At 53.0% G+C, this 55829-nt stretch overlaps 1 protein-coding gene across 3 annotated transcripts; it reads right to left on the reverse strand.

The window, feature by feature from the left end:
- Positions 1–1597: 1597 nt before the first annotated feature.
- On the reverse strand, positions 1598–34801 carry LOC144943516 (SWI/SNF-related matrix-associated actin-dependent regulator of chromatin subfamily D member 1-like). Of its 3 annotated transcripts, none has more exons than XM_078871035.1 (13): positions 34574–34801; positions 11538–11863; positions 11013–11055; positions 10008–10130; positions 9017–9139; positions 8639–8755; positions 5640–5741; positions 4818–4979; positions 4625–4722; positions 4140–4275; positions 3897–4019; positions 3417–3518; positions 1598–2766 (listed from the first exon to the last, which is right to left on the reverse strand). In XM_078871035.1, the coding sequence occupies exons 1-13, from the start codon at positions 34727–34729 to the stop codon at positions 2713–2715; spliced, it is 1665 nt and encodes a 554-aa protein (XP_078727161.1). In that variant the 5' UTR covers positions 34730–34801; the 3' UTR covers positions 1598–2712. The 3 variants fall into 3 exon arrangements, with proteins under 3 accessions (XP_078727161.1, XP_078727160.1, XP_078727162.1); XM_078871034.1 differs by having other exon boundaries at positions 9008–9139; XM_078871036.1 differs by lacking the exon at positions 34574–34801 and adding an exon at positions 21852–22578 and having other exon boundaries at positions 9008–9139.
- Between the last annotated feature and the right edge of the window lie 21028 nt (positions 34802–55829).

The following is a 55829-nucleotide window of genomic DNA, read 5'->3' on the forward strand; positions in this document are numbered from 1 at the left end:
AGGGACTTGGTGGGAAGGGCCCAGTCCACGGAGCTTGTTGTCGCGACGCGTGGTATGGAGAACTTCTTTCAGTTGAATATGTATGCATGGAATTCCGGGTCTCGCAGTGACGATGATGCATGTAATCACCAGCGAAACATCGTACTACTCATTGTAAATGTTGTGGATTTACTCTCCAACACACCGGTGGGCTGAAGTGGTACTAAATGGCGCATTGTTTACGTGACAAACCTTACTGGCTGTCGGGTGGAGGATTCACGACACATGTATACTTCGGGGCCATCCATTTAGTACGTACGCAAAAATGTCAAAACTTGACCCCTCCCCCCATTCCTGTACACACGCGTACTTTTTTACACCCCCCCCCCCCCACGTACGTATGCCTGACTCACCCCCCCCCCACATCCTATAGAACGGCCGATATTTAATCCACGCAAAAACGATGAAGGATTAATAATATTAACGTGTTTAAGCAAACAGACAACTCATTTGAAGGCCAATGTAGACTAATTATTATCGAGGCTTCACCCCCCCCCCCTTTCCTATGCGTACATTGTCAGTAGACCACCCACACGCAAGCGTACACATTTGGGTTAACCCCCCCCTCCATGTGTACGCACTAAATGGATGGCCCCTTACGCAATCTAACCCAAAAACCTTTATGAAGAACTTCTTTCACTCAGTACGTAGCCAACCGTACTTATCAGAGGTGCCGGTGAAGGACAATAGCATGGTAGGAGACACGATTCGGTTCCGTTCAATTTATCCTGGAACCCTAAAACAGGCCCTTGCTGGGCCGTCGAGCTCGGTTTGCCAATGGTGGTGAACAGGCAGCACCAGCTGACATGGCGTTCCAGCCCTGGCCGTGTTAAACCGAACTCACAGAAGAGGCCTTGGGGAAACATACAGTATTCACACGTTTAACTAGCCGAGAGCCAAAGTGATCTGGGTACTGCCTTGCTGGGCCGTTGAATATTAATAGGCAGTCGGACAGCAGGGGTCCGTCGTGGTGAGCCGCGATGACCTCTGCGTTATGGTCTCATTCCGGGTCTCGCTGACAGTGGCTGTGGAATTGTCCGTGATTTTATGGATCCAGGAAGGGTGAGGGCAACCGAGAGGTCTCCACCTGATTGGAGAAGGACGTCCGCCTGAACCGATGTCAATATGGACACGGTAGTGACTTGATGGAGAAAGGAATGTGTTTGTCGACAACTCACACAGGGACCCAGAGACGCAGACTCACAGACCCGCACTAAAAAGACTCGCACAGACACCAAGACTCGCATAGAGAAAGACTCACAGACCCATAGACCACAGATAATCACTCTCAGAGACCCAAAGACTCTCACAAATAGACTCAAAGACCCACAGATTTACAAAGAGACCCACAGGCTCGCACAAAAACACTCACACGGAGACCCATACTCAGAGAGATCCACAGACTCTTTCACAGAGAGATATCCAGAGACTGTTTCACAGAGGGAGCTCCACAGACTTTCATAAGGAGAGACCCATACCCTCACAGACTCTCATAGAGACCCACAGACTCAGGCACCTCCAGCCTCCTCTTCCACCCACAGAGACTCGGACGCGTGAGGAAGTTTAAAAGGCCGATTTATATTCCCCACCACTACGGTCACACCAGTGAGACGACACAAAAATGGTCCCTTGGCTGAAGAGTAACAAATGCTCAACGCAATTAAAACCACAGCTCTTACAAAAAAAAACCCAATTTCGGCCATCACATTCTACCGCTCTCATCAGGATAATGTTCCTAACTTCTACTAAAGAGACAGAGTACCTTAAGGGGCGGAGAGCTCTGGGGAAGAAAAATCCGTTACGGAGCGCAGCAGGGAAAAGCTCATAAACGCAGCCCAGGGGCGAGGATACATGGGCCAGGGACTGGGCAGGGGTTAGAATGGGGGGTGGAGGGAGAGGGGAGCGGGGGATGAAGTCCGGTGGCTGGGAAATGCAGAGGTGGCCAAGACAATAATGGGTAGGAGGGTGGGTGCTGGTGGTCACTGGGTTGCTATGGTGATAGTCACTGGGTATGTGGGGTGGTGACAGCCACTGGGTGGTATACATTGTGGGGTGGTTATGATGGTAATCACAGGGCGGGAGTGGTGGTTGACGTATGTGGACATTGGGTGGTTGGGTATGTTGGGTATGGTGGTGGTCGTCACCCCGAGGAGTCAGGGCAGTGAGGTTTGAAGTAATAAGCAGAGGTTGATTGGTGAATGAGTTGAGGATGACTAAAACATTTATGGCAGATAAGCCATTGATAGATGAGTATAGAGTGAATAAGGGAGTGGGTGGGAGTTTCAAGCTTCAAGTAGATTTTTTTTAAACCAGCTGAGAACTCACTTGGCGGGGGGGGGCAGTGAGGAATGCAGGGGGAGAAGGGAGTTTAGGGAAGCACGAGGATTGTGGGAAGGAGAGGGGAAGGGAGGGGGGGTCGTTAACTAACCACTACTGATACCTGAATAAGATCTACAGCGAGCTGCCCCAGCAGTCACGACGGCACACGCAGACCGGCGCCTTCACCTGAGACGAGCAGACATTCTAAGTTGCCGGGGAGAGGGGAGTGGAGATGGGGGGCGGGGAGGCGGCTGTGGGCTGTAGGGGAGGTGTCATCTGGTAGCCCATCACCACCCACGTGCCCCCCTCTCTCACCCCCCCCCCCCCCCGTGTACACGAGCATGTGGCACCATGCTAGGTGTTGCGGATGCCCAGCGCCTGCTCCAGCTCCTGCCTCCGCTGTTGCACCTGTGGACGGAGACGCACCCAACGCACACGTGTGATGTTGCGCGACGACACGTGCCCACCCACAGACGCACACGCGCGGCACACGCATGCACAAGTGCGCCACGGACGTGCACAAACATACGCACGACACCAAACTCGCTGCACAACAATCATTAACCTTTTCTGGGAATATCTCGCATGTCTTACGTCTCCGCATATGGGGTTGGAGAAGGCTGAAAACAAGATTTCAAATATAGCTCCAAAATTAAGGGAGTTGGTGCTCGTCGAAATTTAGCCACCAATCCCCCCCTCGGGCATCTGGAAAACATTGACCCATAATTTGCGGCATTTCGTAATGTCTCTATGGAACCTGCAACGTGTGCCAAATGTCATCAAGATTGGAGGCGGTCAAAAGAGTTTTTTTTTTTCGCGGTTTTGAGCGATCACAAGTGAAATGACCCTCATGTGGCCTTGGGTGTTTCGTGCAACTTGTCTGGCCTGCATTCCCAGTGCGCAGTGTAATCCATGCACACACTACGTTCTCAGAGCCCTGTGAAAGCCACCCATGTCCCGTGTGAGCTGTGCCTCGTGTGAACCATCGGCGCCAGTTTCCCTCCCGTGTGAGCTGCCTGTGCCCGTCTCCCCCCCGTGCCCGAGTGCTGGGCGCCCACCTTGGAGTAAAAGTAGCGGCACACGGCCTCCTGCGCCCACGGCTGGAAGTAGAACTCGGCGTGGCGCTCTTCCTCGGGGTTCCCGACCACATCCGTCATCGTCTACTCCAAGCGGGGACATGGTGGGGAGGGGTGGGGGGGTTAGAGTTAGGGCAGTGTGGTCAATGCGGTAATGGTGATTAGGGGTGGTCAGTGTGTAGAGGTAGTGCAGTTCATGTGGTGAGGGTGTGTATTGGTATTGTTGTAAGTGTGGCGAGTGGTGGTGATGGTGGTGCTGGTGGGGAGAGGGAGTATTCGCGGTGGCTAGGGGTATTGCGGGCAGCGTGGTTCGGTGGCGGTCCGTTGCGGTCACGGCGCCGAGAGTTGAACGACAACGCGGCTGGCGAGGGTGAACGACAGCTGACGGTGCATGGTGGTGAGGGGCAGCTGTGCCCGCGTGCGTGGCATGGGGCAGGCGGCGAGCCTGGAGCAGCTCCGTGCCTTCAGGTCATGACACTGCGACTGGAGCCAGTCGTTGATGAAGCCCTGGGGGTCGCGTGCGAATCCCAGCATGAACTCTCGCTGGATCTTCAGCTGGTTGATCGTCTCGATGGTCTCGTGGATCTGTAGGAGGAGGGGGACACGCGCGGAGTCAGCGGACGCGTGCGTGTATGCGTGCGGGGGGTTGGGGGGGGCTGGCGGGGGTGGACGCGGGGGCCGAGAGGAGGGGGTGGGAGGAGGCACCTTGGTGTCGAGCGTGGCGATCTCCTGCTGGCTCGCAGTGGACAGCAGGAACGAGTTCATCTGCGTCTTGAGGGTGTCGTCCACCTCCACGTCGATGTCGTAGCAGGCCGTCTTCTTCTGGTCGTTGGAGTCGACACTGGGGGAGCAGAGCGACAACGTCCGTGGTCAACAGGGGCAGGGATCTAGGCACACAGCTCCAACCAGTACCACCGGCGGTACCGGCAGCAGCGTGATGACCCGTCTGTGGCACCGTGGAATGGAGGCGGTGGGGTCACGTGGGACGTAACCCCTCCCACCTACCGTCAGTAATTAGTTAATTGTTTTTAGCGCTTGTGCGATGTCCGGCACAGGACTATGAGGTGGCACGGTCGCCGAGGCGGAGCGCGTCGGTGACCGCCGTCCGAGCGAACGTTTAACCGAAAATGAAATCAGATCAGAGACGACCAGACAGAAATCACGCGAGCGAGTGGCGGCGTCACCGTCACCTGATGATGTGGTTGATGATGATTGGGTCGGGAGGGATGAGCAGTGCGTGCAGGCGCTGCGGGATCTCCGAGAACTTCATGCGCGGGCACTCGAAGATCTGCGACCGCACGGCGAGAGCAGCGCAACGATCGTGAGACACGTCGTGGCGAGCGAGCGGGCGAGTGAGCGGGCAGGCGAGGAGGGGAGCGGCACCTGGTGCAGGTATTTGTCGCAGAGGATGTACTCGCGCTCATGCGAGTCCTGCAGCTTGTGAGTCTTCACGTACTGCCACAGCGCCTGGATGATGACAGGGCGTGTCTGCGTGTGGATCCCCAGCAATCGCGCCAGACGCGGGTCCAGCTTGAACTGCGGCGGCTGCATGGGGACGAGAGGGAGGACGCGCGCGCGTGAGTTTCTGGGCGAGTGGATGAGCGGGTCGGTCGGTGGGCGGGTGAGTGAGTTGGTGTCTTTGTGGGTGCTAGAGAATATCAGTGTGTGGGCGAGTGAGTGAGTCGGCGTAGGAACAAGAGAGTTTGTGGGTAAGATTGTGCGGAATTGAGGTAGTGCGTGGGCAAATCAGCCAGTCAGTGTGTGGGTGAGCAAGTGATTCAGTGTGTGGGTGGGCGAGCAAGTGATTTCAGTGTGTGGGCGGGTGAGCAAGTGATTCAGTGTGTGGGTGGGTGAGCAAATGAGAGAAAAAACGTGAGAGTTTGTGGGTGGGCGAGTGAGTCGGTGTGGGTGAGTGAGTCTGTGTGTGCTTGAATGACTGTTGGGGAGTTCCTGTGTGGGTGAGTGAGTGAGCGAATGTATGAGTGGTTAGGTGGTATAGTGGATGTTTACGTGAATGTTTTAGGCCAAGTGGATGTATGGGTGTGTGGATGCATGCCAGTATGTTAAGAGTGGTGTTGTTGCTGTTGTGTTGTGGCTGTTGTGTTGTGGCTGCAGTGCTGTGGATGGAAGTTTTGTGGCTATTGTGCTGTGGCTTTTGTGCCGTATCTGGCAGTGCTGTGTCTGGCAGTGCTGTGTCTTCCCCACCTGGTAGTCCAGCATGAGCAGCACAGTGCAGCGCACATTGACGTCACCTGGGCGCTTCACCTGGAACCCGTCCGTCTCCTGAGTGGTCTGCGTGCGGTGCCACTGCAAAGACAAAAATCCCCCCCTTATAGCCTACACAGACTGTTGGGGCAAGTGGGCCAGCATGGCACACGAGGGGGTGGGCCGGCCAGCACCACTCCCGGCCGCCTCTCTCTGCGCAGTGGCAATGTTTGCACACTGCACCAGGTACTCATTTGAGGCCGAGTCGTCACACACACGTACTGATCACATGACATGCGCACACAGGTGTAGATCATATACTACGCTCGCACACACACAAAGATTCTCCCTTGAGTGTTAGAGAGTTAAAGGCGACCAGGCGTGAATCTGGCTACCCCACCCCCTCATGTGCTGTTCTGCCTTTCGTAAGCTTTTTATTTCAATGCTCTATGAATTGTGAGTTGTCACGGTGACCCGAGTTCGAATCCCAGCCATGGCTAACATCACTGGCGAGTGATATCCCAACTGGTCCTGCACCTTCTCTAGATCGACCAAGCCTTAAACAAGTACTTGGTGCAGTGTTTAAAGACAGCCGAGAATGGTGCTTGCCACACAACTGTAACAGTGGCAAAATATTTAACAACAGTGGTGAATTTGAACCGGTCCTGGGACTCCCCTGGTGAGGTGTATAAACGCCAAAACTTGGGAGACAAAGGCGGCCTGGCGTGGTGCTAAGCCCCCCACCCCCTCCCTCGAGTGCCGTTCCGGCCTTAACAAGTGCTTGCCAGCAACCCTTGCCCCAACAGCCTGCCTTTGTTTTTACACTCGCGCCTCCGCGCGCACGCACGCACCACGTGCCACCTTCACTCACCCTACATCCCGCCCCCGCCCCACGCACAGTGAAACAAAAACCTCCCTGTGCTTGTGCTGCACGGATGGGGGACAGCGAGTCAACATTGGGCAGCTGTTGCGAGTCGTCACGGTGGCAGCGACAGCTGCACGCGGTGGGGAGGGAGGCGGGCGCCGCTCACGCAAAGGAGGGCGCCACTGCTCGATATAACACAAGAACAAAGATCCCCCCCCGTAGCCTCAACAGACCGTTGGGGCAAGTGCTTCAGCAAGTAGCACCTATGAAGGCTAGCATGGCGCACAAGGGGGCTGTAGGCCCGGGACTATGACCGGTCGCCTCAAGTCTCCCTCCTGGTGATGTTTACACACGGCACCAGGGAGTCATTTGAAGCAGAGTCGACCTAGGAGAGGCCCAGGACTGGTTCGGATCATTGGTCGCTGGTGTTGTTGGCCGTTGGTGTGAATCAAATTCGGTTGCTGTATTCGCAACGCAGCATGCTAACCGCTATTTTACCACTCCCCCCCACTATGTATGTATACATATACTGATAATTGGTTCTTTACCCTTCTATCTGGCAACAAAACTGACACCTTTTTTACAAGGAGTCATGTTTGCATAGACCGCAATACCTGCAGTCATAATACAAACAAAAGAACATAACTCTGATAATGTGCACTGTCCTTAAAGTTGATTGATCCACACCCGAGACAGCTTTCCTTAGAGCCTAGTCTCATATGGGTTGGACCAGATGACGCCAAAAGGCGCAACCCATATGAGACTAGGCTCTAAGGAAAGCTGTCTCGGGTGTGGATCAATCAACTTTAAGGACAGTGCACATTATCAGAGTTATGTTCTTTTGTTTGTATTATGACTGCAGGTATTGCGGTCTATGCAAACATGACTCCTTGTAAAAAAGGTGTCAGTTTTGTTGCCAGATAGAAGGGTAAAGAACCAATTATCATATTTTTACTGGCAAATGAGGTTCCCATAGTATACATATACTATCATACCTGTCAACCGATACCGTCAACCCATGCAGGGAAATGGAGTTCAGGTCCATACGGCGTACAGCCGTTTCAATAAGGGCAAAAAAAAATAATCACTGTCCATTTGTTTGTGTTTCTCCCTTGTGATGGGACTGTGTAGGATGAACGTTGAGATGTATACGGACACCAATAATGTCTGAATTGGTCTGTAATAAAGTAGGCACTGAGAAGCGTCGACAGGTTTGTTCTATGTATGGAGACGTGGCCCACGCATACCCTAGCTGTGCGCCCCGGGGTTGTCGGACATGAGGTATGTTGATGCTTTGTTTGCGAATAACACATATTTAAAGACCACTGCGTGGGTTATCACGGTCGTTCTGTACACAGCTATCTGCGTTTTCTTCGGGTTGTACCGCGCGCGTTGTTCAGGCGCGATTGTCCGACGTTTTGCTTCTACAAGCTGGGAGCCTCTTCAGAACAAGGGCCTAAAGAAGCTCCCGGGCAGGTGGAGAGAAACGACGGACGTCGTGCCGGACGGCGCGCAGTACAAGTCTAAATCCACAACTGTACCCTAGTGATATCGCTGCGATGTCACCATGTGTGTTCTAACGTGCGATCGGTTGAATGATGTCACCATATTGCTAAGACGGAACTTAAAAATATTTTTTTTCCCCCTTTATGAACAAAGCTGAGACTTCACATGGGGCAACCCAAGACACACGGCCTTTGAGCGCAGCTGCTAGAGCAGAGCTGGAATGAATTTTCCTCTATATTCCTGCACCTCCGACTAGCACGTTTGGCTCCGTACGGTGCGAAAGAGGTTCAACATACATGACGCAAGGGTACATGCTACTCTACGCGCTGTACAACGCAGCGGTGCCCTTGGTTGTAGGTTTAAGCCACGAGTCAAGTCATGGGTCACAGTTCGCTGAACGTAGATTGCAACGTGAGTTGTGGGGTCACCGATCAAGGATCACAGACCATGGGTAAAAGATCACAGGTCAGGTTGCGGGTCGAGATGATCATAGTGTGGGTTGCAGGTCGCGGGCAACAACTCGTGGTTTGTGGGTGACCGGTCAGAGGTCGCGGTTCATAATTTGGCTTGGAGGTGTGTGTGCCCGCGCTGGGTTTTAACGCCGTGGGTGGAGGGGGTCGTAGGTCACCTCCACCAGGTGGTTGTCGGGCCCGTAGAGGTCCTTGTCGAGCTCAATGACCAGGCTCTTGAAGAACGAGGAGAACTTGCGCTTCTGCTTGCTCGTGTCGTACTTGTTCGACGTCATCTGCGGAGGACGACATGCACCGGGGAAATGAAGAACATGACAACACAACGATTGCACAAGATGAAACTCATAATGACGGCAACACACCAACACAACCATCGCTGCACTCGCCACCATCACCGCCACATTTGGACATTTGGCTTCAGCACACTCATCACGTCCACCTCAACAGTCATCAAAATAACACCATCACTTATCACACTCACCACTACACACAGTAGCCGCCAGGCACCCCCCCTGCCCCCAACAAACCGTACGCACGTCGTCCAGGAGCCGCCCCTCCACGCGCAGCTCCCACGATGCAATGCTGCCCTCCTCGTCCTCGGCGTCTGGCTTGGCGGGGTTGTAGGTGTTCGAGATGAACACACGCAGCTTGCGCTTTTGCTGTGGGAGACACGGGAAGCGTAGGGACATGGGGACGGCAGTTAGTGGCACGGGGGGCACGCGCCCACGGATGCAGAGCTGCGCTCACCGCACTCAACCATTTCTCTCTCCCTTTCTATTACAGAGTTCCTTTCGTCACATTTATGACACGCGGTACACTCCAACAAATAGCATGTCAACCGACGTTATGGGCGATGCGCGCACTTATTTACGGAGTTAATTGTTGCGGCTCCCCAGGGTTGGCGGAACTATTTTTCCAATGGCCACGCAAGAGGTGGGGAAGACTAAGAGACGTGCCAGCTGGGGGGAGGAGGGGAGGCTCTCAGAGCTAGCGGGGCGTGCGTCCTGCTCACACTGGGCCCCGAGGGTCCCGGACACGAGGTGGTATTTAAATGGGGTTATTCACGAACGGGTCCAATATTATAATCAACTAGCCTTTTGCCCGTCCAAGGATGTATTGCAGTAAATCTGAAACTTGCAAGCGAAAAGCAGACCGCGACGCGATATTAATTGCATCCATTCGTGTGCCATTTGTAAGGCCGCGGTGACACAGACTTTTTTAATTTAAAGGTTATAATCCCTTGTTCATGATGACGTCCTTTTTACTTTGATGTCTCAACAGTGTTACGGAGATAGCGTGACGCGAGGGTTCTGCCTTTGTAGTGAGGGTTGTGAGTTGACGCTGAGGAGGGGGGAGGAGGCTCATTATAGTAAAGTATTCTGCCGCCTCTAACTTTAAGCGCGTCCCAGGCGGTCCCAAACATCAGGAATTGTTCCGTGGCACCAAGGGAGGGGGCCGTCGGCGGGAATCCCACGCGATCGGGAGAGTTCCGTGCGCCGTCGCGATTCTGCGGAAGAGATGCGTCACCTTCATGGGCCGCTTGAGTGCCTCCTGGATGTCCAGGCGCTTGCGCATGATAGTCTGGTCCAGCTTGCGCTCAAATGCCAGCAGGTCCATGTAGGCCTGTGACTCGGGCACCAGCTCACGCACCTGCACGCGGCAGACAAGGGCACGCCAGTCACCGCCATGACCAGAGTTAACACTCGTGATCACAGTTAACAACTGAGTCGCAGATGTATTTCTTAGAGGCAACACATTTATTACTCCAACACGAATACACAAAGGGGTAGCTGCCCCTTTACCAGATAACAGCCTATGGTGATGGACCACCCGGCTAACTACACTAACACACTGGGAGTTAGCTACAACGGACCAGACCCCGGCTCGGGTTTCGGACCACGTGTTTGGAGACTATTCTGATGACGGTAGCAACAACCAACCCCGGTCCCTGCGGGGAACCCGGCTTATATGCTCCCGGGTCGGGGCCGGCTCCGCCCTTGGCCCCGCCCACCTTTGAGAGAGAGCTCTTACTCTCTCTCGACTCTTCTTGAGACAACTATCCCGGACACGTGACCACCACCTTAGCCCCCCACTGGAAACTTTACCGGTCACGTGCCTTTGGGGTCAACCGGAGTGCCATGGCCCAGGGTCACCCTGTCCCCGGGCTGACACTCTCCCACTCCCTCCGGTGGGAGTCGGCACTGCACGCCACGCGTGGTGCCACTGAGCGCTATCCCAGCGCTCACCAAGCCCTCACTAGGGCTGGTACTACACCCACCTACGGGGTGTCCGCGATGACGGTAAATCGCACGCCATGCCTTGCTAGGCAATACTAGGTAACGGAAATACTAGGTGACATGCACGATGCTGCTGGATACGTGATGTCCGCGATGTGAGTACATCGCACGCCATGCCCCTCTAGGGACGGCACCATAGATTACCACAGGTTTCCACAGTTAACACGTTACCACAGGTTACCAGTTGACACGTTACCACTGTTGCCAGGTACGGTGCGGGCGTGGGGTAACATACCCTCTGAGGCAGCACCTTATCGGCCATCTTCTTCTTCTTGGCACTGGGGACACGCGGCGGACACAGGCAGACAGCAGGTGAAGATACATGGACCGATACACACACAGATGGATGAAGAGGTGACAGATCATTCTTTAAAACGGGACTCATTATTATATCCATAGTTTTACAAAACCAAAAACCCCGAATTAATTGAAACAAAACATTATTGACAAATGTCCAAAGAATTTCAACTGGACTCGGACAAAAAAAAGTCCTAAATTCATTTCAAAAGATAATACATGCATACATTTATTTTAATCGAAGTCACTTTGAACAATTGTTGAAATTAATGAAAACTGCCCGATGTGCCCTGTTAAAATAAACATCATAACCCGATACATCCCGACTTTTCGGCCACCCTGTGTAACCCATAGGAAACCAAATACGAATCGTAACACTGGTGGCACTGGGTGAGAGGATGCTGCGTTGGGGACGTTTTGGCCGATCCCACGCTCGAACTCAGGCCAGCCGCGGCTGTCTTACCAGCGGTTGCGGCTCTGCTGGTGGTGCGACTGCTGCGCCAGCTGCGAGCCCTGGGAGGCCGGCGCTGGGCGCTTGCGTGATGAGTCTGCCATGGTGAGGGCCGGGCCGTGCGGGGACGACTGGTGCGGTGGGGGGCCCATGCCGGGCCGCATGCCCAGCGGTCCCACGCCGCCCATGGGTCCCATCGGCCCCCCCATGCCGGGTCCCCCGCCCCCCATCACCGGCCCGCCACCCATCACGGGGCCCCCGCCGTACGGAGGCCCCGCCGGGGGGCCCATGGGGGGCCCCGAGGGCTGCAGGCGGCCGCCAGACGGGATGCCGGGTCGCTGCGCGGCGTCGACGAAGAAGATGACGAGGAAGGCGACGGCGGCACCAACAACAACGACAATAACGGAAAGGGCATGAGCAGTGGCAGCAACCGCAACAGAAACAACCAGCGGGGCACTGGCGCATCGGATAGCGCACCACGCTACGAACCCCAAAGGGCCGAATTCGCGTCCCGCTTATGGTTAACAATGGCGAGAGCGAATATCAGAACCGGTTTATAAACAAGAACTTGGTGGGGCGTGTAGTAAACGTCAACGCAGGGGAAACAAAGGCGGTCAGGCGTGGTGCTTGCACAGTGTCGACTTTCATAGGTGCTCACTAATAGCACTTGCTCCAACATCCCATGTTGGCTACAAGACCTTTGTCTTAATGTGTGCGTGTGTGCACGTGTATAATATTTGGCGGCGACACAGCACGGTGGTAGCACTAGCGCCACTTGTTGTGGAAGTTCACAGTTTGAATCTGCCAGCCACCCTGAAGAATACTGCGGTGTGTATAGTAACCTGAATACTATGACGCGCCGTCTGCTTCACACACAGTGGACGTTAAAAGATCCTGTGATGTAAGTTTGCAAGAGGAGGCCACTGTATTGCCGGCATCAGTGTCCAAACTTCACTAAGTAAAAAATTTACACCGCAAATCACTCTATTGAAATCATGGACACACAACAGCAATAATTGCCCCCTACTGGCAAAACTAATGCTCCCAAGTCACTGTTGCAAGTGATGCTCTGTTGATCTCTCGAGTTCTCACCTGGTTTCAACACAATCAAATTGATGCATGAAACATATCACACGTATTTCAAGGTGGGTAGATAATTCCTTTACAGCACCTCTGGACAGTGACTAAAAAAACATCTCACACCCACGCCTATAAATATACACAGGGAACCACAAACTCCCATTCATATACTGTACACAAGTAACCTACACACCCTCTGAGATCACACACACACCTACACAATTACACCAATACTAAATACAAGGCGATCCATTAATACATATCCCACTGATTTGTAAAGACAATAGAGCCCTCGTATAACCTTAAGAGACTGGTGAGGCAAGTGCTGTTGGCATGCACCTTTTAAGGCTGGGACAGCACATTGCAACAGGAAATCGAACCTGGGTCACTGGCTTAGTAACACAATGCACCACCCACTGTGCACTCTTTCTAATGACACACACACATATACCGTATGGCACACATGCATTGAGGATGTACAACCCTTTAATCAATCCAGCGCTGGATAAGGACCTCTACGCACCATGCGGGTAGTGGTGGCTGACCGCGCTGGTCAGTATAACCTGAACAGACTGTTGGGTCAATTGCTGTTAGCGAGCACCTATGAAGGCCACCACGGTGCACGAGGGGGTGGGTGGCCGCACCACGCCCGGCACGCCTTGATCTCCCCAGTGGCGATGATTTTCACACACCGTACCAAGTACTCATTTGAGGCTGAGTCGACCTAGGGAAGGCCCAGGTCTGTTTCTGATAATCGTCACTTGTCTTGGCTGTGAGCGGGAATCCAACTCGGGTCATCGGGTTCGTAGCGCAGCGCGCTAACCGCGACACTATCGCTCTCCATTTGTCTTGACAACAACCCCACAACCAGTACCACACACACACATACACTTAGACCGACAGCATACACAACCCAAACACCCATACCACACACACACAAAACACTAACCCACACACACATTATCAGTCCTGCTCACACCCACATGCTTTAACACCCACATGAACACGCCTATATCTACACACTACACCCCCCGACCACACATGCAAAACTGCACAACCCCCCCACCCCGCACACACACGCCATACCCACACAACAACTGTCTGCCACTCTGTGTTGTACACATAATGGCGCTTGTGCCAGGTACATAGCCTTAACAGACTGTTGGACCAAGTGTTGTTAGCGAGCACCTATGAAGGTTAGCACGACACACGGAGGAGTGGGTGGCCAGCACCGCCCACGGGGATGTTTACACATCTCCACCAGGTACTCATTTGAGCCTGAGTCGACCTACGGGGGAGGTCCAGGACTGGTTCAGATAATCGTCACTGGTGTTGGCCGCGAGCGGAAATCAAACTCGAGTCTCCGGGTTCGTAGTGCAATGCGCCAACCCACCGCACGACTGCTCCCCTATTGAACCAGGTACCCACACACGAACACACGCATATGATCACCCACACACGCACGCCCTCAACCCGTGCGCTGCTGCTGCCCGTGTATTTTTAACACGGGCGCGCGTGCACGAGCGTGCGTGCGTCACACCGGAGGACACGGTGACACGCGGAGGACGGCAGCCTCGCCACCCACGGGAGGGAGAGGGTGAGGGTATCGCAGAGGGGGGCGAGACGGTGCCATCGCTGCCCGCACTAAGGCGTGCGCGCAATTAACACCGATCGCAGGCAGCCGGCTCCCCCGGCAATTAGCGAGGCGCGGGCCGTCCTCACTGCAACGCGTCCTCACCGCCGCCGATACAAACGGATCTGGGTTTAGAGGACGGGGAGGGGACGGCGGCGGTGGAGATGGAGTGGGAGGAGGTGGTAAAGGGGAGGGGGGTGTTTACTCATTGCGTATGTTATTAAAAAACAAGCCCACGTGCTGAGTGGGGGGGGGGTTAAACATTAACAGAGCAGAGTGGCAGCTTTGGGCAGAAATGGAACGCTTGCTGTTGTGGGGCAGTGGGTTCACGGGCGAACCCAGTGCCCCACGACAGCAGTGGATTTATATCATTTACATTTGTTGTAATCATGTGTAGGCTGATGCAGTGCAGGAGGATGTGGAGCTGAGTGAACTTGGCGATGAACGATACCAGCGGTGTCAAGATCGACCTGTAAAGCAGAGGAGGTTCGTGTGGACGCTCCTGGGTGGAGGCAGTCGCCTTCCAAAAACAGTGGAGGGCAGAGGAGCGACACTCGCAACAACGAGTGGAGCGCTGGGCGGTTAAACACAACAAAAGTTGACAGTGGGGAGCACAGGTGGTGCATCTCAGTCAGGCAACCCATGGCACCTGGGTCTGTCCCATGCCCCTGCTAGCAGCGAGCTTTCGAAACTCTACGAGGCCTCAAAGTGCACCTAGCCTGGCACAAGTACCGAGGTGACGACACCGCCACTTGGCGGCTGTAGCCACACGCTGCCAGACTGAGAGCGAAGCCCCTCGCACACCGCCCCCCCACACCCATAACCCCCTGCTGCTCCACGGGGGGCGGTCGATGCTAAAAACGCGTCTCACACCTGCGCCGCGTCACTCACACACGGTCCCTGGGCACCGTTCGCTTACAGCTGCTCACACACACATCTTACATGCAACCCAAAGACACAATACAAAGATCATATACGCACCAGAGACTGTACGCACACCACTCAATACAGAGATCATATAAAAGCCAAAGGCATCACACACACCCACATGCCATAGAGATAACATACATAAAATGCGCATAACATAGATACCATAAACATCATAGGGATGACATACACCAAAGACACAACAATCATGCACAGCCCAGAGAGATCACATACACCCCAACGACACACACACCGTAGACACTACACTACACACCATGGAGATCGTAAACACACTATAGACACCAGGAAGATCACACACACCCCAAGAGTTCACACCCAAAGCATAGACACCACGTAGCCATTACATACACGCACACCCTAAGAGATTACACACGCAATAAGCCCCATGCAATTGCACACACCAACCACACACACCGCTACACCCCAAACCACACACCCCAACGGCATGGTGGCCAGGAAAGGGGCTGTAAAGCGATGGGTTACTGAATCCATCTGTACGGCTGGGCTTAGTCCGGCTTCTCCAAATTTCCTTCACATGAAAAAAAAACATGATAGAATTAGCCAAACGTCCCAGTGTGGGACCCTCATAAAAGAAAAGCTTGAGACTCAATGAGGCTTTTCTGTGGAAGGATACTTATTGATTTATTATCACAGTACCAACCACAGCACAAAGATACCTGCACAGCCTTAACAGACTTTTGCGGCAAGTGCAGTTTGCGAGCACTTATGAAGGGTGTCACGGCACACGAGGGGGGTGGGTGGCCAGCACCAGGCCTGGCCGCCTTTGTCTCCCCTGTGGTGAAGTTTACACACCGCACCAGGCACTCATTTAAGGCTGAGGCGACCACATCCACATACCCCACTCTCCACAACAAGACGTCACAACACGGAGCCAATACGGAACACCCTACCAACATCCAACGAGATAACAGCCAGACGCAACACTCAAAAAGACACCCCAAACTGACACCCTAGTCAGATGGACAGCCCACACAGACGCACAGACAGATACTCACCACACCCAGAGACACCAGCTGGATAAGTCTATTCTGACCAAACACTAAAACACATCAACAAGAAAGAAACATCACCCAACACACACCAGCTACATCATTTAGACAAAACACTCTGGCCGACACAGCACTCGCACACACACAAACCACCCACTGTCGCATCATCCATATACACTCCACCCAGACCATTCAGACCACCTATACACACCAGCCACACCATTCACAACAACAGACACACACACACCTCTGCCAGACACACATTGTAAACAAACACACCACACAGGCACACTTACACTAGCCAGACCATTAAGACATAAAAGACAAAGATCCCCCCCATAAAACCTCAACAGACTTATGGGGCAAGCGCCGTTAGCAAGCACCTATGAAGGCCGTCACGGGTGGCCAACACCACACCTGGCCGCCTTCGTCTCCCCAGTGGCGATGTCTACACATTGCAGCAGGTACTCATTTGAGGCCGAGTCGACCTAGGGGAAGCACAGGACCAATTAAGACAATTGTCACTGGTCTTTGCCGTGAGTGGGAATCGAACTCGGGTAGCTGGGTTCGTAGCGCAGCATGCTAACTGCTACTTTACCAATCCCCAAACACTTAGGGCACACCACCTAAACAGACCAACGCGACACACCCCAGCCACACAACTGCACCCCAACTAGCGCTTTCAGACACCCACACACACCCCCATGCAGGCAGACAGCCCGATCTTCCACCAAGGCCATGTGCCCTGGGCTCGTGCCCCACACTCCATACAAAACCCTTTCACTAGCCTCTTTCAAGAGCACGCTTATCTCTACGCAGTACAGAGGATGAACACACACATACCCACACCCACCCAAACAACAATAACATCAAACGCCATTCACCACTAGGTGGCGGTAACATCATCATGATGCTTGTACCAGGCTAGGTGCACTTTGAGGCCACATGAAGTGTTAAAGGCTCGCTGTCAGGTCACAAGACAGGCCCAGGTGTTATGGGTTGATTGACTGAGAAGACTGGCAGATGTACTTGTGCTCCCTACTCTGCCAACTTGCTACGTTTTAGCCGCTCCGCTCCTTGTCGTGAGCGTCACTTCTCCAATCTCCACTGTTGCTGTAGGGCGAATGCCTCCGAACTGCTCAGCAACGTCCTTCACAAGCCTCCACTACAGAAGCCGACCTTGACACCGCTGGTGCCGGTCATCTGCAAGTACAATCATCTCCACATCTTCCTGTACCGCATCGGTCCATCTCCTTTCTAGCCTGTGCCGTGCCCATTTAGACCCCTCTATCCGGCCAAACAGAAGCTGCTTGGGCATGCGGTAGCTGGGCATGCGGCTACGTGATAGCCAACACAACCAAAGATCTCCCATATAGCCTTAAAATAATTTTCAGACAAATGCTGTTAGCGAGCACCTTTGAAGGCTGGCACGGCACACAAAGGAGTGGATGGCCAACACCACGCTCGGCCGCCTTTGTCTCCCCAGTGATGAGGTTTACACACCAGGTATTCATTTGAGGTTGAGTTGATCTAGGGGAGGCCCAGGATAGGTTCAGATAATCGTCACTGGTGTTGGTATTGGCTCATACCCATACACACACAGTCATACAAAGATAGCCTTAACAGACTGATGGCGCAAGTTCTGTTGGCGAGCATCTATGAAGGCCAGCACGGCACGCGAGGGGATGGGTGGCGAACACAATGACCAGCCGCCTTTGTCTCCCTCGTGCTGATGTTTACACACCACACCAGGTAGTCGACATAGGGGAGAGCCAGGATCAATTCAGATAACCGTCACCGATAATGGCCGTGAGCGTGAATCTAACATGGGTCGCTGGGTTTGTTACGCAGTGCGCTAACCTCTACACGACTGCTCCCCATACCTTCAACAACCGTCATTCGCCCATAAGTGGCGGTGACGTCACCATGGTGCTAGTGCCAGGCTATGTGCACTTTGAGGCCACGTGAAGTGTCCAGGGCTCACTGGCAGGTCATAGGACAGACCCGGGTGCCATGGGTTGACTGAGATGACTGGCAGATGCACCACCTGTGCCCACTACTGTGCCAACTTGCTGCATTATAGCCGCTCCTCTGCTCTCCGCTGTTCTTTGAGGGAGACTGCCTCCAACTGCACATCAGCGTCCTTTACGAACCTCCTCCACAGAGGTCAATCTTAACACCGCCGGTACCAGTCATCCAATACCTGCACATTCACCCACAGCCATGTTTACTCACGCCTACACACGCAACTACAACTCGAAGAGGCGAGACACTTGGGTGAGCTTTGGAGACGTGAGGAGAGGAGAGATGAAGAGAGGAGGGACATAGGAGTAGGGGAGACACAAGGAGAGAAGACAGAGAGGAGACACATGAGAGAGTTTGTTTGGGAGGCACTCGGAGGAGCACAGACACGACAGAAACATTGGGATACAAAGAGAGCTGACACTTGAATGAGATTTGGAGGAGACACGACGAGCAGTGGAGACAAAAAGTAGAGGAGATACAAGGAGAGGTGTGACACAAGGAGAGACATGAGATGCATGGGAGAGTTGGCAGATGTGAGGAGAGCTGGGAGACACGAGGAGGGGGAGAGCTGTGAGGAGGAGGAGGGGGAAAGCTGGGAGACGTGAGGAGGAGGAGGGGTAGAAGTGGGAGGCGTGAGGAGGAGGGGGGGGGGAGAGCTGGGAGACGTGAAGAGGGGGGGAGAGTTGGGAGACATGAGGAGGAGGGGGGGGAAAGCTGGGAGAGCTGTGAGGAGGAGGGGGAAAGCTGGGAGACGTGAGGAGGGGAAAGAGGGGTAGAAGTGGGAGGCGTAAGGAGGAGGGGGGAAAATCTGGGAGGCGTGAGGAGGGGGGGGGGGGAGCTGGGAGACGTGAGGAGGGGGGGGGGAGCTGGGAGACGTGAGGAGGGAGGAGCTGGGAGGCGTGAGGAGGGGGAGCTGGGAGACGTGAGGAGGTGGGGGGGGGGAGCTGGGAGACGTGAGGAGGAGGAGGGGAGGAGCTGGGAGGCGTGAGGAGGGGGGGGAGCTGGGAGACGTGAGGCGGGAGGAGCTGGGAGGCGTGAGGAGGGGGGGGGGCTGGGAGACGTGAGGAGGGGGGAGCTGGGAGACGTGAGGGGGGGGGAGGTGGGAGACGTGAGGAGGGGGGGGGGCTGGGAGACGTGAGGAGGGGGGAGCTGGGAGACGTGAGGGGGGGGGAGCTGGGAGACGTGAGGAGGGGGGGGGAGCTGGGAGACGTGAGGAGAGGGGGGGAGCTGGGAGACGTGAGGAGGGGGGAGCTGGGAGGCGTGAGGAGGGGGGGGGGCTGGGAGACGTGAGGAGGGAGGAGCTGGGAGGCGTGAGGAGGGGGGGGGGGCTGGGAGACGTGAGGAGGGGGGAGCTGGGAGACGTGAGGGGGGGGGGAGCTGGGAGACGTGAGGAGGGGGGGGGGCTGGGAGACGTGAGGAGGGGGGGGAGCTGGGAGACGTGAGGAGGGAGGAGCTGGGAGGCGTGAGGAGGGGGGGGGGAGCTGGGAGACGTGAGGAGGGGGGGGAGCTGGGAGACGTGAGGAGGGGGGGGGGCTGGGAGACGTGAGGAGGGGGGAGCTGGGAGACGTGAGGAGCTGGGAGACGTGAGGAGGGGGGAGCTGGGAGACGTGAGGAGGGGGGGGAGCTGGGAGGCGTGAGGAGGGGGGGGGGCTGGGAGACGTGAGGAGGGGGGAGCTGGGAGACGTGAGGAGGGGGGAGCTGGGAGACGTGAGGAGGGGGGGGGGGCTGGGAGACGTGAGGGGGGGGGAGCTGGGAGACGTGAGGAGGGGGGGGGCTGGGAGACGTGAGGAGGGGGGAGCTGGGAGACGTGAGGAGGGGGGAGCTGGGAGACGTGAGGAGGGGGGGGGCTGGGAGACGTGAGGGGGGGGGAGCTGGGAGACGTGAGGAGGGGGGAGCTGGGAGACGTGAGGAGGGGGGGGGGCTGGGAGACGTGAGGAGGGGGGGAGCTGGGAAACGTGAGGAGGGAGAAGCTGGGAGGCGTGAGGAGGGGGGGGGGGGGCTGGGAGACGTGAGGAGGGGGGAGCTGGGAGACGTGAGGGGGGGGGAGCTGGGAGACGTGAGGAGGGGGGGGGCTGGGAGACGTGAGGAGGGGGGAGCTGGGAGACGTGAGGAGGGGGGAGCTGGGAGACGTGAGGAGGGGGGGGAGCTGGGAGACGTGAGGAGGGAGAAGCTGGGAGGCGTGAGGAGGGGGGGGGCTGGGAGACGTGAGGAGGGGGGAGCTGGGAGACGTGAGGAGGGGGGAGCTGGGAGACGTGAGGAGGGAGGGGGCTGGGAGACGTGAGGGGGGGGGAGCTGGGAGACGTGAGGAGGGGGGAGCTGGGAGACGTGAGGAGGGGGGGGGGCTGGGAGACGTGAGGAGGGGGGGAGCTGGGAGACGTGAGGAGGGAGAAGCTGGGAGGCGTGAGGAGGGGGGGGGGGGGCTGGGAGACGTGAGGAGGGGGGAGCTGGGAGACGTGAGGGGGGGGGAGCTGGGAGACGTGAGGAGGGGGGGGGCTGGGAGACGTGAGGAGGGGGGAGCTGGGAGACGTGAGGAGGGGGGAGCTGGGAGACGTGAGGAGGGGGGGGGAGCTGGGAGACGTGAGGAGGGAGAAGCTGGGAGGCGTGAGGAGGGGGGGGGGGGGCTGGGAGACGTGAGGAGGGGGGAGCTGGGAGACGTGAGGGGGGGGGGGGAGCTGGGAGACGTGAGGAGGGGGGGGGCTGGGAGACGTGAGGAGGGGGGGGAGCTGGGAGACGTGAGGAGGGAGGAGCTGGGAGGCGTGAGGAGGGGGGGGAGCTGGGAGACGTGAGGAGGGGGGAGCTGGGAGGCGTGAGGAGGGGGGGGGGGGGCTGGGAGACGTGAGGAGGGGGGAGCTGGGAGGCGTGAGGAGGGGGGGGGGAGCTGGGAGACGTGAGGAGGGGGGGGCTGGGAGACGTGAGGAGGGGGGAGCTGGGAGGCGTGAGGAGGGGGGGGAGCTGGGAGGCGTGAGGAGGGGGGGGAGCTGGGAGACGTGAGGAGGGGGGAGCTGGGAGGTGTGAGGAGGGGGGGGGGGGAGCTGGGAGACGTGAGGAGGGGGGAGCTGGGAGGCGTGAGGAGGGGGGGGAGCTGGGAGACGTGAGGAGGGAGGAGCTGGGAGGCGTGAGGAGGGGGGGGGGAGCTGGGAGACGTGAGGAGGGGGGGGGGCTGGGAGACGTGAGGAGGGGGAGCTGGGAGACGTGAGGAGGGGGAGCTGGGAGGCGTGAGGAGGGGGGGGGAGCTGGGAGACGCGAGGAGGGGGGAGCTGGGAGACGTGAGGAGGGGGGAGCTGGGAGGCGTGAGGAGGGGGGGGAGCTGGGAGACGTGAGGAGGGGGGAGCTGGGAGGCGTGAGGAGGGGGGGGGGCTGGGAGACGTGAGGAGGGGGGAGCTGGGAGACGTGAGGAGGGGGGAGCTGGGAGGCGTGAGGAGGGGGGGGCTGGGAGACGTGAGGAGGGGGGAGCTGGGAGACGTGAGGAGGGGGGAGCTGGGAGGCGTGAGGAGGGGGGGGAGCTGGGAGACGTGAGGAGGGGGGGGGAGCTGGGAGGCGTGAGGAGGGGGGGGGGCTGGGAGACGTGAGGGGGGGGAAGAGGGGGAGAGCTGGGAGACACACGAGGAGGAGGAGGAGTGGTGGACTCACGATGCCGTGCACGAGGAACTCGAAGAGTTTACTCTTGGTCGCCTTCTTGGCCCCGCTGCTTGCCTCTTCTGCCGAGGACATGGCGAGCACGCGAGCCGACACCAACCACCGCCGCTAACTCACAACACCACCACCAACTACGAATACTATTCTGACCTATTATTAACACTGCCACCGACTCCTGAAAGCACTACTGCTGACTATCGGCACCAACAGCTCTACAACGAGAAATAAAACCACCAATACTACCACTAACTACTTACTCCTTTTAAACGATAATACTACAGGCACGTGTGTTAACTCTCGATTGTGCTGCCTGTTGATGGCCGCTTGACGTTTTGGGGCCTTTTGTGTCTGCGCCCAGGAATTGACTTTCAAAAATACTACCGGTGACACAGCGACCACCGCTACTAACACTGCTACGAACCACACACACTGCTACTCATATAACACGACCAACACTGCTACCGCAACTTTCACAAGCCACTAACATACGAACCACACACTGCTACTCGTATAACACGACCAACACTGCTACTGCCACTTCCACTAACACTACGAACCACAAACACTGCTACTAACAATGACCAACGCTGCCGCCGACGCTGCTACTACTACAAGCAACTAACACTGCTGCTGCTGCTGCTACTACTACAAGCAACTAACGCTGCTGCTGCTCGTACTGACGGCACTCGCACGACCAACGCCGGCACGAGTCGGAGTCGTGCGACCACCACCAACGCTCCTCCCCCCCCCGCCTGCGAGTGGAGGCGGGGCATGCGAGCAGGGGCGGGGCCACGGGGGGTGCGAGGGGGGGGCGACGTGATGTGCGCTAGGGGGGTGCGAGGGGGGTGCGAGGGGGGTGCGGGGGGGGTGCTAGGGGGGTGTGCGAGGGGGGGTGCGGGGGGAGGGCGAGAGGGGGGTGCTAGGTGGGTGGGGGGGGGGTGCGGGGAGAGGGCGAGAGGGGGGTGCTAGGGGGGTGCGGGGGGGTGCGATGGGGGTGCGAGGGGGGGTGCGAGGGGGGTGCGCGAGAGGTGCGAGGGGTGTACGAGGGGGGTGTGGTGGGGGGGCGAGGGGGGGTTCGAGGGGGGTGTTGGGGGGGGTGTGCGAGCAAACGGGATGTGCTGCGTCTGTCTGGTGGGAGTGCGCGGTGTGAGAGGGGTGTGAGATGGAGTGTGTGTGAGCTCAAGGTATCAGGTTTGTGTGTGTGTGACCGGGGTGTGAGGTGGAGTGTGTGTGTGACCGGGGTATGAGGTGGAGTGTGTGTGTGAGCTCAAGGTATCAGGTTTGTGTGTGTGTGACCGGGGTGTGAGGTGGAGTGTGTGTGTGACCGGGGTATGAGGTGGAGTGTGTGTGTGAGCTCAAGGTATCAGGTTTGTGTGTGTGTGACCGGGGTGTGAGGTGGAGTGTGTGTGTGACCGGGTTGTGAGGTGGAGTGTGTGTGTGAGCTCAAGGTATCAGGTTTGCGTGTGTGTGTGTGACCGGGGTGTGAGGTGGAGTGGGTGTGAGGTGGAGTGTGTGTGTGTGACCGGGATGTGAGGTGGAGTGTGTGTGTGTGTGACCGGGGTGTGAAGGGCGTTGTGCTGTGTGACCGGGGTGCGAGGTGTGAAAGGGGTGTAGTATTGTGTGCGTGATCGAGGTGGAAGTGGGGTGTGTGATGATCACATTGTGAGAAGGTAACGTGTGCTCTCGGGTATATTCTATTGAAATTGAGTGTATACCTTTCTGTGCATTCTCTAGTGTCTTTATGCTATGGCGTGTATTCTATTTGCGATGGGGGTGTATGCTATAGTGTGCTATGGCTACGGGATGCATGCTAAAGTGTGCATGCTATTGCTAAGGTATGCATGCTATCGTGTGTACGCTGTGGCTATGGTGTGTACGTGATCGTGTGTATGCTGTGGTGTGTATGGGTGTGTGTGCTGTGCTCGCTGCTCCTAGGACCACGCTAAGAGCGTCACCTCCAGCAAGCAGCACATGGCGGCAGCCGTGGGGGCCATGCAAGGGGGACTGCCGACGGCCAACGAGGAACAGGTCACCCCCCTTCCTACATCATCTATTTACACGCGATCAACAATCGCTTCCATGACATTCAGGGCGATCGCCATCTATATATTCCAGCAGTCCACGTAGATTTGTAGTTCTTGCTTACGTCACAACACTAACCACAGCTATCCATTGTAACGAAATTGATTGGCAACATGTAACCCCCTCAATTCCCCCCCGCCCTCCGCCGGCCTAAAGGCCACGTTCATTTACACCAGCAGTGGCAAAGGCAACAGCAATGACATTTAAAAATAAAATAAAAAACCTCGCATGGTCGACAAGGCGACGTCGCTTAAAGTGCAGTTGTTCCTCGCAATACCCCTCGGGGAAGAAAACGCCCCCCTACAGCCCATCCCCCAGACTCCGGCAGAAGAACCAGCCCTCCCCCCCTCCTCCTCCAGCCTTACCCCCGTGCCCCTCCCCCCACACAGCCATGCCCACTGCCCGCTCTTATCCCTAGACGTGCCCACTGCCTCCCGTACCCGTCCTTGAGCCATGCCACCTGCCCCTTCCCCCACACATCCCTGATCCCCAGAGACATGCCCCATCTCTGTCCCCCTTCCCCTGGCCTCAGCCATGCCCATCCCCCAACACAGCCGTGCCCACTGCGCCCCCCCCACCCCGACTCATGCCCACTGCCCACTGCCCCCCCACACATTGCCATGCCCATGACGGTCCCCCTCTCACACCTCCCTCCAAACACCCACTTGCTGCCACAGTCCAGAACATTGTCCAGGAAAGGCAGACGATACTGAGAGTTTCGATTTAAAGCTTTCGTGACTGCAGGGATTCATCTTCTTGGTTCTTTCGGTAAAGTCACGTAGAATGGAAATAATAAAATATTATTTTAGTATGTTGTATTTTTATTATTTTATTATTTCCATTCTACGTGCCTTTACCGAAAGAACCAAGAATATACTGAGAGTGTGAACACGTGCTAGTAGTGCGTGTGTGTTCGTGCAGCGGTTAGCGGTGAACCAGTCCTGGGCCTCTCCTAGGTCGACTCAACCTCAAATAACTACCACGGTGTGTAAACATCACCATTGGGGAGACAAAGGCGACCGGGCGTCGTGTTGGCCACCCACCCCCTAGTGTACCGTGTGTCGGCCTTCATATGTGATACTGACTAACAGCACTTGCCCCAACAGTTCTGGCTCTCTTTGCCTCTTTTTGCATGTACAGTACTGTGTGTACATGTGTACGTATGTACAGGTATTTTGTGTGTCTGTGTGTATGTGTATACGAGCGTGTATTTGTGTGTGCTGATAAGGAGGTTGAGGCATGCAGTTGGGTAGGAGGCGTGGGACGGGTGTGTGGGACGTGTGTGTGGGACGAGTGTGTGTGTGTAGGATGGGTGTGTGTGTGTGGGACGTGTGCGTGGGTGTATGACGTGTGCGTGGGTGTGTGTGTGACGGGTGTGTGTGTGTGGGACGAGTGTGTGTGTGGGACGAGTGTGTGTGTAGAACGGGTTTGTGTGTGTGTGTGACGTGTGTGCGTGTGCGACGGGGGTGTGTGTGCGTGTGTGACGGGGGTGTGTGTGTGGGACTGGGGCATGGAGGAAGTGGTGGGGGGGCGGGTGCCCGGATCGGCGGCTCAGTCCTTGAGAAACACAAACCTCGCCAACACAGACTCAATACAGCCAGCCCTCCCACACACGACACAAAGACAAAGGTCCCCCCCACCCCCCCGTTGTAGCCTTTAAAAGGCTGTTGGGGCAAGTTCTGTTAACGAGCGCCTATTAAGGGGCGCGTGGGGGTGGCGTGGTCAGAAACCACGTCCGGTCGCGTTTCTCTCCCCAGTGGCGATGTTTTTCACACCGCGCCAGGTAATCGTCATGTTAAGGCTGAGTCGACCAAGGCGAGGCCAGGGACCGGTTTAGGTTCGCCACTCCCCATTAAGATACATACCCACAAGCACGTGCTCACTTACATGCAGATAAATACACACAGTACGCACGACCGCATAAGAGTACAAACAATAGCATGCACGCACATAAAGCCCACACTTACCAATCCCTCTAAACCTCCTCCAGTCACCACACAGCATGGCACCTCACCACTCCCTGCGTGTCACTTGAACTCTCATCATCCTACCTCACCGGCAAACCCCCATCAACCCCGCACACCCCATCAACCCCATCAACCCGCACACCCCATCAACCCCGCACACCCCATCAACCCCGCACACCCCCATCAACCCCGCACACCCCCATCAACCCCATCAACCCCGCACACCCCATCAACCCCGCACACCCCATCAACCCCATCAACCCCGCACACCCCATCAACCCCCATCAACCCCGCACACCCCCATCAACCCCGCACACCCCCATCAACCCCTCACACCCCCATCAACCCCTCACACCACATCAACCCCTCACACCCCCATCAACCCCACACACCCCCATCAACCCCGCACACCACCATCAACCCCTCACACCCCATCAACCCCACACACACCCCCATCAGCCCCACACACACCCCCATCAGCCCCACACACACCCCCATCAACCCCTCACACCCCATCAACCCCACACACCCCCATCAACCCCGCACACCACCATCGCCACGCGTTCATTGCAGATCGACGACACATCGGGGCGGCCGTGGAGGCGCGTGCGTGTAATGGAACACGGCGCGAGGTGTGTGGAGCCGCGTATTTATAGAGAGGAGGACGCCACGGCCCAGAAAAGTCAGGTTCCGTCCCCACAATCGCCCGAGACAACCAATTAGGTAGACGCAATACACGCACACGCGCGCACACGCTAAAACAAGTCAGCAACCGGGCCTGGTCAAGCAGCAGCATTTTTTGTTTGTTAGAGGACTCGATGCGTATAATAGGGGATAACAATCCAAAGCGCCACACAGATGGATGACACATTGGCATGTTTTGTTTATGTGACAAACCTTACTAATTGGCTGTGGTGGGTGTTGGCGGGTTTAACGACACATTTATATTTACGCGATCTCACCCAACAATCTCTATGATGGATCACACATTATTCCACTTGCTGGACTTGGCTATGGGTTGTATTCTTACGTACGGCAAGGTTCAGGAGCTAGATGACAATATTGTATCGATATCAGCTAGCAACGACGAGGGGCGGTTTCATAAGAGAGTTGATGTCGTTTTGCCGTTCCTCCTCCGCTGAAGCAGCGTAGACTTTAGTGGTTTTATTATCCGGTCCCCATAGTTTGGGATGCATGACTGCATTACTGTGACTTGTCTTAAATCTTCCACTGATGCAGAAGTGCGCAAAGGCCTGTTGATGGTTCGATGTGGTTGATGGTTCCACCGTGCAATTGTATTGAGGGACTGTGTACTGCTGTCTTGGTGTAGGTCTGGGAATGTTTTTGTTCTTTTGCCGCATTTAGTGTTGAAGAATTGGCAGGAATTTCTGTACTTTTGCAATTTGTACTTATACAAGTTATTTATTTGTAGTGACTTGCTTACCATTCCTATACTTTGCACTCCAATCGGTTTAGTATTGTTTGTTGTTGTAACTTACTGACCTGCCCCTACCAGACATATGTGAAAAATAGCTTCATAGTTCATCGGATTTCTCCAGGAATAAAAAGAGATTCTGATTAAGTACCTGCAGGGCTGCTCCCTCGCCTTTCCATGTGTGAGCCACCAACCCAGAAAGATTCAGCAATCGCGGTACAAACTGTTCTCCAGCCGAAGCCACATGTGCTAAGCGTCTTCGTCTATTCACACTCTAGCACAGAGGTGAGCCCTTGTGAATAGGAGGGAAACGGTTGTATTTTATCAATAGTCGAGCTATTGCGTAACTGCTCAACGCATTTGAAGGCCAGCACTCGTACAGAGAAAGTCAAGGCTGAAACTAATAAAAGATGAACACCACTCTAACAAATGTATTTCAGAGTCTCTCTTCCCCCAAACACAGCATTATCTAATTTGCTAATTCAAGGACGGACACACACAAAGCCATCAGGTAATTCATAGGCAGCGGGGAGAGTTGGGGAGGAATGTGTTGGATAACTCGAGCTGGGAGACGCACAACTTGTGGAAGAGTGACAGGACGGTGGAGAGATTGATCAGTGAGGGTGCGAATGGCAGGGGTGGAGGCAGCAAGCAATCTGTTGTTTATATTGGAGGGGGGCTCAAAGGCTGGGGAGGGTTTGGGGGGGGGAAGTTAAGATGTCAATGTTCATATTCTAAAAGCAGAAAGGCCTCCAACACGATTCTATGAATTGTCATAACCTTTGGTTCACAATTCAATTTAAGAAGCAAATCAGAGAGGCGACTTAAGATGGCAGGAGACGCTGACTCGGCACCGCTGAGATCCTGTGCTCAAATCCAGGTTTCAGCAGCTGCTTGTGGTTAAACCGGGTTTTCAAGTGGCGCGAGTTGACAAGATCGGTCTCAGCCCAACGCTTACCAAGGACTACAAAGACAAAGATCCACAGACTCGCACAGAGCGGCACACAGGTCCGATCGGAAGACACGCCGAAGAGAAGCGAATCTTTACCGCACATGGACAAAATCGTCAACGTGACCGCCGACATAAAAACCACTCACTAAACACCTCCGGACGTGTATCCACACACCTGGCGATACCTCCTGGGCTATCCGACAAGTAGGTTGTTAAGCTTTGCTAATGAGAAACATTGAAACAAAAACCGTGCTTACGCATGGCTTCTGTAATGCTTTACAACGCGCGTTTGTTCTCGGAAGTGTTTAATGAGCGGTAACTGCAGCGCTCGTGCAAGCGCACAGGAAGCAAGTACCTCGCCGTACGCCCATGGGCCGCGATGAGACCCACTCGGGTAGTGGCTCTGTCAGGGAATGGCGCACGGACCCACCCTTTGATCAGTGGTCGGTTTTCAAGCAGCTAATCCCCCAATAGCTTTTTCTTTCGGTTACATCAGCCGGCCGGTGGCGGCTAGGCACGTGGCCTGTAATTTGGCACTTTGAAGGCAGCGAGGGTTGGTGGATCACCACGCAAATGGTGTTAAACTCACCTTGTTGTGTGCAGAGGAGCCATACTCTGGGTCGTTAGGAGAACGCGGTACAGCAAACTGTGGACTACTCTACATTTGGTTCTATCTGTACCGAGATAGTGTGTTGCTCTATCGTGCCCTCCATTATCATGCCTACCATTACAGATGGACAGCGCTTGATGCACTGAAGCTTCTGACCTTGGTTGCAAAGGTCAAAAAGTATTGAAATTCATTACCTGGTGATGCTGCTGCATTGGCAGTGGTGCACAAGCGCAGTCAACAATAACTCAACACGTTTGTTAACAACACTATGGCTTCAAAAGGAAAGTGATAAAATACTCGCCTTTTGCCTGTCCGAGGACGGGTGTATTGCAGTAAATCTGAAACTTGCAAGCGAAAAGCAAAATGCGATGTGATATTCATTGCATCCATTCGTGTGCAATTTGTAAGGCTGCGGTGACACAGACCTATTTCATTTAAGGTTATAATCCCTTGATCATCATGACGTCCTTTTTACTTCTCTGTCTCAATAGCGTTACGGAGACCGCGTGACGTGAGGGTTCTGCCTTTGTAGTGAGGGTTGTAAGTTGACGCCGAGGAGGGGGGAGGAGGCACCTCGGCCCCCCCCCCCATGTGGAGTGACGTCAGCCGCTAATTATTATGAATGGGGGGGGCGGGGTGTCCATTTAAAGGATGTCACCTTATGATTATTAATGAGCGGGGCTGTTCGATGTGGAGTCACGTCACCTGCTCATGATTATTAATGAGGGGGGGGTCCATGTGGAGGACGTAACCTGTTCATGATTATTGAGGGGGGCTGGTCGACGTGGAGTGACGTCATGAGCATTGCACACAGACATGCTTGGCTCATTAGAGTTGGTAATAATAATGGGGGGTGTCCATTTGGAGGACGTCACCTGCTCATGAATATTAATGAGGGGGGCTCTTCGATGTGGAGTGACATCACTTTGGCATGATTATTAATGAGGGGTGGGGGGTGTCCATTTGGAGGACGTCACCTGCTCATGAATATTAATGAGGGGGGCTGGTCGATGTGGACTGACGTCTCGAGCATTAAGGACAGACGTTCCTGGGTGATTATAGTAGGTATACGATGTTTGGGCAATGCCCCTTTTTCATAGCACCCAGAATCCAGAGAGACAGAGTGGAGACTAATGGTTTACACCATGGGCCTGATGAGAATTAAACGTTTCATAAGATTTTAGTAATTTACATAAAAATAGTTGCACTAATAGTTTCTATAGAGTGACAGATAAACTCTTCGATAATTAATCAAACGTGTATGGCCAAATAAACTCATTTGGTATAAGATAGCTTATACGAAGCGTCGAAGTGACGCGTTGGCCCCACGCGCCCTCTAGTGACAGCACAACTCTTAACACCCCAGCTGTTCATTATTTTGTCCAGCAGAGTCCTGCTAAGTTTTTTCTTTGCAGTAGGGGGCAGGTCGCTGCTGTGTACAATTTCTACCGAATACTTTACCGAGCACATTTTAAAAAAATTGGCAAAAATGTGGACAATGACGCCGGCAATACAATGGCCTACACTCTTGAGAATTACTTCATGGGGTCTTTAAGGTCCAATGTGAAGCAGATGGCACGTGGTATTAATAACCAGGGCGGACGCTGGATTCGAACCGCAAACCTCCGCAACGAGCGGCAAAAGCGTCACCACCCCCAACGCCCTCGTTGCGTCTGCCCCATACCCTGACCATTTTTTGTTGTAATGTCTGAAAAATTACGTCATTTTCAACTATAATATAATGTGACTTAGTCACATATTCACTTTAAGATGTTTTCTTGTTTATGTTTTTTGTTTGTTGCGGTTGCACCCGATTCAAGAGCCGAATGGCTCACAGGGCTATACCTAATAAATGAACTTGAACTAACTCTATACCAACGAGCGCGTGTTATCTAATTGTGGACAAAAAAAATATCAACTCGTTTATTGAATTGTCAACTCGGACCGTGATCCGAGCTCACGGTGGGGGCAGGGGTTGATGAAAGGTGACCCTCGCTTCCTGTCCAGCTGCGCTACAATAGACCGATGACATCGGACACCTGAAGAAAATTACCGAAAAAAATGTGCCCATGTACCGTTGTGGATCGTGAATCGTGGTTAAATGTAATCGATTCAGCTAAAGCCGATCCGGAAGCCGCATCAGTCGATCGGGCAGCCATATTAAAAATGTCGATTCATTGTCAATCGATTCCGTGGCGAGCGATACTTGGATCGAGCGGGTGCTGTGACACACCCCCTTCATTTGATTGGCTAATGTCAAGCTCGGCGATTTCGTCGCAGTCCGCTGTTCTCGGACCACCGCCCTCGCCGTCTGTACGCGGAGCGAGAGCGCCACCCAGTGGCAAGAGATGACAACCGAGGCGCACGTCCCATTGATGATGTACGTGGGGGGTCTGTGGTGGCGTGGACTGTGGCTGAGCTCAAAGAGCGTCTTGAACCTGGGTGTCCCAAACTCACAGTCCTCGCGACCAACCTCACTACCACCACGCTCCGTTTTTCCGCGTTTACCAATTCACCCCCCCCCCCAATTCAAATAAACTCATTCCACTGCGCGTGCCTGATGATTGCTAAACAACGTACCACTTGACGCGCCAAGCAATTAACGCTGGCTGCGTTAATAACAATCGATTTAAATAAAGATTGAGATCTCGATGTGCGGGTGTGTTCCGCACGTGCCCCACGTGATACATACAGCACTCATTGTAATTTTGATCATTTAAAACGTGTAATTTATACAACTTCACACGACGCTGTGCAATCCGCAAACAAAGATGCAAGATATATTAAAATGTTTTCAGTCAATGAATTGGTGTATGTGCTCACGAGTTCTACCATTACCAGTTATCCAAGCAGTGGGACAATTAACGGGACCCATAACTGGGTAGTGGTCAGTGCACTATGTCAGTGACCTGGTCGATGGGTTTAATTCTCGGCCACGGCTCACATGGGTGACGAGTGATATCTGAAAAGGTTCCTGGGCTGCTCCCGAAGTTAACGCAGCTTTAAATGTGTCTTGGTGTGGTGTGTAAACATCAGCACTGGGGAGTCACCACTGGGCATGACCAGAGGTTGCTATGGCGTGCACTTTAAAGTCAATTTAAAGTTCAATTCGTGGCTCTGAATCGCAACAATTTACAAAACCGTGGCGGGTGGGGGGGCTTAGGTGGAGGAGTGGTTTGCGGTGCTGGCAAGTGAATCGATTCACCTCTGCAATTAGATACGCACCTAGAAGAGCCGTTTGTGTTTTCGGGCTGCAGCTGTCTATAATAGGTGCTCGCTAACAGAACTTTGTGTTCTGGACGGTTTCATGAGAATCACCAGGGAGGTATTTGCCACGTGCGTGAGCTACGCGCTTCACCATGAAGCGCTGGTAACGGATCAATAATATTTGTGGCTCTCGTGTGGATCCCATTGGGATCCCATTGGGGATGCAATTTATAAAGCAATCACAAACTTTTAAGTATGAAACGGCAACACGGCGTTAACTTTATAGGATGTCAATAGCGGTTATCCGATAATAAAAACTTGTCAACCTCAATAGGAATGTGGAATTTCCAGCACTAGCTCACCATTGGCAGATGAGCACCACCCGAATGCTGGTTTGGGTAAAGGATTTGTCTCGACTTGACCAATGTTGTTCTGTCTCTTATTATTATTGATCACCAATTATATCCTGTTGATGCTCAAGAGACAGATCATTTCCACTGAACATCTCAAATTGAGTGGAGTGTGACATTAAGCCTTGTGTCAAGGTATGGCCGAGGACGGCGATGTTAAATGATCGTATTCTTCACGTAAGATGTTTCTCTGCCCCGTGGTTTATCGCAAAAGTTTTGGGTGTTTCTTAGAATCCATTGCGTGTGTCGTGTGTGTATGTCTGAGACCAGATTTGTTTTTATTTATTGACACCCAGCCCATGATGTGGGTGCACCTTCAACTCCACAGAACACGATATTTATAATAAAGTAATTTGTAAAGCACATTTTACAAATGACCGCAACTCACTTATCCCTTCAGTCGCCTTTCACCCGCACTGTGTGACACACCCTTTATAATCCCTGCAGTGTTTGTGGCGTGACAATCGAACCACAACGTTCCAACATGCAAGTTTTGTCTGGGTGCTCCGGTTTCCTCCCACATAATAAACATTACATGCATCCTTGCGTTTGACAATATGTTCAGACGCTAACTGGCAATGCTGAGGTCTGCTTGCCAATTCCATATATCCTAATATATCGTGGACTGCAGACCTTGGGCAATTGTTGGTAGCGCCGGCTCACTGCCTGGCTGTCTTCTAGCATATTTCTGGTTCCTCAGCGATTATTAGATTTGCAATTTGCATGAATGGCGACGCTATATATTTAAAACTGAACATTTAGTCAACATAATCGGAGTACGGTTAATTAAGAGACAAACAAGAAGTTACCAGTTGTTTTTGTTGCTTCACGTCTGGTGATGGGATCGAGACCATGAAACTTATTAAACAAAAGGCAATAATTTCCTTTATTAATACAGGAAAGCCTCAATCAGTCTCCATGCTCCATTTCAAGAGGGTTCCTGCTTTTAAAAGATGCCTGTATCCATTGAACATATCAAACTAAAAAAATCCATCTCCTGGGCACCTCAACGCACAGCTGGAGGATAACAGCATCAGTAACACACACGACGATCGCTGTGACATTCACAAAAGCCTCCAGAGATGTGGTCGCACACGCGGAACAAAACATATTCCCAGCTCAAAATGAACACGGAGTAGGGGTGTGGGGTTTACCGCTCACCTCCGCTTGTGACCCATCCAGTCAGTGGTGGAAATTCCACATTTCTGGGGCAAGGATCAGTCTATTGAGGGGACGATTGCTTTAAAATGTCACACAGGGGTACCATGAACTTTATAAACCCTCGTGGGGAATGATAACAATGATGAGCCAATTTGAGCACTGGTCAATAATTGAACGACTCCACCGACTGAGTGAAGGGACTCTGATCACAGCGAGTGGGTGGATGCCCAGCGGAACATCCATGGCATGTTTATAAACGCACAGCGCACGTGCACCCAGAAACATATCTGCCAAGTGATGTTTGCGAGCACCTATTAATTGCCCACACATTCGAGGTAGAAACATGACCATGGTCGCCCCACGGCTGGAGAGGGGACCACACAATCCCACCACTCATCGACAACAACCACAAGGACCACACCAGTAATAACCCATTCAACTTTGAACCCCCTTTGCAGCCAAACGTCCCCCATATCGCCGAATCCCCTTTCGTCTGTTCCCGCGTATCTCCTCTTCGGCCCGATTGTTCCCCATTGACCCCCATACTCCCGAGTCCCTCTCGGCTTACAGACCACTAACCCCAGTTAGACTTCCCACCCCCTTCATAGCCACCACCACCCCCCTCATCCGGAAGATCCTAAAGCCTCCGTATCCCCTTTAGACCCCATTGTCCTCATAAACCACCCTAGTCCCTACACAGACGCTTAGTCCACCGTCACCCCTTCAATACCCCCAGTAAACCCCGTATCCCCCATTCACAGCCACCTGCCCCCCTATCACCCGAGCACCCCCTGAACCACCACCGCAACCCCCAGTCGCACCCCACTGCACTCTGCCCGCGCTGCCCACCCCACGCGCCCTGCGCCTCGCTTAGGCCGCAGCCTCCACCCACCGGGAAGGGGCCCACAGCCGCGCGGTAGCCCAGCGCCTGCAGCTGCGGCTGCTGCTGCATTTGCTGCTGATGCTGCTGCTGGCCCGGCTGCTGTTGCTGCTGCTGAGCGAGGAGTGCGCCGAGCGGGAAGCCCGGTGGAGCTCTGCCCGCCATCATCGCCGCCGCCTCCACCACCGTCGCCTTCTTCTCCTCCTTCTCCACCACTAACGAACCTCCTGTTGGTGACGTCACGAGTCACGTGCCGGCGGAGGAGAATCGATTATTGTCCTTGTTGCGTTACCACTGACGCAGGAATCGGTTTGGTACAAGATGCGTGCGTTGTGAATGCGGGAATCGGTTTCCGGGGGTTTTGGTGGACGGATCGAGGAATCGATACATATCTGCACGTTGGCTGGGCATGTAAACCGATCAAGTGGATGTTTCGATTCCTACGCCAAAGTAATCGACTAATTCGATTAAAACCTGGAAATTCACAACAATAGTTTTGCATTGTTGTGAATCAACAGCGAATGTTGAATTCCTCACAAATTGTGTTACATGCCTGTCAACCCCTTATCAGTGCCCACCTTAATACAGACCATATCAGACCTTACTGGTCACCCCGTGCCCTTATAAACCTCAACGTTTATTCTACAAAGTCCCATCACAAGGGAGAAACACACAGACAATTTCATATGGACCTGAAAACTCAATTTCCCTGTACAAGAATACGGCGTAAACCGCATGAGTTGACGGGCATGGTGCTACTTCTACATTATTCACCACAACGGTGGAAATCATTATAATTCACAGTAATCTTATGTGATGCTGCTGCTGCGTTGACAAAGCACAGCCAACAAAACACAACCGCACATAAATTTCGATTTAAAGCTTTCGTGACTGCAGGGATTCATCTTCTTGGGTTTTTCGGTAAAGTCACGTAGAAGGGAAGTAATAAAATAATAAAAATAAAACATAATAAAATGAAACAATTTTCACGACGTTTCGGCCACAACGCAAGCAGCCGTCCTCAGGTGAAGAATGAGACACTTCAAGCTAGGAACTTACATATAAGCTGGGTTGGGGGTGGTAGAAGAGCGCCTTAACAAAAAGAATGTGCATATCAAGATGAGTTTAGCATATACATGGGAAATGCGCAGGGGGCGGGGGGGCTTCAAAGTCATACCATGCCCACGCACTATGCAGGATCAAGAGCACCAAGGGGGGGTGCAGGGATTAGCATTGACAAAGGAAAGGAATGCCAATGATACGTAGCTGCAGTAACTAAACAACACCGTAGAAAACTAAGGTATAAACTACATACAAAGACTAAAATATAAACTGCATAGCACCATCAGTATACTTACTATACTCTACAATAAGCTGAGTTAGTAACAGCAAGTAATACATTACAATACTACGTCGTAAAAGTTATATAATATGCTTCCATCTAAACTTTATTCTCTTACATCAACCGAGCATATACCGTACTATATACTGCCATAGATAAACCCAACATTAAATTATATACTGTATTGCAATAAACCGCACATAATTCGTCAATAACTCCACCGTGTATGGCCTTAAAAGGAGCACGTCACAATAGTTTTGTATTATATACATATAGTTTTAGTGATCTGCACCTGACACTGTAACGCCTTGTGTAACGGTGGGTTAGGCTCCGTGGATTTGAATGCAATTTTAAATATATTTCTTTCGTTTTTCAAGAAAGGCTTATGATTAAAATTGTAACGAATTATTCGTTTGTTATTGCAATTACAAGAATAATACATTTTCTCAAAAAAAAACCACAGCGCCGCTTTGATAAAAGCCAAGTGCGCCCCTGTTTTACTATTTTATCTTTGAGTTTTTGCACACTATCATTATAGAATAATTATAATGAATAATCGATTCGGTTAAATTGTGTGTGACAATATATTTTTTTCATTTTTTGGACATCGAATTGAAATTGAAATAAAAGGAGCAGAATCCGCTTTCAATTTGAACTCAGTGCAGTTTCACTTTGGTGACTTTTTGGTCGCACTTGGTGAACATTTGTAAAAATTAGTGAACACCGACTTCTCCCCTTCCGATTAATATTAAATAGTCACTTTTTAAAAATTCACATCAATTCAGAATCCAATAGGTTACTGTAACAGAGTGCAAATCATTTTTTGGTAAAAGCGACCTGCGTAAATGTTTAGTGAAAATGTGAAAATGAGTCAACACCAACCCTGTCTTTCCGGTTTATAACGAGTTTATTTTGTGTATTCACATCAATACAGGATCAAGTCGATGCTTATAATGATTAAATAATTTCTACAGCTATTGCACATTTGCAACGATCATACGTCGAGAACGAGGTGTATATATTTTTTTTGTATTCACTCCCACAGGCAAAGAAAAATAAAAAAATAAAAAATAAAATATTCCAACATTTTATTTAGTTTCTTCCTGATAGAAAGGTAACTCAAACGGCTTTTATAACGCTACGATAAAGGCGATTTACAATTGTAATTATTTATTTACAGGTTCGTAATAAATTACTCTCAGAAAGAGTAAATAGCATTCAGTACATCACATTCGGTCATTGGGATTTCATTCAGATGAAGCCAGAAGTCTGTGCAGACGAAATAAGACGTCGATTGAATAGAGAAAGACGGCAAAGGTGCAGTGCTGGATTATCCCAGTAGCAAAAGTAGCTACACGTGCTATGGGCCCCGCACTTTGAAGGTTCCCGCGCTAAATGCCTTCAAGCTATCAATTCCGGTTCAGTGATTCTGCACTTGCTCTATTACTATAACGACTGGGTGTTTAAGGTTAGCGATTTGCCGTATTATCCGGCTGTATATGAAAAAAATACAATTACTTTACTGTACAAGTTAAACATTTATGGTGTTTTAATATTTACGTGTTTTTATTTTTATTTCGGGCCCCTTTATAACATATGCTACAAGCCCCGCACCAGCTTAATCCGGCACTGCAAAGGTGGCGTTATCGACAAATTCAAGACGCACCGGATCGTTTACGTCGTGAAAATACCCGTCACGTGACGGGCAATTACACCAATTTTACAGCATTGCCTCGAACGTGGGCCCATGGTAAATATCTGGCAGTTCACCCGCATTGGTTCGCGCAAGCAGGCCGACTGCTGCTGTTGCTGAGACACCGAATGTCGAAACCGGTTCAGGGTTTGCTTGAGTTGAACCAATGCTGCTGAAGTCATGCACTCCCAGAAAGAAGGCCTCATGGCTGATGGGATGTATATATATACCAATACAATTGTATATTTGATGTGGAGAGGCATATGTAAAGGAGGCGAATGGTGCTGGTGGTAATGATCAGATGGTGGTGGTGATGATGATGGGAGGGTTGTTGTTGTTGGTGGTGGTGGTGATAAGATGATGGGAGGGTGGCGGTGATGATAAGATGATGGGAGGGTGGCAGTGGTGATGATGGGAGGGTTGGTGGTGATAAGAGGGTGGTGGTGTCAGGGCCCGATTAAGATTTTGTAAGCCCCTGGGGGCTACAGGTACTGTGAGGCCCCAGTAATATTTTCAAAAGCAAAACAAAGTTAAATATAATTTTAATGTATTTTTACAAGGCTAACAACATACAATTCTTTCACTTAATCACTGGAGGCCCTACGGCTGGCAGAGGCCTTAAACCGGCCCTGGGTGGTGTAGACGATGATGATTCGAGCGTGGCGGAGAGGCATATATGAAGGAGGCGAATTGTCTACAGCATTAATCTATAATAAGTAATATCAAAACATGAAACACGCTTTTATGAAATGTACAAGTAATGGCAGAACTCCACGACTCCAGGAAGTGGCCTCGAAGCTTGCCATAACATAAGGGGACGTGTGGCCAATTACAGCCAACGTTAGTTGAGCGTGGACAATTAGACTCGAGCCGAAACATAACATATAAAAAATGTTCAAAAAATATATACTTTTATTTTTTATGATAGAATATAGTATTGTCATCAGCATGACATAAGTATACCAAGTTTGCAGTCGAGACCACATTGGGAAGTGGGTTAAAATTGAGTTATAAGATTTGAGGATACAACAACGACAAACAGAGCGAGTTAAATGAAAGCGTGTAAATAATAATAAATATGTGCTGGCTCGCAGGGGGAGCACGTGCGCGGTGGTGACGTCACTGCGCACGTCTGCGTGAAGACGTCACTCGCATCCCACAACGTGAGAAGAGTTCGTGCGGTGACGTCATGTCCCCCCCCCCTCGCCTCTCATCATGATGATGAGAGGGTGGTGGTGGTGGTGGTGATGAGAGGGTGGTGGTGGTGGTGATGAGAGGGTGATGGTGGTGATGGTGGTGGTGACGATGGGATGGTGGTTATCGATACTAGGGTGGTGATGGTGATGTTGGCGAGAGGGTGATGGTGGTGATGATGAGAGGGTGGTGATGAGAAAAGGTAGTGGTGATGGTGGTGATGATGACGATGGGAGTGGTTGTTGATGTTGGTGAAAGGGTGATGGTGGTGATGATGAGAGGGTGATGGTGGTGATGAGAGGGTAGTGGTGATGGTGGTGATGGGAGTGGTTGTTGATGCTCGGGTGGTGATGGTGATGTTGGTGAGAGGGTCATGGTGGTGATAATGAGAGGGTGGTGGTGGTGGTGGTGATGATGAGAGTGTGGTGATGGTGATGGAGGCGGTATAGTACTATAGTAATAGTGATGTTGGTGAGAGGGTGATGGTGATGACGATGGCAGGGTGGTTGTTGATGCTCGGGTGGTGATGTTGATGATGAGAGGGTGATGGTGGTGATGAGAGAGGGTAGTGGTTGTGGTGGTGATGACGATGGGAGGGAGGGTGGTTGTTGATGCTAGGGTGGTGATGTTGGTGAGAGGGGAGGTAAGAGAGGAAGTAGGGAGTGAGCGGCACTCAGCAGCGTCTACTTTCACAGGTAGAGGGGGGGGGTCAGACGAGGGATTCGGGGGGGGGGCAAACGTGGGTCACGTGGTTTACGGGAGGCTCGACCCGATTTAGATGGAAGCGTGAACCTTCATTACACTGGTCAACAACAACAACAATTCTGGCCTGGACTTTTGCAGCTGTTTTAGACTAATTTCAGGGTGCCGATTCCAAATCTGATCTCAGATTTGCTCTATCACATCATTTTTATGCTATCGGCATACCCCATTTTCATTGATTTTACCCGAAATTAACTCTGTCACTTATGATTGCAAGTTGTTGCGAGTCAGTGACTACTTTAGTGTTAAAATATGGTGCTGTATTTTTAGGATAGTGTGTTTATAATATCATTTTATGTAGATATCCACATTTATTAAATATTTTTCTTCTGCAGTTTTTATTGAAAATGCAATATTTTCTCAAAAACCTGATGTGAGGGACAAAAACTGATGCCAGATTTGGAATCAGCACCCTAAAATTACCTTAAAACCGTTGGAATACCTTGTGCCAGAAAAAGTGTGTTGACCAGTGTTATCATTCGCAGCTGCCTTCAGCGAATTCATATCCCAGACGAGGAGCTCTTCTTATCCTTCCAGCAGGGGACGATATCCTCCCACGGTTCGCTGCGAGCGAACCTATCCCGCCGCGAACACATGATTTGGTGGCGTGTAATGAAGGGCCATTGCCCGAAACGTCGCCTATTAAGTACTCGTCATTTTAAGGTCAAATCGTTGACAGTACACGCAGACACAAACATGTTTTACTTGCATAGTAAAGTAATTGTAGTTTTTTTCCTTTGCTATGCAGCCAGATAATACGACAAATCGCTACCCTTAAACACCCAGTCGTTCATAAAATTTAAAAGGCGGTATAGTACTATAGTAATATAGCAAGTGCAGAATCACCGAACCGGAATTTATAGCTTATAAGTAAATAGCGCGGGGCCCTTGAAAGTGCGTGGCCCTTGAAAGTGCGTAGCCCGTAGCATTTGTAGCTACTTTTGTTACTCGGATCACCCGGTACAGCACTCAGTGTAGGGACACATTGCAGCGCCCTGTCCCTCAAACCCCACCCCTCGACCCCGGCTTGCCCCCCCCCACGTGGTTATCCCGCGGGGGGGGGTCCCAGGTTAATTATAGCTGCGATCAGCGCTTCGTGGGCAGAAATTGACGACTCTAGGGGGGGGGGGTGGAGGAGGGGTGCCCGCATCGCTCGCGACCTCAACACGCATCGTCAACGCCACGGTGGCTAGGAGATGTTAACTACCTCGCCTGGTGTACAGGAGGTCGTGGGTTCGATCCGGACCTTGACGCCTGCTGCTGTATATTTGGAGTTTGCGTCTCTCATCATCATCACGGTGGCTAGGAGATGTTAACTACCTCGCCTGGTGTACAGGAGGTCGTGGGTTCGATCCGGACCTTGACGCCTGCTGCTGTATATTTGGAGTTTGCGTCTCTCATCATCATCACGGTGGCTAGGAGATGTTAACTACCTCGCCTGGTGTACAGGAGGTCGTGGGTTCGATCCGGACCCTGACGGCTGTTGGATATTTGGCGTTTGCGTTTCTCGCTCTCCGTGGTCTCGTGGATTTTTCTCCGGATAATCCGGATTCCCCTCCATATTTAGAAACATGCGTTTAGAGACTATCTGGGTGCGATACGTTTCCACTTCGTTGAGCTTGCGTTTTTGGTCAGGTCGCATCTTGAAAGCGCTATATAGTGGGTCTTAGCTGGCAAATAAAAAATAGTTCAGTTTTACATCATCAACATCATCGTCCACATTGTCCACGTTGTCAAAACCCGTCAACATCATCATCACCATCTTCATCGTCAACAAAAATCAGCATCATGAATGTCGTCAACATCAACATCGTCCACATCCACTGCTGGATGAGTTGCAGCCTTTCCTAACCCGGCAGTCGAAACAACGAAGGTTGAACCCTCCGACAGATTCACAGACACTCCGCCCGGTCCCACTCAACGTCAACAGCGCCGTGTTTGGGGGGCCTGAAGAAGGAAAACAATATACTCGATACATCGGCGACGTTTCGGGCAATGATCCTAATAAGTGCTCGTGCACCACTGCCCAACGCGGCATGACCGAATAATTGGACAATGCAGCAGAGAGAGCAAGGTCGGGCTCGGGATAAGTGTGACGACGCAGGGCCAAGGCGTGCGCACATGGGGACGGTGATTGTTGGCGGGCCGGCATGAACGGAAAAAAAAACGAACGACATAAAAATGCGAGATTGAGGGCTGGTTCCCAGTAAACATGTCACAACATTGGGTCAAAACAGTGTCAACGTTGTGACGTGGCTTGAACCTTTGGGACAACGTTGGCTCTCGACGCTTACTGGGTCGAGGTGATTTTGGAAGATGAACGTGTGAATGAGAAAATGACACCGCTAATTACTCACTCCAGCAGCAGTCACCGCTCCCGTGCCGGCTGATTTTGGCCAACACCGCTGACACTGCGTGTGAGACTGCATGTGATTTTGGTGACACTACGTGTTATGTGCGTGTCTAGTTTAGCTATGGGAGAACGGAACCAGAGGAAACCCATGCAGAACAGAGGGCGAACATACACAATCCATACGGAGAGGTGCCCGAGTTGGGGATCGAACCCAGGCCCGTTTTTGTTACTGCGAGGCCCGAGTGTTACCACCGCCACCCTGCCACACCACCCTGCCACACCACCCTGCCACACCACCCTGCCACACCACCCTGCCACACCACCCTGCCACACCACCCTGCCACACCACCCTGCCACACCACCCTGCCACACCACCCTGCCACCCACGAACTGGCGGAGGGTGTCGTCCCTTCGATGCTCTGCTTATCCTCCGAGAAAGGAAACCGCTCATTAACGGATTCACTATTCGTGTATTGTGGGTTAGATCGTCGCGTAGGAGGTATGGTGCCAAGCTTTGACCATCACCATCCACCACGCGACAGAGCCAATACAAGCGGAGATGTCACGTCATGGGCGAATGCGCCCCCAATTGATTTTGGTTTTTGAGAAAAAGTGGAGGATGTTGAAAGACAACCAAAATGTTGACAACGTATACGCGACATCTCGCCGGAGATGACATCCAGCGTCATCGCGTGTTAACAAAAGCTCGGAGATCTCACGTGATCTGAAGGGTTTCCAGTTAGATCTCGCGATATTCGAGCTCAGTCGCACAGTCACTGCACAAGCCGGGATCGGGAGCTCGTACACAAACTCGCTAGATGCACGATTACATAACGCGACGTGTGTAATAACCGGAGCTCTGAAACCGACACCAATTCCCCGACTCCCTGTTCTGGTGAACATTCTGCCTCCAAAATATCCGACATCGCGCAACCACTGCAAGGGATTTACACTACGAGACCTCCTTTGCCAGTGGCAAAATATAGTCATACGTTTTTACCCTTTCAACTGGTACAAAAACTGGCACCTTTATATCAAGGACAGTGCATATCATTATCATCATCAGAGTTGTTTCTTTTTGTTTGAATTGTGACTGCTTGTGTTGTGGTTATTGCAAACATGCCTTGTATAAAGGTGTCAGTTTTTGTACCAGTTGAAATGGTAAAAACCTATTACTACACTGCAAGGGAGTTAACACGTTTTCTTTCTAACAACAGTCGACTCAACCAAAACTACAAACACCTCCCGATTAGCTACCTACGGTGCGCTGTCACCATCCCAGAATCTCGCCGGAATCCGCAAGGAACGCGCCGACGAACAGAGTAGCAGAATGCCAACGTCCAGAACGAACACCCCATTCGAGACCCAAACACCGCACCTTCTTGCTTTCACATTCCTCATCCTCCTCGAGAATACTGGTGGGACCATCCACACCAGGAGGATGCAGCACGTCTCCTGCAAACATTGGAAAATTAAAGTCGAGCCACAGTTCGAATGTGTCCATGCAACCCAAACTTTGGATAGGTTAGGAAGTGAATCATCATCAAGAAACACACTGTTCAACTGCATGCCTATACAGGTCACCACACGAATGTAGTGTACTAATTCAGACACTAGTAGGAGGTACTCTCTCTCTTTTATTCCGGCCTTCACAGCCTTTAGGGGATAACCACCCACCGGGTCGGGAGAGCCAACACACTGCCAGACCCACAGCTTGAAGAGGGTGAAGATCACAACGATTAACATTTTTATTCATTCCTCAATCATGGACAGACCACTGCCTTGAACAGCCAAAAAGAACAGGAGATCACAACGACGACGGCACGAGGAGTTCCACTCCAGATCGCAGCAGCCCCAACTGTGAGTCGGAGCTCGCCATACATCCTGAACGGCGTGGCCAAGCTCTTCCCTCGGCCCCCCGCACTCCTCTGGATCCCCCCCAGAGGGCTGCCTGCTTTGCCCACAGGTGCAACTGGTAGAACGGGCTGTTACCCCTAAATCTATTGTTTACCAATCTCCCAGCGGCACGCGCTCCAGTGACTCATTCCACGTCCCTACACGTTCATGGTGATTAACTAAGAGCAGACAAGAACAGGTGCTGCGATTTTCGTGCACACACAAAAAACGGCAGGACGTACAAGCACAATGTGGATGCATAATGTATGTAGATTACCCTATCAATAACCCAACCGGTAATGGATTTCCATTGTAATTTATATACATTAATTAACCGCCCCTGCCAACCCCATCACATTTATTCCTCTATTTAATGAGCGAAACGGGAGGATTTTTCCACAAATCTGGCTGTCGCATGATGATGTTAATTGTAATTACTGGCGAAACGTCGTACTCCAATTGTAAATATCGTGGGTCTACTCTCGAACACAAGTAACGAATTGCCATGTTTTGTTAACGCCACAAACCTTACTAATTGGCTGTGTTGGGTGGTGGCGGGTTTAACGACACATTCATATTTACGCAATCTTACCCCAAAACAACTCTACTTTGGACAGTATGGTAAACCACTGAAGTCTGCGCTCCTTCAAAGGAGGAGGAGGAACATCAACACCACACGAACTCTCTCCTGAAGCCTTCTCGTGGCTAGCAGACCTCGACATTGGCATCTAGCTCCTAAACCATATTACCATCATCCGCAAGAATAGCATTGGATTTGGCCAAATATCTCAAATGCAGGATCCTCCTGGCAAAGAGTATTGAGACTCAGTGAGGATTTCCTGGGTAAATAAGCGTAATCAACAACAACAATAACGATTACGATGATGGTGTTAACAGTGACGATGGTGGTGGTGGTGATGATGATGAAGCTGGCGATTACAGTGAGGACAATGTTGATGGTGTTGAGTTAGCCCAGGTCGGGTTGTGAACTCGTCGTTACGTGTGTCTGGGAACGCAGACTGCGCTACAGTTGGGAATTCTAACCCGAGATATTAATTTCACTGAGTCAGCTGCGCAGTCAGATCAGCGCTAAACTCAGCAGCGCTGAAAAGTTCCTACTTTGAAATATGAGACCGTGGCAGAAGCATCAGCAGCAGCTGCATCAGCAGCAGCAGTAGCATCCGCAGCTGATGCATTATCAGCAGCAGCAGTAGCAGCATTAGCAGCTGCAGGAGTAGCATCAATCATAATTAGCAGCAATAGGAGCATCAGAGTTATCATCATCAGTAGCTGCTGCTGCATCATCATTATCAGTAACGGCATCGATCCTAATAAGCATCAGCAGCAGTAATGGCAGCAGAATCATCGTCAGCAGCAATCCTCATGGTTGGCTTCGCACCATCACTATCCACACCATCATCATAACCATCATCGTCGTCCATAACACCATCTTCACAACCACCCCCAATGGTGCGTGGCTCCGCATGTGTGCACGGTGATGTGTGCGGGTGTGTCTCACTGCGTGTGTGGGTATGCGTAGGCTGCTCGACTTCACACAACGTCATGGCTGCACGCCAGGCCCAAGCAAGAACATCTGCTGGACTACATAGTGACGGAACAGCAAATGCGGGCCCGTGTCCTTGACATTGACTATCGCCTTGTCATCTGTAAGATGAGCCTTCCATTTTTCCATTTACGATGGTGGGCGTACACTTAGGACCCCATTCAAATCCGTGATAGCTTGGTCTCGGCTAGGTCCTGATGAAAGTTCCAAGCGAGAATTTCATCATCGGTTGGCATCGCCTCCCCCCCATCCTCCTGATGCCAAATGGAAATGGGTGAAGTTCAAGACTGGCTTACGCAGCTGCAGTGGCTGCATTAGATTCGAGGTCCAGACCTGCCCAGGTACTCTGAGGAGGAGGTTTACCGCACCATTCATTCGGAGGTTCAGAGAGCCGTGCGGCGCTGCAAGGATCAGTGGTGGTTGTGGGTTGCCGAGGAGATGATAGCTGCCTGAGTGGAGCTTCTGTGCCTCAAATATTGGGGAAATGTAGCTGCTCCCTGTGAGTGGCTGGCCGAGATGTTACCTGTTGATCCCAGGTAAACCTCTCAAGTGAACTGCTGAGTGAGGGGGGCGATTGATTATGACCAACTCCGGTTCGGCAACAGTCGTCTCACTTCAAATCGGTCGTACGGCATTTTCCGTTGTATTAGCTGCGTAACTCTGTATGGAAACTACCTGGCCCATCGCTCCATGTGCAACTACGGGCATTTTCGGCTAGAGCTATGTCCTCTCTTCTCCATGCTTGCAAAGCTTGGAGGTCATAAAAAAAACGTCTGCGCCGGTTTGAAACATTTAGGCTGGGGGCTAAACGGGCGCGCACGGGCTCTAGAAGAGATGGACTAATACGGTACGGAAGGATGTGGAGCTGAGTGGACTTGCCAATGACTGGTACCAGCCGTGTAGAGATGGGCCTCTGTATAGCATACGTATGCGTGTGTCCCTGCGCGTGTGCGTATTAATACATTTGTTGGGACATTTACGAGCGCTCGACTGCCAGAGCTCCCTGCCCGTGACTTACGACACGGGTTTATATTTAATGTCCTCGCCACACGCACGGACATTCATACACACACCTACACACACCTACATACATATGCAAGAGTAGGAGGCACTCTGTTTATTAACACGGCCTAAGAGTAAACACTTTTATAATTCGTCTCTAAATAAACTACGGTTCCCAGCCAGGGCAGCTGGTAGACTGACTACCTGACTGGCGACGCCGAGATGGTGAAGACAGAGACGGCGGCGATGATCCCACTCCTCACGACAGCCTCGAGTCCCCCTACAGGGACCCCTCTTTTACTCTCAGCGTGGCCTGGCTTCGCCCCCGGCCACGCCCCCTTTCTGGAACCTACCAGCGGGTTCTTGGTGTGACCCTTCCGTGACCTTTCCCCCTAGATCCCCCTCTGGTCTATCACGTGGCCTGCTGTCAGGCAGGGCTGCTGTAAGCTGCAGATCCCCTTTCCCGCCAGCAGCTAGCGCTATGCTGCTACGTAGCCGATTCTATGTCACTACACATTATATAAAACAGGCAAAGACACATATACACGTAGACAAAGATCTCCCCTGTAGTCTTAACAGACTGTTGGGACAAGTGCTGCTAGCGAGCAGCACCTATGAAGGCCGGCGCGGCACATGCCCGACCGCCTTTGTCTTCCCAGTGGCGATGCTTACACACTGCAGCAGGTACTCATTTGAGGCTGAGTCGACCGAGGGGAGGCCCAGGACCGGTTCAGATAATCGTCACTGGTGTTGGCCGTGAGCGGGAATCGGACTCGGGTCTCCGGGTTCCCTAACCACCTCTATTGCACACTGACATGTGCACATGTACACACTATTGCACACGTGTACATGCATTGTACACGTACAATTCTACACGCGTGTACATGTGAATTTACACACGCGTCTATGCACACTTGTAAACACGTGCACATGCAAGTACACGTGTGCACATGTATGCACTTGTAAATATACGCTAGCATGCAAAAACGATTCCCCGTATATCCTCGATGGGCTGTTGGGGCGAGACGTGTTAGCGATTAAGCCCGACCCTTGCTGGCCTTGAGCCAGCGGTGGAAATTCCACATTCCTATGGAGGGAGCGCATTTAAAAAAAAAACAATGCACGCATACATGTGTATACACGTGGCATATAAATAGCCGCACTCACGCAGAGGCACACGCAAACGTGTGAATGCACCACGCAAGCAACTATAAGCACACGCAAGACAAAGAGAAAAAAATCCCTTATTTCGCCTACACAGGCCGTTGGGGCATGTGCTGATAACGGGCATCTATAAAGGGCGGCACGCGGCACGAGGGGGATTTGTGGCCAGCGCCTCGCCCGGCATGCCGATGTCTCGCCACTGCTAATTATTCCGCGCCAGGTACTAAGTTAATGCCGAGTCGACCTAGGGGAAAGCCAGCACCGATACGCGCCCACACAGCGACGCACACTCAAAGACGCAGCACTTCTGCCGTTCGCCACTCAGTTTCATTTATTAGAGAAACCCATGCGGTTCTTGACCAGGGTGCAACCGCAACAAAACAAAAACATGAACGAGAAACATCTTAAAGTGGCTACGCGCCACAGAAAAATCCGGGAAAAAACAGCAAAGTCTTCCAGAAAAAACACCGTGTTTCACCGCTGTGTGCAAAAATCCCAGTGGGATGCAAGTCAAACAATAACAACCATAAGACAATGTAGATTAAAGTTATCAGGCTAACTCTGTACTACAACAAACAAACATGACTAAACCAAAAGTTTTCAAAATCACCAAAATAACGCTATAAAAACAACGTAACAGTGATCATAGGAATTGTGATTCAAATTTAACAATGAACGATATACATAACATGTACGACCAAACTTTGCAGCCAAAGTTGGCTGCATGAGTCACTCCATAACAGCAGGAGTATCAGCGCAAGCGTCGGTGTGACGGTGACGTCACCACGACGCTTGTGCCAGGCTAGGTACACCTTGAGGCCACGTGAAGCATCGCTGCTGGCAGGTCACGGGACAAACCCAGGTGCCATGGATTGCCTGACTGAGATGACTGGCAGATGCACCCCCTGTGCTCCTTACTGTGCCCACATGACACACACACACTGAGAAAAGATACAGACCCCCCGTGTAGCTTTAGCAGACGATAGGGGAAAGTGCTGCTAGCGATCACTGGAACGGCACAAGGGGGGTGATGTGGCAAACACCACTCGCGCCCGCCTTTGTCTCCCCAATGCTCACGTTTACGCTCTGCACCAGGTGCTCATTTGGGGTTGAGTCGACCTACGGGAGGCCCAGGACCGTCACTCGTGTTAGTGGCGTGAGCAGAAATCTAACTCGGGTGGCTGGGTTCGTGGCGCAGCGTAGCGCTAACCGCTGCTCAACCGCACATAGACATGTCCACACACACACACACAAAGACACCCAGACACACACACACACAGACACACACGCGGTGTATTAATAACCCTGGTAGGAGGAGGAGGAACCTGAGAGCCGGGCAAGTCGCGAGGACACGTGATCTCCAAGGACGAGGTGCCGGTGGGACAGTCTCGGAAAAGTAGCACGGCATCGTGGACACACCTACACAAAGACACAAAGATCCCCCATACAGCCTCATCAGACTGTTGGGGCAAGTGCCGTTATGAGCGAGCACTTTCAACGGCCGGAACAGCACACGAGGGGGCCGGGGGGGGTGGCCAGCACCACGCCCGACCGCCTTTGTCTCCCCAGTGGCGATGTTTACTACACACCGCACCAGGTGCTCATTTGAGGCTGAGTCGACCTAGGGGAGGCCCAGGACCGGTTCACTGGTGTTGGACCGTGAGCGGGAATCGAACTCAAGTCGCCGGGTTCGTAGCGCAGCGTAGCGCTAACCGCTACACTACCGCTCCCCACACACGGACACAAAAGATCCCCCGTATAGCCTCAACAGACTGTAGGGGCAAGTGCTGTTAGCGAGCACCTATGAAGGCCGGAATGGTACACGAGGGGGTGGGTGGCCAGCATCACGCCCGACCGCCTTTGTCTCCCCAGTGGCGATGTTTACACACCGCACCAGGTACTCATTTCAGGCTGAGTTGACCTAGGGGAGGCCCAGGACCGGTTCAGATCATCGTCACTGGTGTTGGACCGTGCGCGGGAATCGAACTCGGATCTCCGGGTTCGTAGCGCAGCGTAGCTACACTACCGCTCCCCACACACGGACACACACGGACACACGGACACACACACACGGGGACACACACACACGGGGACACACACACACGGACACACAATCCGCCAATTCCCAGCGGGCCATCCCGGAGCGCGGCAGCTCTCCGTTCGTGGTGGGCGGATGCCCAAACCCGGCTCGGGTCCGGTAGCCCGACACGAGGGCGCATCGAGACACTCCCGTGGCCTGGCACGCTCCCTGCAGGGTCCGTCTCTCTCGTTCTCTCGGGCCCTGTGTCCTTGTCCCCGTTTGTCTACGCGTCCGTCTCTTGTTCTGCGGTCTTTGCGTCCGTGTGCTGTCTCTGTGGCGGTCTCAATCTGTCTGTTTGTCTCCGTGTCTCTCTGTATTTAGCAGTCTCTCTTCGGAGCAAGAGAGACAGAGATACACGGATGTACATGTACAGACACACATGCACGTAGATGTACACACACAGAGCCAAAGATCACACGTATAGCCTCAAAAGACTGTTGGTGCAAGTGCTGTTGTGGAGCACCGATGAAGCCCGGCATGGCACACGAGGTGGGGGGGGGGCACACACGCGCGTGCATCACCACGTGCACGCGCTCACAGAGCATCCTCAATAAAATAATTACCCTTTACTGTATATTGAACTCTACAGCTACCCCTACACTTACAGCTACCCCTAGAACTGCCCTGCCCCTAACTCGACCCCTAGCCTGCCCCTGCCCCTAACTCGACCTCTACTCTGACCCTAACTCGACCTCTACCCTGACCCTGACCCTAACTCGACCCCTACCCTGACCCGAACTCGACCCCTACCCTGACCCTGACCCTCACTCGACCCCTACCCTGACCCTCACTCGACCCCTGACCCTAACTCGACCCAACCCTGACCCTGACCTTAACTCGACCCCTACCCTGACCCTAACTCGACCCCTACCCTGACCCTGACCCTAACTCGACCCCTACCCTGCCCCTAACTCGACCCCTGACCCTGACCCTGCCCCTGCCCCTGCCCCCCAGAGCTTCGTCTCAGCGCGAGCCGCGTGATCTCATTCTTGGGAATTGGCAGCCGCACAACCACCTCGCCCTGCGGTGTGTGCGGTGATGGTGTGTGGTGGTGGTGGTGTGTGTGATAGTGTGTGTGCGGTGATGGTGTGTAGTCGTGTGTGTGATAGTGTGTGTGGTGTTTGTAGTGGTGTGGTGGTGGTGTTTGTGGTGGTGTTTGTGGTGGTGTGTGTGATAGTGTGTGTGGTGTTTGTGGTGGTGGTGTGTTTGGTGGTGGTATGTGTGGTGTTTGTGGTTGTGTGTGTATGTGGTGTGTGGTGGTGTGTGTGGTGGTCTGTGTGGTGCGTGTTCTCATGGCGGACTCCGGTTTGACAGCAGAAGACTCACTCCGAATCAGTCGAGCGGCAATATATTTTCATCGACTGCTTAACGCTGTGTGGAAGCTTCCTGGCCTGTCGCTCCACGCGAAGCTTCAGGTCTTCTCGGCCACGGTCATGCCGTCCCTTCTCTGCGCTTGCGAAACGTGCACCCCCCTAATGGATCATCTTCACCGGTTAGAAACATTTAGGCTGGCCCGCCTACGATCCATCCTGGGTTTAACCAGGCTGGATTGTGTGAGGAGCTTAGAGATCATTGAAAGACCTGGACAAAGTCTCATCGGTGAGCTCCTCCGGCAGGCAAGGCTGCGATGGCTGGGTCATGGAGCCCTCATACCCAGCCAACGCATGCCTCAACTTGTGTTGGCCACCCATCCCCTCGTGTGCCGTGCCGGCCTTCATAGGTGCTACTCCCTAACAGCACTTGCCCCAAAAGTCTTTTACAGGCTATATGGAGGGTCCTTTGTCTTGTTAGTGGCGTGTGTGTGTGTGGGCGGTGGTGTATGTGTAAATTTCTGTTATAAACCTGTCCCTCGGGTGACATCAATGCAGAGCCCAGTGATGGACGGTTCTCGTGGATAGGCGTGCCTTGTACTCTGGCGGTCGTGAAGGTCCGATCAGCTGTCGGTAGGGGGGGGGGGGCGCCGCGTCCCCCCTCCTCTTCCTCCGACTCCCTCCCTCCGGCTCCCTCCAGGCCGAGACCCGCAATGCCGGCTCCCTTCCCGGTTGCAAGCCCTGGAGGTAGCGAGCTCTCTGCTTCGTTCCCTCACTCTGCTCCGCTCTGCGACTACCACCCCTCCTCCTTCCATCACCATCGCCACCATCATCATCACTACCATCATAATCACCATCATCGCCACCAACAACCGCCATTCGCCGCTAAGTGGCGGTGACGTCACCACGTCGCTTGTGCCAGGCTAGGTGCACGTTAAGGCCACGTGAAGTGTTGAACGCCCGCCGGCAGGAGGTCACGGGGCAGACCCAGGTGCGATGGGTCGACTGACCACCATCATCAACCACCATCATCATCATTACCACCACCATCATCATCATCACCCCCACCACCAACATCACCATCATCACCATCTTCCCCACAACCACCATCATCGTTTCTTCCCCCCCTAAGCTCTCACACAGCAACAACCTTCATTCGCTAATAAACGGCGGCGACATCACCATGACGCTTGTGCCAGGCTAGGTGCACTTTGAGGCTATCGTGTGAAGTGTCGAATGCTCGCTTCTGACAGGGAGAGGTCACAGGACACACCCAGGTACCATGGGCCGACTGACTGAGATGACTGTCAGATGAACACAGGGCACAATCACTCACCTACACATTAACTGACTCAACTCACTCAACCACCCGTCCACTAACTCACCAACTGACCCACTCACTCACCCAATTACTCACCTACTCACTCACCCACCCACTAACCAACTCACCCACTCACTCAATCGCTCACCCTATGTGTCCTGACTTCCTGGCACTCTGTATAATAGGCGACGTTTCGAGCAATGGCCCTTCTCATGCGATGTTGTATTCATGGAGCGACTTTGTTCAGCAACAAAGATTGCGGTGGCAGACTGAAGAATGGGTGGCCACGACAGAGGGGCGCGTAGAGGAGTTAGGAGAGGGGGGGGATAAGTGGAGGGGCGGGAAGAGGAAGCGAATGGGCACACCATTACGTACCATGAAGGACTATTGCCCGAAACGTCGCCGAGCTGTTACACGTACATTGCGCTTTGGGCACCGCTGCCGATGCAGCGCGACGGATCGCCGCTAGGGGGCGACTCACTCCGAACAACCGCGAGCAGCCGCCACGTGCAGCACGTGGCTTGGGGTGCTCAAGTTGGGCCTCGCGGAGTCTCTGTGGCAGAAGGATTTGCTCTCCTGCGTTATCGCCTCACTTCATTGGCCACCTCCACGATGGAATGGGCAGTGGAGGCGCAGGCGCAGTAGGGGAGCGATGTTGCCGTGCAATTTCTCTCCGTTGCGTGGAAATTCCTTACGAATTTCGCGCAAAATTGGAACCGTGAGGCCGGCACGCGCAACGTGAATACTAATTATTCACATTTACAAGGATCATAATGCGCCGGGCATAGAAAGCAGGGTGATAAGACAGAGCCAGCAGCGTAAACGACCGAAACTATGGGGGGAAAGGCCATTTCAAAGAGGTGAGTTTTCGGGGCAGATTTGAAAAGCTCTAAAATTTATGATTGTCTTATTATCGTCGCCACAATGGCCTAACTCTTGCGAATAACTTCACGGGATCGATGCCCCCCCACCCCCCCCCCCCCATGTCACTGCGGCAGATTGAAACTCAGCCCTGGCCTCTCTTGGGTTGTCACCGAGGCCGCGTGACCGCCTCCACATCGCCGGGCACAGATATCGCGAGGCTTCTCTACGGCCGGGCTCTGGGCAGAGAGCCAACTCGGGTCAAGGTTGGGGTTAAGACAAAAACAACGACCCCCCTCTCCCCTCCCCCCCGTATAGCCTTAAAATACTTGCGATGGTGCCATGGTCGCGAGATGTCCACTACCTTGCCTGGTCTACAGGAGGTCGTGGGTTCGATCGTGACCCTGACGCCTGCTGCTGTATGTTTGGTGTTCACATGTCTCTCTCTCTCTCGGTGGTCGCGTGGATTGTTTTTTTCGGATCCTCCGGGGTTTCCCTCCACATTTAGAAAGACGCGTTTAGACTATTTGCCTGTTATAAAATGTCCACGTGTTAAGCCACTTCGTTGAGCTATCTTTTGTGGCCAGCTCGCTTCTGAAAAGATAGCTGTATATAGCTCAGTGGGCCTTACCTGGTAAAATAAAATTAAAAGTTTAAATAGTGCTGTTAGCGAGCACCTATAAATACTGGTATGGCACACGCGGGGGTGGGTGGCCAGCACCACGCCCGACCGCCTTTCTCTCCTCATTGGCGATGTTTACACTCCGCACCAGGTACTCGTTTGAGGCTGAGTCGACCTAGGGGCAGGCCCAGGACCGGTTCAGATATTCACCACTGTTATTGAGTCGTGAGCGTGAATCGAACTCGAGTCGCCGGGTTCGCAAGTGCAGCGCGCTCACCGCTACATTCCCTGTTCAGGAGACAAATTATTACAGTTCCGCCACCACCAGCAGCGTGATCAGTTACGGAACAGAAATACTCGCCACGTGGTCAAACCGCGCCACCAGGCTCGGCTTGCGGGCACAACCCCCGCGCCCTTGGCGTGGAAGCGACCGGCGTCTCACGCTCCCTCCTCACGGTTGCGTCACACCTGGGCACACCTGGGCACACCTGGGCTCACCTGGGCACTGCGGCAACACTAATGCCGGGTGGCTGCAGTGGCGGTGCTGATGCTGGCCTCGTCGCTTCCACAACCCTGGAACCCACAACCCTGGAACCCACAACCCTGGAACCCACAACCCTGGAACCCACAACCCTGGAACCCACAACCCTGGAATCCAGGGCTGTGGAGGCAGCAGCATCATCATCAGCAGCGGGGGTTGGTGGATCACGTACAGATGGGTGGGCGTCGAGGAGCGACGGATCGCTGTTACCTCGCCCCACCACTGACCACCCAGGCAGTACAAAGCAGTTGGTTAATGGGAATGTCGCGTGTGGTGGGGAAAAGTGAGGGTACTCACATCTCTTGCAAAACGTATTGGCCAATGTGGAAGAGGAGGCTGATGTGTTTTTTATTACAGTTGGTGAGCACGGGTTCAAAACGCCAAACGTCCAGCAATGAACAGCACAAGTTGTATTAAATACGGGTGAACACGTGTTTTTAATTGAGCAAGGTTATGGGTGAGTAGGTGAGTGAGTGATTGGGTGGGTGAGTGAGTGAGCGGGTGAGTGAATGGGTTAGTGGGTGTGTGAGTGAGTGATTGAGTGAACGGGTGAGTGGGTGGGTATGTGAGTGAGTGGGTGAGTGTGTGAGTGAATGAGTGGATGAAGGAGTGGGTTGGTGGGTGAGTAGACGGATGAGTGGGTGTGCGAGTCAATGGGCGAGTGAGCGGGTGAGTGAGTGGTTGAGTGAGTGAATGGGTGAGTGAGTGGTTGAGTGAGTGAATGGGTGAGTGGGCGGGTGAGTGAGCGAATGGGTGAGTGAGTGGTTGAGTGAGTGAATGCGTTGTTGTGACCTCTAGTGTGGCGGTGGTGGCTGTTGCACGCAGTGTGGTGATGGATCAGACGGACCAGTGTCTGGTGAACCGAATCAACACAGCCCACAGACAGACAGAGGGAGTTCTCTGGATTCTAGCGCGACCCGCAATGGACGCCTATCCCCCGGCAGTATCACGAGGGAGCAATGTTGCGGGGCTGCGCTTTTGCCATCTTTACAATGCGAATTCAGAGGAAGTGGCAAAAAAAAAAATTGGGACGCAAATGTTTCTTAAACGCTATTATTGCTGTATTTGTTTTTTCCTCCCCGTGTGGCTTAGGAACTGAGTGCGGCGCGGAGTTTTGATGACTTCTGGACCGGATTCCATGGCTCCGCGTGGCAGAGTTCGCTGCCTCGGCAGCCACTCTGCCTCTTTCCGACCACAGAACGGAAACGTTGCGTTTCCGCTACACGAGCAGGGAGGGGAACATTGGCGTTGAACTCCAATGGCAGCGGCAGCAGCAGCATCAGCCACGCAGCACACACACACTCAGGCGCAGCATACGTAAACATACGAACACTCAACGCATCACGTAGACGCATACATACATACACACATATACACACGTACAATTACAGCCGTCATTCACCACTGATTGTGACGTTACCACGGCGCTTGTGCCAGGCTCGGTGCACTTTGAGGCCATGTGAAGTGTCAAAGGCTCGCTGCTGGCAGGTCGCCATGAGACAGACCCAGATACCATGGGTTGATTGACTGAGATGACTGGTAGATGAACACAGGGCACACACC

This window comes from Lampetra fluviatilis, chromosome 31, assembly GCF_964198595.1.
Source record: "Lampetra fluviatilis chromosome 31, kcLamFluv1.1, whole genome shotgun sequence".
Lineage (NCBI taxonomy): Eukaryota > Metazoa > Chordata > Hyperoartia > Petromyzontiformes > Petromyzontidae > Lampetra > Lampetra fluviatilis.

Coding starts and splice junctions, on each gene's coding strand:
- LOC144943516 (XM_078871034.1), bottom strand. CDS start 34,729: ATGATGGCGGGCAGAGCTCCACCGGGCTTCCCGCTCGGCGCACTCCTC. Junction 11,864..34,573: donor CGGCTGTGGGCCCCTTCCCG/GTGGGTGGAGGC, acceptor GACGCCGCGCAG/CGACCCGGCATCCCGTCTGG. Junction 5,742..8,638: donor CCGACAACCACCTGGTGGAG/GTGACCTACGAC, acceptor TTGTCTTTGCAG/TGGCACCGCACGCAGACCAC.